The sequence below is a fragment of the Sarcophilus harrisii genome, chromosome 3, assembly GCF_902635505.1.
Source record: "Sarcophilus harrisii chromosome 3, mSarHar1.11, whole genome shotgun sequence".
Lineage (NCBI taxonomy): Eukaryota > Metazoa > Chordata > Mammalia > Dasyuromorphia > Dasyuridae > Sarcophilus > Sarcophilus harrisii.
The window spans coordinates 491,175,557-491,247,645 of NC_045428.1; the positions used below are offsets into that span (position 1 = coordinate 491,175,557).

General features: G+C 37.5%; 2 protein-coding genes and 1 long non-coding RNA gene across 3 annotated transcripts; all 3 read left to right on the forward strand.

Moving 5' to 3' along the window:
- The first annotated feature begins 12,487 nt into the window (after positions 1-12,487).
- LOC116422546 lies at positions 12,488-37,652 on the forward strand. Its single transcript, XR_004233213.1, has 3 exons — positions 12,488-12,767; positions 33,326-33,432; positions 37,492-37,652. It is a non-coding gene; the product is annotated as an uncharacterized LOC116422546 (long non-coding RNA).
- A 2,441-nt stretch (positions 37,653-40,093) lies between these two features.
- LOC100913763 (nicotinamide N-methyltransferase-like) lies at positions 40,094-48,195 on the forward strand. The gene is made up of 3 exons (XM_023499456.2): positions 40,094-40,328; positions 44,961-45,168; positions 47,558-48,195. The coding sequence occupies exons 1-3, from the start codon at positions 40,172-40,174 to the stop codon at positions 47,994-47,996; spliced, it is 804 nt and encodes a 267-aa protein (XP_023355224.1). The 5' UTR covers positions 40,094-40,171; the 3' UTR covers positions 47,997-48,195.
- Positions 48,196-64,583: 16,388 nt separating this feature from the next.
- On the forward strand, positions 64,584-68,582 carry LOC100913500 (nicotinamide N-methyltransferase-like). The gene is made up of 3 exons (XM_003764211.2): positions 64,584-64,737; positions 67,310-67,517; positions 68,155-68,582. Exons 1-3 carry the CDS (start codon positions 64,584-64,586, stop codon positions 68,576-68,578), a joined length of 786 nt encoding a protein of 261 aa, XP_003764259.1. The 3' UTR covers positions 68,579-68,582.
- Positions 68,583-72,089: the final 3,507 nt, after the last annotated feature.

A 72,089-nucleotide genomic window follows, 5' to 3' on the forward strand; every position in this document is an offset into this window, starting at 1 on the left:
GGAGGACCATGGGCATGTTCCCTGTTTGGGGAGCGAGAGGTGGCCTTTGTTGAGCTCCATCCTTGGGAAGATTGGAACTCTGTTCTGAAGCCTTGATGTAGGAAGACCCAAAGGAACAAGGATGTGAGTGATCTGGGACAAAAACAATTAGGAAAAATGATAATAATAAAAGACCAAACTGTGCCCCAGAGGAAAAAGGTGTCAGATCTATTGGGAACGTTGGGGTCTCTTCCCTGATCCATTTTTGTCTCCCCACTTCCCTACTTCTTCCTCCTTTCCTTCCTCCCTCCTGCACCTCCTCCTGCCCTGAAGCTTCCGGGCACAGGGTGCCCAGTGGCAGAATGGAGGTACTTCTCTGGATATTTCAGGAAAACAACACACATGGACAAACTGTGCTTTGGTGTGAATGGTGGTGGTGAAGAAATCTTGAGCGAGCCAGAAAAGGGGGACAGAAGGAGAAACTGGAAGGTGGGACAAGGGGGAAGGGGGCGGGAAGAAAATGGCTACTAGGCCAGCTAGCATGACACTGCCTCCCTCCCAGGCCACCTGGGCCATCCCACTGTGCAGACAGGGTACCAACCTCTTGGTGTCTATCATAGTGTTTGTTCACATAGTGTTATGCATGATCTTTTTAAGGTTAAGAATCCATGGTAAAACACTGTGGAATCCTATCCATATATATATATATATATATATATATATAAATATAAATATATATGTAAATTATAGCACTGAGGGCCCACTGCCCTGCTGGACCAAGCAAAACTAAGCCTTTTGGTTTGGATGTATTTTGTTTTGTTTTCATTTTGTTGTTTTCGTTTTCGTTTTCATGGCTTGTCTTATGTCGCGACAGCACAAGTGCCAGTCCGATTGCTCTGTATTACAAAATAGTGTTTTTAATTAATTGATGTTCTAGTTAATGTCTACCTCAGCACCTCCTCTTAGCCTAATTTTAGGAGGTTGCCCAATTTTGTTTCTTCAATTTTAGTGGTTCCTTTTTTTTTTGTACAAATCTGTCTTTCTCCCATCTTCCTCTTTCTCTTTCTTCTTCCCTCCTTTCCTCTCTTTCTCTTTTTCTTTCTCTGCCTTCCCCTTCCTTCTTTTTCCCCCTCCTCTCACTTTCCCCTCCTCCCCTGCCCCCCACAGTCAGTCATGCTTGCCAGTCCTCTCTGTCTGAGTACAGAAGCAGTTTGCTCAAAGTTGTGCAGTCCCGGTTGCAGCTTTCCGCATCTGCCTTCGTTCCGTGTAGATTGACGCGTTTCTTTGTAACTTCAGTGTTTCTGACAAGAGAAAAAAAAAAGAAAAAAGAAAAAAATGAATTTACTGCTGCAGGTTTTTTTCTCTCTCCATGTGTCACTAAGTGAAGTTTGTGCCTTCTATAGCAAAGAGAATATTTTTTACATCCTACTAACAGTAGATTTTTTTGTAGTGAACATTTTTTGTATTTTTATTTATAAGTCTCATAAGAAAAATAGCAATGTTCAGTTGTATACCTTGAATCTGCAGTTAGAAAAAAGAATAAAGTTAATTCAGTTGTCTCTGGCTGGGTTGTCACTTCTTGTTTGTTTTATTTTCTAATTCTTTGCCTTAAAAAAAATTGTCCTTTTCTGCAGTTTGTAGCTGAGGGACTAGTAGGGCCTCTCTCCCTAGCTGGGATGTAGAGGGGGTGGGAAGAGAGACCTGAACTAATTTATCTCCAAACTCTCACACAGTCTTGATGTTCCAAGTTCTTTTTTTCCTAGTAGCAGACTTGGTGGAAATAAACTTTTTTTTTTTAATTAAATAGCCCTAGTCCTTTTGAGCTGGATGCAAAAGATAAAAAATAAACATGGGGAGGGGGTGGTGTTTGGGGGGTGACTGAGGATTTGAGAGTGTGGGGGATGGGGAGGGAAGCTCTTGGGAAGACAGGAGCCATAGTCAGGCAAATCAAGCAACAGGACCTTAAGCCTAGCCTCCTCATTACTCAATATGAAAAATTTCCAGAAAGATCAATGAATAAGGTTTCCTGTCTTTCCAGGGGGATGGGGTTCAGGCCAAAGCTAATTCCTGAGCTCTCCCTCCCTTTCCATGCTTGTAAACATCCCATGGACCCTCTTCCCTCTTCCACGCTGACTTTTCATCTTATACTGTTAGGGGGTCACAGAAAGTCAGCACCGAAATGACAGCATATTGTTAGGGTCCTGCCTGAGAGCCCCATTACACAGCTCTGCCTCTCAGGAGGGATGGTTCTACTCCAGACCAGATAGATGGACATCTCTCCTGTTAAGAGTTCCTCCTCTTTGCACAAAACCCGGACTGCAGTTTATCCTAGGTTGGTAATATTGGGTGGAACCAATCCTTTCATGCCCCAAGTGTTGGGGACTAGGATTTCCATCTATTGCAGAGATTTATTTCATTATATTTGCCGCCTGCTCTGGCTCGGGGACAGGATTTGACCTTTGTAAATAAGAAACAGTTTTATATGCAGATTCTGTTTTGCCGGACTTCTCAAATGCTAGAGCAACATCAATAAAGTGTATTTTAAAAATCTGGGTTGGGCCAGGGAAGGAGCGTTTTAACATGTTACCCTTACCTTCCCCACCCTGACTCCAGTGTTCCAGATCACCTGAAAACACTTACTTTTAGAGGGAAAAAGGCCTCCATTTCTCCTTCAGGGGAGACTCCTGGTTTTCTGACCTCCTTAGTTACCGAGAACTTAATCTAAATTCATACAGCCCCAAGTTCTGTTCTCCTGGGGTGGAGTGAATGTTTGTGGGTGCCATACAAGCGGAAGACTTTACTCTGAGCTACCAGAACGGATCCAGGAGCCAACTGGAACCATCATCTTCCAGATGTTTCCTCAAGACTTGGGCAGAAACCCATTTCACAGATGGGAAGCTGAGGCCTAGGAAGGGGGTGAATAGCTCTCTCCCCATCTCCTTGTGCTAGGCCCCCTCCTTTTCAGCATTTCCCCTCTGAATGGATCTGACATTTCTCTGTTGGTGTCTTTTCCCATGGATGTTTCTTAGTGTTTCTGTCTGTTTTATTCTCACTTTGGGAAATAAAAAATCATGTCTCTGTCAAAAATGTAGTTCTGTAATCAGTGACTCCCCTTTTGCTTGCTTCCTCTCCTCCAGACACAGGCCCTCGCACTCTGGGTCCCCCCACCCCCCAAGACACGCAGTCACACTCTCCTGCAGGCCAGCGCCGCCCCTCCCCCAGCCTCCCTCCCTCCTGCCTCAGATTTCTCTTGACAGATGGGAGGGCAGCGAGCTCTCCCTCTTTAAAACAACATTTAATCGCCGTTTTCTGTTGGAGCACATCAAAGCCAGGGCTTAGGCGCTGCGCTGGGGTCCAAGGTGGCCGGGCAGGACCGGGGGGAGCGGAGGGGAGTGAATAGGGGCCGGCCTGAATGGGCTTTGTGTGACCGCTGGGGTCTCCCGGCTTTACATGCTCTTTGACCCAGATATGATCTCATGGAGAGAAAGGGGCCCCGGGCTGGCGAGCCTGAGAACACTTTGTGGCCTGCCTCACTCAATCCCTCACCCCCTGTGCTGACAGCCTCAGCTGTACCCCTCCCCCGCACAGGCAGCCCGGGCCGGGCCTGGTCAGCAGGGGGCCGGCCCGGTGCTCAGCCCGGCCCAGGCCAGAGCCACGCACTGGCCCTCTGCCCGAGTGCAGGGAGGGCCCTTCTGGACACTCCCCGACAGGGCCCAGCCCCTGCCTCTGGACGGGCCGGGGAGAGAACTTCTGATGAGTTAGGAAATCCTCTACCTCCTGTTCCCATAACCTTTAAGGATTTTTCACGAGCTTTTCCCCCCAAGTTTCTCCTCCCTCCCTTTCTATCTCTCTGTCTCTGTCTCTCTCTCTCTGTTTCCACCTGTTTCTTCTTTCTCTTTTCTTCTCCCTCTCGTCTCTGTCTCAATGTTTCTCTCTGTGTGTCTCTTTCTCTCGCTGTCTCTCTCTTTTTCTCTGTCTGTCTCTCTGTCTCTCTGTCTCTCTCTCTCTGTCTCTCTGTCTCTCTCTCTCTGTCTCTCTCACATACACACACACACACACACACACACACACCTCTGTAACTTTATGACTAAGAAATACAGAATTAGGTCAACAAATAACCTAATAATATTCTCCATCCCTGAAGGATCATGTAGCACCTTCTTTTCACAATACCTGAGAGATCATCCCAAGAAGGGAAGGGATTGTCCCACTTCTCCAGTGATTTATTTTGTTAGGGATAGGGAAAGATGGGGAAGGTGGTTAAGAGGAGAAGAGACAGGGATGATGACCCCCTTGAAATCACTTAACACTGGGGTAAGACAGGAGAAAAACTGAAGGTGGAGCCAGACTCCAAAGCCAGAAGTGCTTACTTTCAGACTCAGTAGTAATAATAAAAATCACAAGTTCTCCTGTTTGCTATAACTGATGTGTCTAAAGGTAAAGTTTCTTCATTTGTAGAATGCAAAGCTATTTTCAAAACTGATTTACACATGCTACACTGATCATCAGAACAACTCCATGGACATTGTCATTTCTACTGAAAACAGAGGGAGAGATGAAATGACTTTATTTCACAGACTTCTCCTCTTGTCTCCTACCCTAGTACCTCCAGGCCATGATATTGAATACTAAAAGTGAAATTAAAAAAAAAAAAAAAGGAATAGGTATGGGAGATGTGTTTGAAAGCTTAAGTATTATCTGACTCCTATCCTGAAAGAATGGTCTAAAATTGGCCCGCTGGGAAGCTGGAGTATATGTGAGATATGTGTACACAAATGCACCTGCTCCAAAGGGATGCCATGTAATGAAACCGTATATGGGGTCCAGAGACGCGGTGGTACAGAAATGCTGCCAGGATTGCTGGGAGTCCTTGTGTGTCCATTTACAGACCTTGCCGCTACCCATCCCTGGTTGGGCTTTTCACATCTCTGCCTTCTCCTATTTGGGCCCACCCCTCCCTGCCTGGCTGAGGCCTGGGCCCCAAGGTGGGTGAACAGCCCCACAGTTTGCTCCTCTCTCTTGTGGGTTCCTCTCCTGGCGGTATTTTTGGCTCCCCGAGGGGGTAGAACAAGTTTGCCTCAGTGAAAGTGAACTCCTTCATTTAAACCTGACTCCACAGTACTGCAGCCTCCTGCTGTGTTAATTATCCTGTAGTTCTAAACTGATTGCTGTACACTAAGCTTAAGCCCTCCTTTATTTATTTACCGACTACATTAATAGCTAAGCCTGTGCTTTCTAACTGAACACTGCACCCCATTTCCATCCCCAGAAATGACTGAGGTCTGCTATCTGCAGATTTTGCTCTCTGGCCTCCAAGGCTCACCTACCTCCATTTTCAGAACCAAACAAGCCTGGCTTGGAAGATCCGTTGAATGCTAGGTTCTCCTAAGGCTCTCTGTAACCTTAAGGGGTCACTTTGCCCACTCCCTTTGCCTAAACAAGCAAAGCTCTGTCTCATGTTCTGAGAGCCCTACAGAGAAGGGAATGGCCCTAAGCTTCCAAGGCTCCATCAGCTTTGCATTCCTGCGGCTTCCTCCCCTTTCAGAGAAGTTCTTTCCTGTATCTAACCTGTATTTCCCATCTCCAAATCCCTCTGTTCTCCTTGCTCTACTTGAGCTCAACAGGGGAAGTGGAAGCACAGCCAGTGCCCCAGACTCCTTTCATCCCAGCAAATGGGCTGAAGGCAAACTGAAGTTTGTAGTATTCTTTGTGCCTCCATCCTGGACAGCCATCTCTCATAACCCTGAGCACAGCAGGATTTCATAGGTTTACAGTGGCACTGTCGGAACACACAGAGGGTCCTGGATAAATATTCATTAAGCACCTATTATGTGCCCAGGACTGTGCTAATACAAGAAGAGGCAAAAGATGCTCCTTGTTCTCAAGAAGCTAATGAGGAGGGAAAATGACTTGCAAATAAATATATACAAAGCAAGCTATAGAGGATAAATAGGAAATTAACAGAAAGAAGGCGCTGGAATTAAGAGGAATTAGGGAAAGTTTATGGTACATAGGATTTTAGTTGGGACCCTTGTTTCCAGTAGTCCAATGGCGACCTCAGCAGGACCCTGTGCAAAGTAACAAGGAACCTGATGATTCTCATATTTTCAGAGTTTCAGTTTGAGACTAGAAAGCCCTGGGCAGGCAGGGACAGGGACAGTCCAGGTTCTGAGAACCATCTTTAGTGTACCATTGCCACCTAGTGGGAACTGTTCAACCTTGGGAACTACATCAGGAGGGGCCATACCATCTCTTCTTCATCCCATCCCCACCATAGCGGCTATGGAATTAACCCAGAAGGTGGAACTGTCCCATATCTGATAAAGGTAGGATACCCTAAGCCCTTGGTCTCTGGTGCATTTTGAACATTTGTAGAGGGGAGAATGTGGTCCAGTACTATTAGAGTTAATGATTTATGGAATCACAGAATTTCAGAGTTAGAATGGATTCTAATAACCATCTAGTCCAATATCTCCATGAAAAGATGCCTTTTATGACCTACTTAACAAATAATCATTTAGCATTTGCTTGCAGATATGTAATGATGTTTAATTTCCCCTTTCCACTTTTGGATAGCTCTGATTGTTAGGAAATTTCCCTACTTCATGTCCAAATGTCCCTTTTTGTAACTTCTGCCCACTGCTTGAAATTCTCTTTTCACCCTTGTAATCCCTCTTTCACATGACTTGATTTTTTGTTTTTGTTTTTGGATTAGACCTGTGATTTTATTAATATAGGGGAAATCCCAATGCAGATCAATACCTGCTTTTCAACTTAAAATCTTTGAGGATGTTACAGTAAATGACTTGCCAGTTTGTATCAGCCAAAGCAATTTGAACCCACATTTTCCTCACTATCAGCCAGTTCTTGAAGACCTAGAATTGTATGCACCTGATGACCCTTCAAATACTGGAAGCCTTTCAAAGGTCATTACCCCCAAAATCATCTTGTCTTCAGGCAAAACATCTGTTTCCTTCATTTTAAAAATCATTTTATTTTCCCCAATTACATGTTTAAACTACTTTTTAAAACATTAAAAAAAGTTTTGGGTTCCAAATTCTATCCCTTTCTCCTTTCCCTCTCCCTCCCTAAGATGGTAAGCAATCAATATAGATTATACATATGCAATCATGTATAACATTTCCATGTTAATCATTTTGTATAAGACAACAAATAAAAAAGGAGGGAAGAGAGAGAAAGAAAAAGAGAAAGGAGAGAGAAAAAAGAGAGGAAATAAGGGATGGAAGGAAAGAAAGAGGGAGGAAAGGAGAGGGGGAAGAAAGAAAGGAAAAGAAAGTAAAGAAAAAAAAGAAGAGAGAGAAGAGGGAGAAAAAAAGAGAAAAAAAAAAGATGAAAGGAAGAAAAAAGGAAAGGAGGGATTGAAGGAAAGGGAGGGAAGGAAGAAAAGAGGGAAAGAGTAAGAAGGAAAGAAAGGAAGGAAAGAGGCAATAAAAAGAAAGGGAAGGAAGGAGGGAGAGAGGGAGAAAGGGAAGGAAGGATTAAAGGAAGGAAGGTAAAGAGAAAGAAGAATGGAAGAGGGAAGGAAGGATGAAGGGAAGGAAGAAGGAAGGAAAAAGAAGAAAAGAAGTGGAAAACTGCTTTGGTATGTATTCAGACAATATTAGTTCTTTCTCTGGAAGCAAATAGCATGCTTCATCAAGGGTCCATTTCTTTCAAAATGATCCCCATGTTATATTAACTTCAAGTTCTTCAGCATCTTAGTATCCCTCCTCTAGACTCTCTCCAGATCATAATTATTCTTCCTAAAATGTAGTTCACAGAACTAAAATGCCATTCCAGTCAGCTTCTTACTAGGGCAAAATACAGTGGACAAATCTTTTCCATGTTTCTGGAATCCATTCTTCTTTTTTTTGGCTGCCATAACACTCGGTGGACTTATATTCAATTTGTAGTCCACTAAGCTACTCTGAGCCTTTTCAGGCAAATTGTTGCCTAAATGTAAAGCTCTATCTTATTACACTTCTGAATTTTATTTTTTGAACCTAATATTTCATTTAAACTTATTAGTTCATCTCATTAATCTCATCCCAATGTTTTAATATATTGAAATTAAAATCATTAGTGAACCAGACTATTGAAGAGAAAGTTGGAAAACCCAACTCAACTGAAGAATTCTGAGACAGTCTTTTTTAGCTTCCTCCCTTCTGGATCTCCCAACCTACTCACTCTTAATCTAGAGAAGATTATCATCTCAACGAAGACTGTGCTTTTGTTTTGTTTTGTTATTGCTTGTTTTCCTGGGAGTTGACTGCACTGCTGGGAAGAGATAGAATGTAATGGAATATTATTGTTTTATAAGAAACAATTAGCAGACGATTTCAGAAAGGCCTAGACAAACTTATATGAATTGATGCTAAGTAAAATGAGCAGAACCAAGAGAACATTATACACAGCAACAAGAAGACTGTGTGATGATCAGCTCTGATGAACTTGGCTCTTTTCAACCATGAGGTGATTTGAGTCTAATTCCAATAGACTTGTGATAGAGAGAGCCATCTGCATCCACAAAGAGGACCATGGGAATTGAATGTAGATCACAACATAATATTTTCACTTTTTTTTGTTATTTGATTGCTTTTTTTCTTTTTCAGATTTTTTCCTTTTTGATCTGATTTTTGTTGTGCAACATGATAAATGTGGAAGTATGTTTATAAAAAAAGAAAAACAGTATAGTCAGCATCTTAGAACACACAACAGAGAATCTCTCCATAATGATAAGTAAAAAATAAAAAAAAACTAGAAGAAAAAATACAATTTTGAAAGAACAGGCTATTTTTTAAGCCATCCTACCCATTACCTTATCTTCTATTACCCCTCCCCCTTTTTCTTAGTTTTTTGTCCCTAGAGTTTCTGTTCTGAAGGAAATTGAAAGGGACTGAGTATGAGTTCTTGCACAAGTAGCTATCCCAAGCCAGTGAAACTCTGGGCTTAGATACTGAGCTATCTAGGGGACTGGCGATAAATGGCTAAAGAGATAAAGGAATTGGACAGTTTTTAAGTTTAGGACATAAATGAGCCTGCAAGAATCTTAGGTGCCCCAGGCTGGTGGGACTCTTCTCCAAAAGTTATTAAGGATTTCCTCCCTACAGATAGAACTGCCCAGTAGAGAAGTCTGTGAACCATGGCCCCATGACAATATTAAATGCGCCACACAGAACTTATCTTTTAGCTTGGTTTATCACTCAATTCTTCTAGGTTCTGGAGAATGTCCCATCCTTTAGAAGGGACTTTGTTCATTATCTCCCCAATTATCTCTCTCTCTCTCTCTCTCTCTCTCTCTCTCTCTCTCTCTCTGCCTCTGTCTGTCTATCTCTCTGCCTCTGTCTGTCTATCTCTGTCTCTGTCTCTGGTTCTGTCTCTCTGTCACTCTATCTCTGTTTCTGGCTCTGGCTCTCTGTGTGTCTCTGTCTCTTTTTCTGTCTATTTCTGTGTCTCTCTGTGTGTATCTTTTTCCCTATCTCTCTATCTTTCTGTCTCTCTTCCTTTCTCAGTCTGTCTCTCTCTGTCTGTCTCTACCTCTATTTGTCTCTCTGTCTCTGTCTTCCTCTGCTTCTATCTCTGTCTCTAATTCTGTCTCTGTGTGTCTCTGTGTGTCTGTCTCTCTGTTTTTTTCTGTCTCTGTACCTCTCTCTTTCTCTTTCTCTCTCTGCCTCTGTCTGTCTCTCTCTTTCCCTCTCTTTCTCCCTCTCTCCTTCTCTTCCTCCCTCTGTCCCCCCTCTCTCTGTCTAGCTCTCTGTCTCTGGTTCTGTCTCTCTGTGTTTGTCTCTGTCTTTCTGTCTCTCTGTTTGTCTTTGCCTCTATATCTTTCTGCTTTCTCTTTCTCTCTCTTGTCTCTGACAGTATACACACACACACACACACACACACACACACACATATATGTACATACACATATGTGTTCATATCTATCTATCTATTTATATCTTTCAGAATTAAGAATAATCGTCATATTCAATAGGGTAGTTTCTTTCAGTCTAATGTGAGCTTCTAGTGTCACTCTGTGGCAAAAAGCAATAATGCAGTCAAACTCCAGCGCCATGGACAGCTCCCAGCTGCTTTTACGCATGCCTTTTAGCATCTTTTTAAAACTGTGTACAGCTACTCCAAAACCATATTTCTAGATGTGTGAGTAATTTCTATGGATTCACCTTGAATATGCTTTCTTCTGAGGGGAGTGATTCTTAGTGGGGAACCTAAACCTGGAGGTCTCTACTCACTGCTGTTTGCCACAGCTTCAAATGAACTATGCTCACTCAGAAATCATGGTTATTGGTGTAAAGCTTAGAGTTCAGAATTTAGTGCATAACATCCCATAGTTTAATATGTGAAGAGTCGGATTTTGAAGCCTAACTTCTAAAGTATATGAATGAAGGGAAGTGTAGAGTACTTATAATAAACCTGAGAAAGAATTGGGGAGAAAGAGGATCTCTGGAAAGGAAAAGAAAACGTATTGATACCCATATAATATCATGAGAATTAAAGGAAATTCCCCAGCATATTGAGTAGATCTTCTGTAGTTTACAAGAAACATGGGCAAAAGTTGCAAAGGATTTTGGATCTGTATTACTGAGAGTATCAGTTCCCTTAGTAAAACTGCACTTCTGTTGACGTAGTAAACTAATTTCTCATTTATGTCTCATGTCTTCTTTTTTCTTTCTTTTGTTCTTTGTAACTAGACACTCAATCCCTAAGTACTCATGAAGAAAACACTGAGTAGCAATGCAACGTCTCATTTAGAATCATAGGATGTTAAAGCTAAGAGGAATCTTATATAGATCATTGAGCCCATTATCATTATTTTAAGGATGATTAAATTGAAACTCCAAGTGATTTTATGAGTCATGAAAGATCACACAGTTAACCAGTGCTGTTAACTGAGATCTAATATCCAGTCTAGTACTATACTATAATATTAATCAACTCATTGGAGATTAAGTGCCTATTATATGCCAGATACAAGGGATACAATGAGAGAAGCAAAAATAGTCTGTGCCTTCAAAGAGTTTGTATTATATTGGAAGAAACTATGTATATACATGCATATATAAAATATTATATGTAGACAAAATTATGACATAAAAATTAGAATTTGTATAGTACTTTAAAATTTACAAAGAACTATATTACCTCATTTGATTCTTTCAACAATCCTCATTTTACAGATGAGGAAACTGAGGTTAAGTGATTTACTTGTGGAGGGTCCTACAGCTAGTAAGTATATGGGATGAAATTTAAACTCAGATCTTCCTGATTCTAAATTGTGCCACTTGCTCAATACTCAAATGGATCTTTGAGCTTATAAAGTTGAGCAATCCCTCCAATGAGACATCCAGGCCTACTCAACCTGCGCAACTTGATCAATATTGTCCCCAAAGTTTGGGAAAATTAGCAAGTACTTCATATAGAAAATAATGAATTTTGAAGGAGACTATGAATTCTAAGAGACAGAAATGCCATTCCTGGCATGAGAGATAGTGGAATGAGCTGGAAATATTCTATATTTCCCTGGAATCTTTGAAACAAAGACTGAACACTGACTGAAGATGTTTTAATGGGGATTTCCAGTCAGACAGAGAATAGTCTAAAAAACCTGAGGTCCAAATGACATTGTGATTTGACTTCATCTATCAGGCAGAATCTGAGGTCATGGAAGGTTTAGCATATTTAAATTTTGAGAGAATCCTCTAGGACTTTGGTGATGGCTTCTTATTCAAATAGACATTCTACACTGTCATATTTGCTTCAGGTATTGGGCTCTTTAGTCTTTGGTTTAGGACTCAAATTTCTCAGCTCCATCTGGAGTATGTTGCTCAGTTCTGGGTGCTATTTTGGGAAGAAAAAACACTGACAAGTTGGCATCCAAAATAAGGAAGAGAGATCTGGGCCCAGACATAGGAGAAGTTTTAAGCCTTTGGACAAACAAGACAAAACTACTCTGGCCAGGTATAGTTACATCTTTTACATCGTGACTTTCACTATCATGGTTTTGATATATCATTGGTTGGCATAAAGAAGTTAAATGGAAATTTTTGGGGAGTTTTATGGAAGCCACAGATGACACAGAAAAAGTTTAGAAACTCAGAAATGCGCAAAATATCGGGCAATATTATTATATTGTATAATGCAATGATATAATATTATTGTATAATATCAACCCAAATTTTATAATAAAATATTATAAACATCACATAAAGGAAAAAGAAAAAATTCAGATTTCTTCTCTGGTACAAAAGGAGGGCCTCAAGATCATGCCTGCAAACTCAGGGTGCCAGGATCAAAAAATGTTTCAGCTCCCCCAGTGAATCTGGCCACTGCCTTGACTTAATGATTATCCACCTCTGTTCTTGTCCAGAGGCCAGACATGGCTAAATACATTCTAGAACTTACAATCACGTGATCATATTTAGTGCTGGAAGAGGTTCGGAGGTCATCTATCCATGATTCATCATAAATTCAGAGCTGGAAAGGATTTCATTTTACAGATGAGGAAACCAGAAGGCAAAGGTTAATTTGCCCAAGATCACACAAGTAGCATATCTTTGGAAGGAATTTCAACTCAGGTCATCTAGAACCAAATTGAATGAAATGTTAAGTTCTAGAATATGGTAGGTCGCTAGGAGATAAAAGTTTATAGGTCTGGGGAAGGACACAAGAGAAAGTTATGAGAAAGAAATGGCAAGAGATGAAGTGATTATCCAGACAGATATACAAGTCAAAGATACATCTGTTCACTGCCTGTGAAAAATCAAATTCCAAGTAGCTAATGAGTGAGTAGACAACTCTCAGCCCTCACAGTGTTTCATGAATTTCTACCTTTCCAAGTGTGTTCTGCCTTTGTGCAACCAATTGACCAGTGAGTGTTAGCTAGGGATAACATACGTTATATGACCAAGCTCCTGGTCAGGCTGTCCCAATTGTGACATCACAAGGCTTTTTTAAACCTTTCTTATAGATAGTGAATTGGGCACAAGAATCTTTCAAGATCATCAGGTAGCCTTGGACAATAATAATAATAATATGGGAAATTAGTCCTGAAAATCTCTTAAATTGGCCACAAAGTATAGGCTAATATGTTTAAATTGTTATAGCCAGAAAGGGGTTATGATCCTTTTAAAAGAAGACAATCTGTGTCAGAGAGCAGATGGAACTGAGATGGTTGCTATGGAAACAATTAAATGTGCATTTTATTTTTCACCAACTCAACTAAGCTACTGATTAGGAAAGAAGTAGAACTAGGACTTGTAGGAGAGAAATAAAGCATAGAAACAAAACATGAATTAACTAGCAGAAGACTAGTAATTGGAAGGATAAATACTCTTGAATATAGAATATAAGAATACTCTTATAAATATGATTATTCACTCTTCCTATCTCAGATTTGTTCCAGTGTATGTGTTCTTTGAGTGCAATGGTTAGAATCTCTGAAAATTGCTATTCTTTCTGGCTTCAGCTCTTCTCTCTCTCCCTTCTCTCTTTTGCCAGATGCATTGGTAAAGTAAATATGTGTATGATGCAATTCTACTATATGTAATTTGATCTTGAAAACAACTCTGAAATAGTTGTTTTAATTACTTCTATTTTACAGGTAAGGAAAAAGATATAAAGAACTTAAGTGACTTGTCCATTAAGAATACATGGGAGGACCAGCTAAGTGGCTCAGTGGATAGAGCACCAGCCCTAAAGTCAGTAGGACCTGAGTTCAAATCTAACCTCAAATACTGAACACTAACTAGCTATGTGACCCTAGGCAAGTCATTTAACCCCAATTGCCTCAGCAAAAAAAAAAAGTATGTGGGGATACAGGGCTCGTGCAGTGGCAAATTTAAATTTCCAGAGAAAGACAATCTCAAAATCTTTTAGGTTCCATAAAATAATTCTGCTAAGGGAAAATCCACTTCTCCTACTTATAATTCTAGTTGTTCAGTCTTGAGTGATCCATTTCTGCTTACATAGTCAGGTACTCACAATGACACTTAAAGATATCAAAATAACCTAAATTATCTAATCAAATACTAAATCAAAAGTAATAATAACACTGCAAAGAAAATGCATAAATAATAAACCCATCACACTCCACATAGAAACCTGTATGACACTCTTCCACCAATGCCCTCAATATTTGTGAGAAAGAGTGATACACATTTACAGAAACCTGCCAAGTAGCACATGAGTAAAACCCATATGCTCAGAGTAATTCATAGCTCTAGACTATAGTGTCCTCTTTCTGTCTCAGAAATTGTCCACAAAATTCCTTGATGAATGTTACTTCTCTATAGATTAGATACTTCTATTTCAAACTTAAATGTGTGTATGGAGTTGATCTATTGAACTGCTTCTATGATTATCTTGCTTCCAATCTGTTGCCCTGTTCAGCTAGACTTACCTCTGAAAACAACTATAGAATCCATCATTCCCAGCTTAGTGGATATAGTTCTAAAATCTCTCTTTTCATCTCTTCTTTTCTCTTTCTTGATTCAAACAAACAATATTTGTCCCACAATCACACAATGTGGGACATATAATGTCCCATAATTTGTTGTCCATATTTCTTCCCATATGTCATATTCAATACAGCAACAACTATTTCCAAATTCTCAGAACAATAACTATAGCAAATGGAACTCCGAGCAGATATTTCTTTTAGATTTTTGGGCAGGACTTAATTCAGCAACAGCCCATAAAAGGATAGTACATCACTCCTTGATCAAGAACTAGTAAATGCCTGGGATAAGACTTGAATCTAGCTAGTTTATTCACCATTTCTGGCTGTGTATCCAAGTGTCTCCCCATACTAGACATTGGAAAGAGGGGATTGAAGAATTTGAGGGGAAAGAAGGGAGGATAAAAACTATAAGAATCTGGTTCTGGCTATTCTTTAACTCCGTCATTTTCTTATTTTTCCAAAATTTACCCAGTGTATTCCTGCCCTCATGCCTTTGCTCACATTGGTCCCTATTTTTAGAATGCCCTCTCTTCCTATCCACATACCTGCTGAATTCCCATATATCTTTTAAAACCCATCTCATATACTACCTTCTCCATGAAATCTTTCTGTCTTCTTTAGATTGGTGACAACCTACTTCCTCAGTTCTCATATAACACTTTTTAAAATACTACTTTCCTAGTCTATAGGTACCAGAAGAATATTTAAACTTCTATCTGTTTCAGGTTCTGGAATAGAGATTTTTACAAATGGGCAGGACACAGAGACAAAAGTTGTCCAAGTCTTAAATGAAGTTTAAATAAGCATTTGAACCTTGTTCAGGATATGAAAAACATTTGGATTACACTTGATTTAATTTGAGGGCAGCTAGCAATTCATTAGCTGGCTGGAAGTTCAATGACTCCTTCACTATCACCACTCACTTTGAAAAGCAAAACACACATTGGAGCTGGGAGTCAAGGCACAAAACAGGAAGAGCTTTGTGAGCTAGCCCTAATCCTTTGGGATTGAACAGGCCCAGAGAGCCCAACTGAATGATCTACCCAGAAGCCACACTGGTTAAGGATTTCATGAGAAGAGAAAGTTCATTGGATGGTGTATGAATTGTCTGACCATATGCATTCTCCTCATGTATGCCTTTCTACTTGGTCTTCTGTGTATGTCACTCTTCTTCTCAGTGATACCATGTATATTTCTATGTGACCCAGATTTATGGGGGAAATTATTTTATAGCTACACTTATAATTCCATTTCAGTAAATTATTTTATTTTGAGCTAATTGTGTTTTCTGACTATTAAAAGTCAGTGAACTGGTGAAAGCTCATGAGCTATTGGTTTAGGAGTGTAGACCTAAAAGAGTAACCTAAACCTGGAATGCTTTTCCCTCAGGGGACCCCAACCTGTGAGTTTAAGTTGGGAGAGTAATCCTGGAGAAATAGCAACTAGAGTACATAGAGGGGAATAAGGAAGAGTGAAAAGGTATAAAGAGGACAGATTATAATGGACTTTGAAAGCCAAATGGGACTATATATATATATATATATATATATATATATATATATGCCTGGAGGTAATAGGGAACCATTGATGTATTTGACTGGGGTGTGGGGGTGAGGAATGACATGGTCAGTACCTTAGGAAGATCAACTTGACAGCTGAGTGGAAGATGGACTGGGGTGGGGAGAAATTTGATAAAGGGAGACCAATTAGCAGGGTGATAAGTGCTTAATATGAAAATGTATGAAAAAGTAATCCTGGATTATATATGTTGAAGCTCAGTTTCCTCATTAAAAATTCAATTTCCTCATTCCTCAAAAAATGGGAGTGGAAATTGGGGGCATATGGCAACCTTGTGGTGCAGTGGATAGAGTCATCTTCCTGGATCAGACATTTATTAGCTATGTGACCCTGGCCAAGTCACTTAACTTTGTCTACCTCACTTTCCTCATTTGTAAAATGAGCAGGAAAAGGAAATGATAAACTTCTCTAGTATTTTTTACCCAAAAAACCCCAACAAACAAAACCCCAACCCCAACCCAAATGGGGTCAGGAAGAATCAAACATGAGAGAACAAAATAAAATAGTGACTATTACTTTTAATACCTCTTATAGAAAATGACATGATGAAAGAACTTTGTACATCTTAAAGTTCTATGTTAATGTAAGTTGAAGTTATTTAACATTGGATTTAGAGTCAGAAAACCTGGATTGAATCCTTACTCTCCTCTCTCTATGGTACTGAACAAGTCACTTCAATTTTTTTTTTTTGCTGTTCTTTGTTCTTTGAGTTCCCTTTAGCCTTTGAAGACTAAAACCCTGGTTCTAGGATCAGTCCTACTTTGCTACTCTTTACTTGCTAATTTTCCTTGTAATGCTTGACCCTCTAGACTAGGAGTGGGGAACATCTGGCCCATGTATAAGGTCCATGAAACATTTGCTAAGGCAGCTGCAGGCAATGATGAGCTGAAGGCTGGGTATAACAATCTTTACTGCTTGAGTTCTAAGTTGATGTTTTTGTGTGACCCATGAATGATGCTATGAATATCCAAATGGCCCTTGGCAGAATAAACATTGCCCATCCCTGACCTACACTATAGAATTCTGCCTTTTAATTTGTTTATTGGAGTTTACAAAGAGGGATTGATTTCCCCTGTTCTAATGCTCTCCCAAGAAGCTCTAGCCCAGCCCATTCCCACTTGCCAGATTCAAGTTTTATCTCTTTTCAATAATTAGTTTACCAAAGCTACTTTTCTCCCTGTATCTCCCCCACCCACCAGAGGAACTTCATAGACTCCATCTTCTGATCAATCACTAGTCAGTGACTTCAGGAGGCTAATAACCCTTTCTGAATTTGTATGTTATGTACTGCTTTAGTAGGATTCCCAAAGCAAAGATATAATAAAGACGGGAAGATGAAATCTTTTTTTTTCAGAATACCAAAATTTAGAGGCCCCAATACTTAGAAATAGCATCTGTTTAACAATAGTTTTTAGTTAAATTAAGTAACCACATGGCGTGCTTTCTCTTACCCCTGTTGCTCCCATCAGCTTCTTCCTAGGCTTTGTGATGTCTGGGGATTCCACTTTTGGTGAGCAAGCTCAGTGGTCCATCATCATCCCGTCAGCATAGTAGCTGACCTTGATGATGTTTTTGTCCTTTTGAAGGCAGCTGACAACATTGCTGAAAACACCCTGCTGAAAGGCATGGGAGCAAGCATTATAACCTAGCTTCACTCTGGTGAATGGGAGAGCCCAGGAACGCTGTCCGTTATCCAGAACCTGTGCAAAGATACTGCCATGAAAGTGATGTACAATACTGATGAACTTCGCTCAAATCAACAAAACCTTCTGCTAGCCACCTTGTTTGAATGCCAAATATATGTTTGCCTAAAAGACTATTTTACAGAGTATTCAGACAAGGCAAACACTCAAAAGGAGGTCAGAAGTGATACAAGGATGCTCTCAAGGTCTCTGAAAAACTCTGAAACTGATTGTGGGAGATGGGAGATGCTGGCAAAGGACCATCCAGCATGGCCTGCCTTCATCAGGGGAACTGCTGTACCCTGTAAGCAAAGCAGAACTGCAATAGCTCAAAAAAGTGTGACTTGCCCAAATTTAGAAACATCTGCACTTATGATTTATGAATGTAATAAAGTATTATTGTTCTATAAGAAACAATGAGGCTGATTTCAGAAAAGCCTGAAAAGAATTATATGATTTGATTCTGAGCAAAGGAAGCAGAACCAGGAGAACATTATACACAGTAACAGCAAGGTTTTGTGATGATCAAGTATGATAGATTTAGTTCTTCTTAACAATGCGGTGATCTAAGACAATTTCAATAGACTTAGAATGGAAAATGATATCTATATCCAGATCAAAGAATACTATTTTCATCTTTTTTGTTTGATTTTTCTTTCTTGTGGTTTTTTCCCCTTAAATTCTGATTCTTCTTTCATAACATGACAAACATGGAAACAAGTTTAAAATGATTGTAGATGGATAATCTACATTAGATTGCTTCCTATTTTGAGGAGAGGGAAGGTAGGGGAGGAAAGGAGAAAAAAATTTGGAATTCAAAATCTTATTGAAATGAATGTTGAAAACTATTTTTACATATAATTGGAAAAATAAAATACTATTGAAAGAAAAAAGAAATGGACGCATAATTTAGACATAAAGGGTGATGATACTTAAGCAAATTAGGAGAGCAAAGAATAGTTTACTTGTCAGATCTATGAAAAAGGGAAGAATTTATAACAAAACAAGATAGATAGATGGATAGATAGATATAGATATATAAATAACAGTATGAAATGCAAAATAGATAATTTTGATTACATTAAAATAAAAAGATTTTGGATTGAAAAATTAATGCAACCAAGGTTATAAGGAAAGCAGAAAACGGAGAAATAACTTTTTAACCGTCAATGTTTCTGATAAAAGCCTTATTTCTAAATTATATAGAAAAATGAATCATATTTATAAGAATACAAGTCATTCCCCATTTGATAAATGACCAAAGACAGTTTTCAAATGTAGAAATTAAAACTAGCTATGGTCATATAAAGATGATCTAAATCACTGTGATTAAAGAAATGCAAATTAAAACAAGTCTGAGGTACCACTTCACACCTATCAGATTGGCTAATATGACAGGAAAACAAAATGATAAATGTTGGAGAGGATGTGGAAAAATTGGAATACCAGTACAGTGTTGGTAGAGTTTCGATCTGATGCAATCATTCTGGAGAGCAATTTGAAACTGTGCCTGAAAAAACAACCAAACTGTTCCTACCTTTTGAGCCAGCAAAACTACCACTAAGTCTATATCCTAAAAAGATAAAAAAGACTTAAATGAGTTGATGCAAAGTGAAGGGAACAGAACCAAACATAGAAACAGCAATACTGTATGATAATCAATTGTGAGTAACTTAGCTCCTCTCAACAATACAATGATTTGAAATAATTCCAAAGGACATATGGTAGAAAATGTTATCTACATCCAGAAAAAGAGTTATGGATAGAGCCATACTCCTTTTGTTTTTTTGTTTTTTTCTGAATACAGATGGAGCCATACTATTTTTATTTTTTCCTTTCTCCTGTTTTTTCCCTTTTGTTCTGATTCTTCTTTTACCACATGACTAATGTGGAAATATATTTGATATGATTGCACATGTGTAACCTATATTAGATGACTTACTGTCTTGGGGAAAGGGGAGGGAAGAGGGGAGAGAAAAAAATTAGAACTTGAAATGTTACAAAAGTGAATGTTGAAAACTATTTTTACATATAATTGGAAAAAATAAAATACTACTAAGTCTGGGAAAAAATTAATCTAGTCAACAATGCTCGTATGACTACCAAAAGGAATGAATAACAGACTCATGACAATGTAATTGCCATTTGCAAGACAGTAATTTACTCATCAGTGCATATGCTTCCATAGTGATGAACCATGATGAAGTCAAGGAAAAAATTTATGAAGACCTGGACACTCTCATCATCAATGTGCCAAAAGAAGACAAGCTTATAATTCTGAGTGGCTTTAACACCAGAATAAGCATACACGACCAGACATGGCAGGAAGTCCTTGGGAAGAATGGAGTTGGAAACGGCAATTACTATTGAAGACTTGTGCATCTACTGACTTTCTCATCATCACCACTGTCTTCCATTTACTTAAATACAATAGAGCTTTGTGGGTATATCTTCATAGCAAATATTTGTAAAAAGATGTGAGAATGATGAAGGTGATATGTGGTACTGAGTGCTGGACTGATCTCCAGGTTAAACATATCCATATAAGCTGTGATCCCAAGGCAAGATGACTACTAGAAGATTTAGAGAGCTTCTCTGTTCACTGCTAACTTGAATGGAAAGCAGAGCCAACAATGATTGACAATAGTGAGGCAGAAAAGGAATGAGCAGCTTTCAGAGACTTGGTCCTGAAACCTGAAATTTATTTATCTGGTCCAGAACACTCACAAACATCAATGTTGTTTTGATAAAAATGATGGGGAAATTCAGAAGCTGCTAAATGAAAAATGAGAATGCCACAGGGTTTACCAGCAGGATAGTTCATCCATCTCTAAGAAGGCAGCATTTAACTCTATCAAAAGTAAGGTGCAAATGAAGCTTAGAGAGATGCAGGATTCTTAGCTCAGTAAGAAGACAGATAAAATTCAGTTTTATGCTGATAGTAACAATCCAAAGAATTTTTATGATACCCTGAAGGCTATTTATGGGTCAAAGACCTATGGTGCATCTCAACTATTCATTGCTGATAGAACCACATTGATTAGTGATAAGGACATGATCCAAGAGAGTTGGGCTGAACCAGTCCATAGTTTTCTCAACAGAATACAAGCAACCAATGCTGAAGCCACTGACCATATTCTTCAGGTTGAAGGCAATCCCTTTCTAGCCAAACTTCCAGCCAAAAAAGAGAATTTGAATGCCATTAGATTCCTCTTGTATGACAAAGTGTCTAGTGATTCTCTTCCAGCTGAGATTTACAAGATGGGGCGTCCACTGTTCACTCAAAATCTGACTAAACTCTTCCAGGTTGTATGGCAAGAAGATATTAATCCTCAGGAATTCAAGGATGCTTTTATTGTCTCTCTCTGGTGTTGAAAGGGAAACATTTGTCCTGTGATAATCATGGGGGTAGGGATGAGAGTGGTCCTCTTAGTAATTGCCAGAAAGATTCTCCTTAATGGGCTCTTCCTTCACCTGAAAGATGGCCATCAACTCAAAGAGCCAATGTGGTTTCAGAAGGGGCTAAGAAATGGTTAATATGATATTTACTGCTCAATACCTTCAGGAGAAATGCCAAGAGTAGAAAAGAGAATTGTAAACAATGTTGCTCAATCTGACCAAGGCATATAATACTGTCAGTTGTGAAAGCTTGAAAAACATTATGGCAAAATTTGGTTGCCTGAAGAAATTTATGAGTATTGCATGTTAGTTTATGATAGCATGTTGCACAGGTTCTGGATGATAAACCATGCTCTTGCACTTTATCGGTCACCAATGGAGTGAAGAAGGGCTGTGTACTTGCTCCTGTGCTTTTTAGCATGATGTTTTTCAAGGATGTTGTTGGACATCTTCAATGAGGACAAAAATGGAATCAAGGTCAGCCACCATACCGATGGAAAATTATTTAACCTGAAAAGGCTACAAGCCAAAGACTATTGAAAGAAAAAAGAAATGGATGCATAATTTAGACATAAAGGGTGATGATACTTAAGCAAATTAGGAGAGCAAAGAATAGTTTACTTGTCAGATCTATGAAAAAGGGAAGAATTTATAACAAAACAAGATAGATAGATGGATAGATGGATAAATAGATATAGATATATAAATAACAGTATGAAATGCAAAATGGATAATTTTGGTGCACTTTTCAATTCATTGTGCATTCAGTGAAACTTTTGAGGCTGAGATGCAACAAAGTTGCATTTGATGTTTTTGATTTGATTTGAATGTTGTGGATAAGTTCACTTACCTTGAGATGGACACCTAGATGATGAGGTTGATGCATGCATTGCCAGAACTAGTTCAATGTTTGGGAGGCTCTGAAGGAAAGTATGAGAAATGAGAGGCATTAGACATTGCCTACAAAACTGAGGATCATACAGAGTCATTGTGCTGATCTCATTGTTTTATGCTTATGAAATCTGGATAGTATACCAGTGCCATGCCAGGAAACTGAATCATTTCCAATTGAATTATCTTAGGAAGAATCTGAAGATCACCTGGCAAGGTAAAATACCATATAAGGTCCTTTTTCAAGATGAACTGCTAAATATTCAAATTCTATTGCAGAAAGGGCAATCCTCTTGGGCTAGCCATATTGTTTGAAGGCCAAACATATGTTTTCCTGAAAGACTGTTTTACAGAGAACTCAGCAAAGCAAGTGATAACATGGAAGTCAGAAAAAGCAATAGAAGAACACTCTCAAAGTCTCTGAAGAACTTTCAAATTGATTGTGAAACATGGAAGTTACTGGCACAGGACCACCCAGCTGGCATGTCTGCTTCAAAGAAGGCACTGTGTTCTATGAGAGAAGCAGAATTGCAGTATCTCAAAAGAAACATGAGATCCACAATTTAGAGACACCCCCACTCCAAATGTTCCTGTGGACTACAAGTTGCCCAACTGTTGTAGAGCCTTCCAAACTAGTACTGGTCTTTTCAGCCACAGTCTATTACACTGTACCTTGACCTTCAACATAGTGATGCCATTTTGGTTCTCTTGGAGCATGAAGAACAACTAGCCAATCAGTTCAACTAGTGGATAATATGTTTTTGTCATTAATCTTTTGAAATTGTGGTTGATTGTTGTGTTGATCAATTACTGTCTTTCAAAACTGATTGTCTTTCAAATATTGCTTTTACTCTATAAATTGTTCTCCTTATTCTGCTCACTTCCCTTTGCATCAGTTTGTACGAATCTTCTCAGGTTTTTCTGAAAACATCCTCTTCATCATTTTTATAGCACAATAAATAGTATTCCATCACATTCATACATCATAATTTATTCAGCCATTCCACAAGTGATGGGCATCCCCCTCACTTTCCATTTCTTTGTTACATAAAAGAATGATCCATGCATATGGGTTTTTCTCTCTTTCTGTGGTATATAGATCTAGTAATGTACATTATTGGTTCAGAGGCACATGGAAAACAATTTTTATAAAAATTCCTGGATATGGCTCTGAATGAGATCCATATAAGCAGGAAATGTTTGTCTTGACCATAGATGATTTTAATATGCTTGGTGAATATCTCTGGGTTAAGATCCACATCATCTGGGAAATAAAAATCAGGCAAGAACAATAAGGTTGATTCTCTTCTAGTGTAGAGTTGAAGAGCTGTGCTCTTCAGGATTGCTCATAAAAAAAGGGTCACTAACCCAAGGGAATACCCACTGCCTCCTAATTTAGATATCTTTGCTCCTCACAGCTCCTTGAACACTCTTTAAACAGATGGAAAATTGAATTCATTCATCATTATCAATTTGAAATTTACATAATCCTCAGGGCTGGCCTTAAAAGTGGGCAGCACTGGACAGCATACTGTATGAAGATTCTGAGAAAAAAAACTGGGGAAATTTATCTTTGAAAAGAGATGCTTTAGGAAGGCATGAGTCAGCTGCCTTCAAGTATTGGAGGGGCAGTATCCTGGAAGGAAGATTGACTTGTCTTCCTTCTAAGACTAAGAGTAGTGAGTAGACATTGCAAATAGACATATTTGGACTTAATATAAGAAAGAATTTCCTTATACCATAATTTCCCAATAACTAATACTGCTGAAAAATGGAAAGTGCTGCTGGAGGAATACATTCCCTCTGTGGGTGTCTTCAAGTGAAGACTAGATGAACACTTGTCAGGAATGTTGCATAGTTGAACTAGTTGATCATTGAGGTCCCTTCCAACTTGGAGATTCTAAATGCTTTTTTTTTTTCTTTAATGGAAGATAGAGATTTACCCCTCCCCTGCCACCACAGAAGAAGTCTACTACACTAAGGAGCTGAGAATTCTACTATTGCAAATTCAGCCTTTGGGATTAAGACATCTTCTTTTCAAATGCAAAAATACCCCTAAAGTAGGAATTAAATTAGTTTTTGGTCAGCTTTTATTTTCTAGTTTAATTAAACAATAATTTCTTAAGTATCTAATATGTTCTAGGTACTGAAGATACAAAGAATGAAAGTAATAACAATCAATGTTTGTATAGTTCTTTAAAGTTTACAAAGCATTTACTTTCCTAATGACAACTTTATGATATACAAAATACATATGCTATCATCATCATTTTATGGATAAGGAAACCTAGGCTCAAAGTAGTTAGATGTTATCAATCAATAAACATTTATTAAGTGCTTACTATATGCCAGACACTGTGTTAAGCCGTAGGGATACAAAAAGAGGCAAAAGACATTTTCTATCTTCAAAGAGCTTACACTCTAGTGAGGGAGAACATGTGCAAAAATATATATTCAAAGCAAGCAACATACAGGAAAAATGGAAAATAATTAAAGAGGGAATTAAGAGAGACTGAAGAAGTCTTCCTATAGAAGATAGGATTTTAGTTGGGTCTTAAAGGAAGCCGGGGATAGAGTGGAGAAGTGTCTGAAGTATGGGGGCAGTCAGAGATAATGCCCACAGCTGAGGGATGGAGTATTTTGTTCAAGGAACAGCCAGGAGGTCAAGGTCACTGTATGAAGATTACCTGTTACAGAGTAAAGCATAAGAAGATGGAAAAGGTAGGAGCAGGCTAGGTTAAGAAGAAGGTCTTTGAAAGCCAAATAGGCAATAGGGAGCCACTGGAGTAATACTTGTTTTCAGGTTCTATGATGATAGGTCCAGAGTCCTTTAAACTCTCTCATACTGCCTCTCAATATAGTTCTTGTCTGCCTCCTCCTGTCTGTCTGCCTTTTCCTGTTTCTTTATCTCTCTGTCTGTCTCTGTTTCTCCATCTCTGTCCCTCTGTTTTTTCTATCTCTCTGTCTCTGTCTCTCTCTCCATCTCTCTGGCTTTGTTTCTGCTTCTCTGTTTCCTCTCTGTCTCTCTATCTCTGTCTCTGTCTTCTTGTCTGTCTCTCCTTTTTCTCTATCTGTTCTGTCTCACTCTATTTCTGCTTCTCTGTCTCCTCTCTGTCTCTTGCTGTCTCTCTCTGTCTCTGTATCTCTATCTCTTGTCTCTGTTTCTCTCTGTCTTCCTATTTCTCTCTCTCCTTTTTCTCTGTCTCTCTCTGTTTCTGCCTTTATGTCCCCTTTCTGTTTCTCTCTGCCATTCTATCTCTTTGTCTCTGTCTTCTTGTCTATCTCTCTGTCTCTGTTTTTGCCTTTCTGTCCCCTCTGTCTCTGTCTCTCTCTGTCTTCCTGTCTCTCTTTCTCTCTGCTTTTTTCTGTCTTTCTTTGTCTGTCTCTGTCTCACTCTCTGTTTCTGTCTGTTTCTGCCTCTCTGTCCCCTCTTTGCTTTCCTCTGCCTCTTTCTGTCTCTTTGTCTCTGTTTCTGCCTCTGTCTCTCTGTTTCTGTCTGTCTCTGTCTCTGTCTGTTTCTGTCTCTCTCTCTCTCTGTCTCTCTCTCTCTCTCTCTCTCTCTCTCTCTGTTTCTGCCTCTCTCTCCCCTTTGTCTCTGTGTCTCTGTCTCTGCATCTCTTAGATCTCTAAAGCTGTCCTTCCACTTCATTTTGCATTTCTGGTGAAGGATACTGCTACCACCTCCACTGGATTCTGTTACAACATCTTGTAGACTGCTAGTAGCTTTGATGGCTGAGCAATTTCTGATAGTTCTTTCAGTTTTTCAATGTCCACCAGGGGTGGGATTAGATAAATACATGGTTGACAAAGGGTAGGACAAGACTGGGGAAGAGCAAGTTTCTAGAGACAACTTGGTTGGACAATGGAGTATGTCAAATATGGCTGGAAAGATAAGTTGGAGCCAGACTGTGAAAGGCCTTAAATGCAAACTGATTCTTATCTTACTGTCTATATTTTGACTGCTGCTGTACCCTTCCCTGGGGCTAACCCGTTTTTCTCCCTATTCCCTATCCTCATAGTCCTGGCTAGTTGCCCAGCAATCAGTGACTCACTGCTGCCTATCATAACAAGGATAACACGCTAGGAATTGGGGAAATATCATTTATACCTTTAAGTGGCTGATGATCTTCTGCAGTAGATATCTTGGGAGGGCGTCACAGAAATGGAGAAATATTCCTATGGGGCACATTCTTTGCAGGAGAAGCCATCCTCCTCACTTTTTCCCTGGGGTGATGACCATAGCAGTTATCTAAGTGATGGAATCATTTTGGGAGATATTTGTTTGGGAGTTACTGTGGACCATGTGCTTTTGTCATATCTCCTATCCCCCAAATAGCTTTCCTCCTCCCCTTGCTGCTGTGCCTACTCCTGATTCTTATAAATAAAAGAAAGATTGGACTTCTGATTGATCTCTGAGTGAACCAATTGAGAGGATGTCTATAGGGAAACAGATTTCATCTCAAGATGTTTTCTACATATGTGTATAACTAATTTAAGTTTGAGACTATTCTCCTTAGGGACTTTGTGTGCAAAAGAAGCATATTTTCCCTTGTTTGGCAGGATTATTTTGTAACTACTATTCTTTCTATGCTTTCTTAGTAAACATCCTTTTGTAAAAGCTAATTGATGTCAATTGGTTGACTGATATTGGGGAGCACACTGGAGTGAGGCTCACGAGCAATAGTACAAGAAACCCCAAATCATCAGGATTATATCTAAAACCATGAAAAGGAGCAATAGCCACTTCTCATTTGACCACAAGGTGCCCCTAACCTCCAGAGTATTCTTTTCTTCCTTTGTGGAGTACTGTGATATTTCCTATGGAAATGGATCATTGCTTTTCTAGAGGCAAGTCTTTTAATCTCCCTGGATCTCTGTAAGTCAGGGGAGTTAGATTAGAATATCAGGGCTTCTTAAATTTTTTCCACTCCTGGCCCCTTCTCATCTGAAAATTTTTACATGACCCTGGGTATATAGGTATATAAAAATAGGTATGCAAAGCAAACATTTACTGATAATAAACCATAATTTCACAACCCCCACATTTAGTTATGAGACTCCCTTTGGGGTCATGAATCACAGTTTAAGAAGCTGGGACCTAGATGATCTCTGAGGGCCTTTCTAGCTTTATGATCTTATGATCAATACAAATAACTAACAGAACTTCCTGATAAGGAAATGAGTTTCTTCAAAAAGATAATGAGTTCTGTGTCACCAGATATGTCCAAGAAGAAACAGTGTTGTGGACAGAATTTTTGTTTTATGTCTGTGGCAACAGGTCCCTTCAAATTGTGGGATTCTACTGGGGACAGGGCTATTTCAACTCCTAAAGAGTGGGTACAATCAGGTTTAACTGAACATCAGTAATAGCCTCGGAGGGAAAAGGACAGTTTAAGGGATATATGAGGTAGGATGAGAGGCAGCTGTTCTGTCTTGCAGGTGACAGAGGAAGCCATAGCTGACTTCTAAGTCTGATCTCTCAACTGTGGATGGGACCCCACAGAAGGCTGCTCTCCAGGGTGTGACCCACCCTCTGACACCCCCATTTCAAAGTCTTCCATGTTCTGCTCATTCCTGTGCTTATCCCTTGTGAAGCTTCATTAATTCAGAATCTACAGAATATCAGATTTGGGGTGATCAGCCTAATTGGCCATATCCTTCACCATACAGTGGTGGTCCAATCTCTCTGGTCTTCTCCAGTCCTAACAAGCTGGGAAAAAATAGGTCATGGATTTTATGAATTATTCTTTTACAAACTTTTCCTCTGCTAACACAAGGGGGCAGTCGAAGCTAGGGCTTGGTGTCTGGAAAGCAATAAGAGCATCTTTCAATAAGATTCCATCTATAATTCTGCCTGATTTTCTCCTGTAAGAATAGGAGAAATTTACTGGCTAAGTAAATGACATTTTGGCGGGGAGGGGAGTTAGGAAGTGGGGTGTATGACTAGCCCAAGGAGTGGAGGCCCAATCTGTAATTTGGTTATATTTAAGATCTCATATGGAGCAGAGAAAGGCAGTATGGTATGGTAGCAAGATCTTTGACTTGAAGGCAGATGAGCAGGGTTCAGATCTCAGCTTTGCCGTGTGCTGCCTGTATAATTTTTGTGAAATTCTACTATCCTCTCAGGCCATCCTCAGCAACGAGATCAACCAAATCATTTCTAATGGAGCAGTAAGGAACTGAACTAGCTATACCCAGAAAAAGAACTCTGGGAGATGACTAAAAACCATTACATTGAATTCCCAATCCCTATATTTATGCACACCTGCATTTTTGACTTCCTTCACAAGCTAATTGTACAATAATTCAGAGTCTGATTCTTTTTGTACAGCAAAATAATGTTTTGGTCATGCATACTTATTGTGTATCTAAGTTATATTTTAATATATTTAACATCTACTGGTCATCCTGCCATTTAGGGGAGGGGGTGTGGGGGGGTAAGAGGTGAAAAATTGGAACAAGAGGTTTGGCAATTGTTAATGCTGTAAAGTTACCCATGTATATATCCTGTAAATAAAAGGCTATTAAATAAAAAAAAAAATAAAAAAAAAGAAAAACTTAATAAAAAAAAAATTCTACTATCCTCTCTCAGCCTCAGGTTACTAAGCTATAAAACGAGAGGGTTAGACTAGATGACCTCTAGGGATAAATTTCCACTTCTAAATCTATAATCTTAAACCTCAGACTCATGCAGAATAGGGCTCTGCCAAGTGGGTAGCTAGTTCAAGTGCCTATTATATTCCAGGAACTGTGTAGATACAGACATGAATGTGGAGGAGCTGGGGGTTATTTTACAATATGGACAAAGTCCTTCTTGTCTCTCTTAGAAAGTACATCCACAAATCCCCATTCCAGCCCCACTGCCCAATCTCCTAATCTCCTCCCATGTCCTAATAATCAATTTCTATTTAAAGTGCCTGGATTTAAGGTAAGGTTCTGCCATTTAGTGTCTATATTGGGTTATTATAGGCTTCAATTTGATCAGGACTTTTAACCTGTGATATGTGAACTTAAAAAAATGCTTTTAATATAATTGTTTTCCTTTGTAATACTTTGTATTTTATGCATTTAAAAACATTTGTGGTTAGAAAGGTTTCACAGGCTTCATCAGATTGATAGAGGGATTCATGATAAAAAAAAAAAACTGTTCAAAACCCATATATTAGATAATTTCCAAAGTACTGGGGTCTAAATCTATGAATCTATAATCCCATGGGGGTCTATTAAGCCAGGGATGGGCCACAGTTTTCCAGTAAGGGTCAGGTTTGTAGTGTGAAAGGTCTAAAAAGACCTCTAGATTATAGTTTAGTTCTGATCTGGGGCAAGGTGAATCTGGGGCTTTTGAGAGTTTTCTGAAGGTTTTTTGAGCCTTTTTTGAGGCTCTCTCTTGGATAGATGTGAACTGGTCCCAGGCGGTTCTGATTACTCATCACCATAGCTGTTCATAGCAGTCACCTGGGTTTTTGCAAGTTGGCTGTTCTGGAAGCATCTTGAACTGGCCGGTGTGCTAAGTCAGCTGAGAGTACACTGACCTGAGGTAAGCTGACCACCTGCCAAGGCAGAAGTGCTGAATGTGCCCAGCTTTGCCTTGGGCCCCTGCATTCCTGGCCAAAGTTGACCAAGGGGTGGGAAATGGATCACTGTTTGATTGTGAAAATTGACTTGTGCTCTGGCCCAGTAAATCTACGCTGGGGGTGTAGCCCCTGAACCTCTCTTTTCATAGGCCCTCAACCTTGCCACTCCTCCATCACTCCCCTCCTCTCTCACCCATGCTCATTACTTCAGTCAAGTAAGGTGTTCTTTTGCCCTTTCCCTCCTCATTCCCTTTCCAAACCATCTTCTCACACTATCATTATCTCCCACAGTCCAGCCACCAGAGGACTCACTCTTTAATCTGCATTTTAAAGCAAATGATTTTCAATAATTATTTGAATGGATTCGATGTATATGTGTATAAGGAATGGCACCAGGCAAGTGCAAATGTATTCAATGGGAAGTTCCTTGGAGAACAGGGGACTGTCTTGTATCTTTCTTTCTACTCCCAGAGCTTAGTACATAGTAGCTTAATAAATACTCATCTGACTGACACAAAATTGTGGAGAGTAGCATTAAGTGATTGGAAGTGCAAAGGAATCCTCACCAAGTTGAACAATGTTGCTGCTTGGAGATGGCTCTCTCCTTGCCCTCCAGGAGTAGCCTTCCCATAAGGTAGGATTTACAATCCACACTAATGGGACAGCTTGGATCCCAGGAAAAGGCCCTCTTTCCCTGGCTCATAAAGCCTAGATTTATAATTTATACTCATAATTTATAGGCCCATCATAGTAATTAGAACTTAGATTAGGCCCTCTATGGCCACATTAAATTTGATTAATGATTTATCATTTTAGTTTAGATTTTGCTTATTTATTATTCATTACTAAGAGGATAGTCTCATAATTTCTAAATACCCTGGATATTGGAGTTATTTAAATGGCTCTGGCTCTCAACTCTAAGTATATTCTACAGCTTGGACCTTTTATGATTCTTGCCAGATCTCTCCAGGGGACACTACAAGGATCAGAGGTGTTAGCAACGAGTGGGACAGAAGTCAACCACTGAGACCTCCATTTGGGTTCTGCTTTAATTCTTATTAGTTGCATGATCCTGGGCAGTCAATCAATTTCTTTGAATATTGGTTTACTCATCTGCAATAGAGTTATGGAGACCTAGGGAAGTCCTACCCCTGACAAATAGACCTGAAAAAAAAAATTCATGCCATGAATGATATGTCCAGCAAATAATACAGTCTTCTCTTGGAAGATAGCAAACTATCTTAAAGGGTTCTAATTATTAGACAATTTCCCTTTACATTAATCTTTAACCCACAGGCTTTCTTACAGCTTCCATCCAGTTTTCTTGTTCTTCACTCAAATCAAATTGAATCACTTGATGTCATTTTCTATATCTGAGGTGTCAGACAAGCATCTAGACATATAACATCCTTGAGTGTGGCCTGAACCAGATTAAAATATAATTAAGAAATATTTAATAAAATAAATGAAAATATAATAAAATATAGCCACTGTTATATTTTAAAACTAAGTCAATATGTGGCCTGCAAGGATCTTTATAATACAGATTTGTGGCCGTCATTCTACTTGAGTTTGATACCACTATTCTACATAACAGCCCTTCAACTGTTCCTTCAATTGAATGCTCCTTACACCAGGAATTCTTAACCTAGAGTCCACAGACTCCTTGGGAGGCTGTGGATAGATTTCACAGAATCCATTACCTGAATGGCAAAAAAAAAATTATAACTTCATGTCAATAAAATTGTTTTTCTTTGGAATCCTATGTATTTCACTTTATGCATTTAAAAAACCTTTTGAAAATGGGTCTATAATATTTACTACTCTGCAAGTTTCAAAAGCTTTCTGAGTTTCTTTGTAAAATGATTAGTTTGGACTAAATGACCTTTAAAGTTCCTTCAACTTAATATCCATTATCCTCCAAGCAGGAAATGCTTCAAGCATCAGCCTGCTAATGGACTGGACATCTGTAGTTCATGCATTAGCCTATTTAGATCGGAAGTCATCATCAGGTTGCTCACAGAGGATGAATTTTTTGCCATAGTACCTCTGAAAGACTACAAGGCGATAGAGAAGTTATGATCTGTGCCACCAAATAAGTGGCCTTCTTGCCATTAAAGAGGGAAGTATTTTTCCCAATCAAGCTTTAAAATTGGGGGGGGGGGCGCTACTTGGGGATCTGATCCTGGTGGATCTTTAGGGTTTAGGAGTTCTGTGCTGCAGTAGCTTAACCTGTTCAAGTAAATTGGGCATTAATATGGTAAGCCCTCACAAAGTAAGGAGGGATTGTGTGTGTATATGGGGCAATGGGCTGCTCAAGGACCAGCACGCTAGCCCAGGGCTGAAATAGACTGATCAGAATGGGATGAGCCTGTGATATATGCTCTTTTAATCTGGGTGAAAGAAGGAAACCCAGTTTAAAATAACTGACATAGATTGACCCAAACCCTGGACACATACTGGTAGAGAACTCCTGAAACCATTGTCTTATCCATATATAAAAGCATTTTAGTTGAAAGCTCTGAATAACTGACCAGACCTATTCTGTGTTGCTGAAGTGCATTAGACCTTCAAATAATAACAATAAACAGTAATAGCTATTATGATAACTTGACTTGTGAACATTGGGTCAAGAACAGCTGGAAGTCAGGGTTAAGGAGTAGAGACTAGCCCCAAGAATTAAGTTACTCTCATAGGTAGAGAAGATCTTGAGATGCGATTGATGACTTTATGTAATTCTGCTTCATTTAAATCCAACTCACACACAATTCAAGACATCACCAATGATGACATTGCTTTTCTTCAAAAACAACAGGAGAACAACAATAAGCTGGCATATAATTAACAACATCAACAGTACTTTAAGATTTACAAAAAGACTTTCCATGTATTATTATCTCATTTTCTATTTTAGATAAATTTAATATGTCTGCTGCAATCAATTGCCATGACTACACTAAGCTCCAAGGTATTCTCCAACCCTAGCCCACCAACACTAAACTGAATAGTTAAATATAGAAATCAGGCACAGTTATCAACACTCTTAGAAGAGCTTTCCTTTATTGTTCCCCTAATATTACTCTTGCTCTGGGATATTGTCCTTGACTCCCATCTTTGGAGGATCCTCCCGGTTTTTTCTCTCCTTGTCTACATGATTTTTAGATGCTGTCCTAGAATGTCTCTTCAATAGGGACTTCTTATCTTTTCCTTCTCTGATATACAATCACAGTAGTCATGATTTTAATTGTAGTTAGTAGTAGTAGTAGTATTTATATTTATATAGCATTTTATTTAAAATTATATGTATATATATATAATTTATATAGCATTTTAAAGTTTATAAAGTACTTCTCTCCAAACAGCCCTATAATAAATCATAGGCTAATATTTTTACTTCTATTTTTAAATAAGAGTATAAAGCTGAGAGATTAACTAACTACTCTGGGTTTCATAGTTAGTATTTGTCAGACCTCAGATTTGAACCAAAAGTTCTGTAATTTAATATTTTTTTCTGCTATTTTATGCTTCCAGTGATAGAAAACTCAGAACTTTTCACCGGAGTTAATTATCTCTCCACTATGACTCTTATCTAGATTGCATTTAAGATCTCCTCTACCTGTCTGAATAACATAATTCTTGGTGCTAGTCTCTACTAGCTAGCCCTTCCTTCCAGCTATATTTAACCCAATACTAACAAGATAAAGAGATTCTTTTTCCAGAAAAATCCCCAAGTTATCTTATCTAGGTTTTGCTATTAGATTTGAAGGGTGTGCAACAAAATTCACATCTCTGATCAGCATCAAAGATTGATGGAACCTGGCAGATGGAAATTTTATTCTACCTACTTATATAACACAACTCAAAGGTGAGTTACAAATTATTGCTTTGATCAGTATGGATTATAATTTAATTATTTTAGATTAGGTTACAATGTCATAGTTTCTACTGATTGAGTATGAGTTTGAGTAAAATTAAAAATTAATATTATAAAATATTTTTAGTAATTTCTGCTGTACTTGGTGGTCATTTATTCAGGTCATTTATTCAACATTATTTAACTCATTTCTTAATTTCTATATTCATTAAATTCTTACTATGTATGCTGTTGTTGCTTGTTCTTCATTCTCAAATATGACCGTGATATCAGGGAAGTGACACCATGACAAGAAAATGAATTAAATTTGGAGGGAGGGAGGAATATATAAGGTCACCTACTCCATTTTTTTTCTCCAGAGCCATCTGGGTCCAGTGACCACATATAGATCAGGACAACTGAAAATGGTTCTGGATGCAGGTGAAGACCTTCCTTGATCTTTTTAAGCTAATGTCTTTAATAGGTTTCAATTTGATTGAGGCGATGGCCTTATTCAATGATTAAAGCTAGGTAAGAAAGAAATTAGGGAAAGAATGGCTTTTTTATGTACTCCAAAAAAAAGTAGTCTCAGAGGAGAAGACTAGGTGTTAATGAAAATATACAGAACAATTGCCTTCAAAGAGCATATAATCTATGAAAATTTGAGTTGTGTTTGTTATTAATTCACTTCTATATGATTCAACAAACATTTATTAAACCCCTTGCTGAAAACTATGTATGGTACTTGGAATATGAAGACCAAACAATTAAATAGTCGCTGCCCCCAAGAAATTTACATTTTATTGGGAGAAAATAAATATATTCAAAAATGATTTTTGTTGGAAAGGGGGAGTAGATTACTGAAAAATTGAAGGAACAGAGAAAACCTCACGTTGAAATTGCCACTTGAGTTGAGCCTTTAAGGGAGATAGGGATATTCTGAGAGACAGAGATGAGATGGGAGGACATCATAGATATGGAGGATGGCTTGTGCTCTGCCATAGAGCTGGGAGATGGAATGTAGTATATAGGCAAGAACAAATAGGCATATGGATGAAATGTATAAGGCAAATTCATGTGAAGTATATCTAGAAATCAGTCCAGTTTGATTTTTCCACTCAAATCCTCTCCATAATCTTTTGTTCTATAGTAAAGGCCACAGTGTCTTTCCAGCTTTTTGAACCAATCTATAAAGAAGTCAGTTGTCCAGAGGGTTATTAAGATAAATCAGAAAACCAGTGGTGATAAAGAAACCTTAACTGAAGGCAAATGTCAGGAGCGAAGGGTCAGGAAATATCAGGGAGTAATGTCTTCTAGGATTAGCTAGAGAGACTCACAAGGCTTATATATCCTAGCAGGAAAGCTTTGGGTCTCTATAGAGAAGGAAAATGTGAGAATAGGGATGCTCAAATGCAAATAAAATAACCTTAGAAACAAGCTATTAAGGAGAGTATCACAAAAATGATTCCCTAGGCCTCAGTATCTATATCTGAAAATGAGTAACAAGTTACCACAAGAATTTTCAATATAATACAAAGTAGATGAATGAACAGGGCTTCATATCTACTTGTAAGGTAGAGACTGGGGGAAAATAAAGGGAAAGGACAAATCATCAAACTAACCAGAGTTAGCTAGAGTAAAGAGAAAAATACCATTAGACAGAAGGCACTCTGAGGAGTATGAGAGAGAGGATGACAGAGAGAGAGAGACAAAGAGAGACAGAGAGAGAGAGACAAAGAGAGACACAGAGAGAGAGACACACACACACACACAGAGAACACAGAAAGACAGAGACAGAGACAGAGAGACACAGAGAGACAGAGAGAAAGAGGGAGAGAGAGAGAGGGAGGGAGAGAGAGAGAGAGAGAGAGAAAGAGAGAGAGAGAGAGAGAGAGAGAGAGAGAGAGAGAGAGAGAGAGAGAGAGAAATGTCAAGGTGGACTTAGTCCTGAAGAAAATCTAGCCTAAAATATATATATATCTTGAGATGCAATCTAGACAAGAGTCAGAGTAGAAAGATAATTAACTCTAGTGAAAAGTTCCAAGTTGTCATTGGAAGCAAAAAAAAAAAAAAAAACAACAACAAAAAAACAGCAGAAAATGAATGTAAATTGATTTCTAAAAGTGTAGTTTTAAACCTACAAAGGATAAGATTGGAAGTAAGTGGTATAATCTTCCCAGCTTTTTTTTGTGTGTGTGCATCATCTTATGTAAGCTCCTTGAGAGCAGGGTCTCTCTGTCTCTCTGTCTCTCTGTGTCTGTCTCTCTCTCTGTCTCTCTGTGTCTGTCTGTCTCTCTCTGTCTCTATCTGTTTCTCTCTCTCTCTCTCTCCTCCCCCCAATTTGTATCCCCAGTGGTTTGTCTTGAATATTATAGGCACTTAATAAATGTTTATCAAATTAAATTGAAGTAAAGTAGATAGAAATCTGGGTTTGAAATCAGGAAGATTTAAATTTTACCTTAGATACTTGTGACCATTAAACTAATTAAACATTAGGTTCAATTAGACTATTAGACTAATTAGTCATTAAACTAATTAAACATTAGGTTCAATTTGTCCTTCTATAAAATGAGGACGATAGTAGCATCCCTTTATAAAGTGGTTGTAAGGATCAAATGAAATTTCTATATGCAAAGTGCTTTTCAAGCCTTAAAATGCCATATAAATATTATCTATTATTTTTATATTAAAGTCCTATAGTTTTGATTATTATAAAACTTAGCTTTCTTAAAGTTGCAAATAAAATGCTTTATTTAAAAATAAATGGAGGCAGCTAGGTGGCACAGTGCATAGAGTACCAGCCCTGGAGTCAGGAAGACCTGACAAATCTGCCCTGAGACATTTACTAGCTGTGTGACCTAGGGAAATCACTTAATCCTGATTGCATCCAAAACCACATATATAAATGAATTGATCAATCTATAAGGACGTAAGCATCAAAGAGGTGCCATCTAACTCAGTGAAAATACAAGTCTCAATATTTGAACTACATGCCCTTTATTAGGGGCAAGATACCCTAAACTAGAGGGACAATTTTTTTAAACTATGATGACAACCTGGCTCTTGGACAAGGCACATAGTCTGTCCCTCACAGGATCCAGGCTGTCGTTACAAAATTGCAGGAACATAAGATCCAGGGCTGTGAAGGATTAGAGAATATCTAGTCTGATCCTCCCATTTTCTAAATGAGGTACTCCAAGTCTTTCTAGCTTGGGAAAGGATACAAAGGTCACTTCTACATCAAGATGAAGCACAGAAGGAGGACTTGAGGACAGGAGTAAAATAAAATAAAATAAAATAATGAGAACAATAATTGGTAAAAGAGTATAGCTATAAAATCTCCCCTACAAGGTGACCCCCTGTACATATGGAAATGGATCAGGATGGAATAGAAATCATTTTGGGAAAATGTAAAAAGAAAGAACTTTTTAAAATATTTGAAGCAAAATAAATATACATTTAGAAACAGTCAAGTTAAATTAACAAGCAGAGTCTAACTCAGGAGCTAGGGGCAGTGGATAGACCACTGAGCTTAGAGACTCCTTTTTCTGAGTTCAAATCTGGCCTCAGACACTTACTAGCAGTGTGATCCGAGAAAGTGACTTAATTCTGTTTGCCTCAGTTTCCTCATCTTTAAAATGATCTGGAGAAGAAAATGGCAAACCATTTCAGTTTCTTTGCCAAGAAAACCCCAGATGGGGTCATGAAAAGTTGGACCCAACTGAAAACAACTGAACAAACATGACCCAGGCTAAATACCAGACATATAACAAAAGGCAAAAACATCCCCTGCCCTCAAAGAGTCTGAGAGTTTGAAATACTTCTTTAATTCACTTGATTTGGAATCTCACTGATGTGAAAACTCCTCAAGGAGATTCTGATCACCATGATCCACACTTTCCCACTGTCGCTCCTGTCTATGCATTAGGTACCTCGTTCAAGCTCTCTGGATGTTGTGTGAATACAAATGAAACCCATGCACTGTCCATTAATTGTGTCTCAGTCTCGCCATATAGCTCACCTCCCTTCTTTTCCATTCTATTTCTTTGTCTCTCCTTTCTTCCACTGCAGCAGAATGCAATACACCATCTATGATATTCTACAATCCATTTATGCCTGATTTGCATGTCTCCATTGCTTCCTGGATGATGAGCAAAATTTCTTAAAAAGATTGGAATATTCCTTAATTCACAACTATATAGCACCGTCTAAAATCTATTGTAAAAAATGGACAAAGGTAAGTCAATATAATACAAAGTAGATTTCAATTTCTTCTAGGATTCAATTATAGACAAAAGTAAGTCAATTAGTTTCTCACCTTCAGTTTCCTCTTTTCTGAAATGAGGATAATAGCAGTACCTACATCAAAGAGTTGTTACAAAGATCAAATAAGATATTGTATTTAAAGTGCTAGTTAAAGGGCAGCTAGTTGGTACAGTGGATGGACCACCTAGACTGCAATCAAAAAGTCATCTTTCTGAGTTCAAATCTGGCCTAAGACAGTTAGTAGCTGTGTGACCCTGGACAAGTCCCTTAGTTCAGTTTCCTCCTTTGTAAAATGAGTTAAAGAAGAAAATGACAAACTACTTCAATATGTCTGCCATGAAAACCCCAAATGGGATCACAAAGAATTGAATATGACTGAAAAATAACTAAATAATTTATTAATCTGGAATCCATAGATCTAAGTGAATAGATTTTAGATGGTTGGTGAATTTAGATGAGGGGGGTAAATTATATTTTAATTTTCACTAATCTAACTGAAATTTAATAATTCTTTCAATTATTAATATTTTCTAGAAAAAATAACACTTGGAGGAGAGTTCCATATTCTCTATTATATTCCATTAGATTACCAAAACATGAGTGTGTGTGTGTGTGTGTGTGTTTAGCTGAGCTGGGTCGGGGGTCAAACAAAGAAAATATTAAGAACCCTCCATATAGACCAATGTCTAACTGAGCACCTAACATGTCTTCAACATTGTTCTGGGCACTGTTGCAAAGAAAATGTTTAAGCCATGGTGCCCAGAAAATGTCTGAAAACTTGGTGAAAGAGCCAGAGGGATGATTGGTTGATGTGATCAGTTCCATTTCAGTACAGATTGACTGACAGAGCTATTTGGCAATCTCTGTTCTTTTCACTGATGTGAATGTGACTATGAATATTCTAAGCTCCAAACTTCAGTTCACATTTATTTGCTCTGTGACCAGAAGAGCAGATCACCTTTGTGACCTCTCTAGGTCGCCTATTCAATAAGGATGCAAATAATATCTGTTCTTAAACCCAAAAGATCCTGTGTATTCACATGTATTCACATGTGTATTACACATGAGATTAATGTGCCCCTTGAATCAGTAACTTTTACCATATATTAACTCAAGATACTATTTTCATATGTATCACTTAAATATTTTTTGTTTTATTTCTTAGAGTTATTTTTTTAGTTTATCTTACTCTCCAAACAAATTATACTTTCCTTTTAGGCTCCTTTGGTGTTAGAGTAGAGGGTTCTGGCAAATTGGAGGTTAAGAGCTGGAGAGACTCCAGACTAGATCATCACAATCCATTCCCCTCCTTCCACTCTATATTTTGCAGCCTGAAAAGTAACAAAGCTGAAAAATGAATCCAGGTCCTTTGATGCCAGATTTAATACTTTTGATTAGTTTAGATTTTATGGTGAGATGGAGTTTGAATTGCACCTTGTTGGTAGGATTTAAATTGTTTGATTGGGAGGGCATGCTGAACTATCATGGAGGTTACTGCACAGGAGGAATAGTTGGATAGGCAGTCTGGGGTCAGGTTATGGAAAGCCAAGAATTAGGAAGGAGTCTCACTAAACCTTTGAAAATACTCCTTTCATTTCTATCCATCTTAGGTCTCCTTTGAACGTTAGTTTTCAACATTCAACCCTGAAAAACCTTGTGTTCCAAATGTTTCTTCTTCCCTTGCCCTATCCCAACCCCTAGACAGCAAGTAATCCAATATGTGTTAAACACGTGCAATTTTTCTTTACATATTTCCATGTTTATCAGGCTGCAAGAGAAAAACCAGATCAAAATGGGGAAACAATGAGAAAGAAAACAAAAGCAAGCAAACAACAAAAAAGGTAAAAATACTCTTTTATGATCCATATTCAGTCTCCATAGTCCTTTTCTTGGATATAGATGACTCTCTCCATCACAAGTCTATTGGAATTGTGCTGAATCACCTCACTGTTGGAAAAGAGCCACCTCCATCACAACTGATCATCACATAATCTTGTTGTTGCCGACTACACATATTTCTGACACCAGTTTTCCTACATTCTCATATTCTCTATGCTGGAATGATAGCATAGGAATAGGAGGAAGTATTATAGTGGAGATTGTAGCCCAAATCTCTCAGAAATCCCCACTTTTTAAGGATTTTACTAAATTCTCCATTTCTCCCCCCCATACACCCCTCTTTCTTTGAGTGAATTCCCTCATTCCTTTATCCAGGATATTTTGAAAGAAGAGCTCTTGCTCTCTCTTTCCCTCCCTCCCCTACTCTCCTACATCCTTCTCATCTTTCAAGTCTGCACTTCAGGACTTTTATAACTTATTGTCAGAGTTTTAAAAAATGAGTATGTTTTCCCCAGTTAGTCTTTAACTAACTCCCTATATCTGAGGTCTGACGGGAGAGAGGAGCCTGTTGGGCAGCTCTTCCCTTGAGGTATTCCTGGACCAGCCAGAGAAGAAAAATAGAGCTAAAGTGCCAGGGTGAGACACAATGGTGGAAGCCGAGTTCACTGCAAAGGATGCCTACCTGAGTCACTTCAGTCCTCAAACTTACCTGGAAAAGTATTACACCTTTGGACCCAGCCCCTCTCCAGAAAATCAGATTCTGATGCATGTCCTCAGAAGACTTTTCATGACGTTCTCTTCTGGTAAATGTCCAGCCTTCCTTCCCCTGCCCTCTCTTCTCCACCCCCCATCCCCAGAGTAAATAGTGATAGTGTCAAGAGAGTGATTACTGATTGATGTAACTTCACCAAACTTTCTAAAAATCAGGACTGTCTAAAAATTTAATGGGTTGCTTCAGGATTTAGTGAATTTATGAAGCAAAGATTAGATAACCTCTTCTTGGAAATATTTTAAAGGGGATTTTTGGAGAGGTAGGGAATCCACTAGATGGCCTTTCTGGTCCCTTCCAAATCTGAAAATCTTTGATTTTATAATCAATTTCAGAATCACCTGGTATAAAATTGGGAAATGGGAAGGATGAAGAATCAGAGGAGGTAGAGAGAGACAGAAGCAAAGACATAGCACAGACACACAGGAAGACAGAGATAGAGACAAAAGAGGGGAGATGGGGGGGGCAGAGAGACAGAGATGAGAGAGGGAGAGAGAGAGAGAGAGAGAGAGAGAGAGAGAGAGAGAGAGAGAGAGAGAGAGAGAGATTGTGTAATCTTGGAGAAGGGGGAATAAAGGAGTTCACTCAGAGGAAAAAGGATATGCATGGAAAAATAAAGAATTTTGTAAACTGTGTTTCAGAGAGGCTTTGAACTTCATAAACTGCATAAATCATTGATTGACAGCATCCATTTGCCAAACCTCATCCTTTAGTCAATGTAAATGTGACTAGAGAAACTCTTAAATCCTAGTTCTCACTATACTCTAGTTCTCATTTACTCTGTAACTCAAAGCTTCCTAACCACTCTGGGTCTCCTATGGGATGAGTATTTTAAAACTTGTGCCTAATCCCAAAAGGTCTTATGAGAATTCATTAGATAAATGTACTCTGAATCTATAGGCTGTGGAAAACTTACAAGATGTTCATGGGACACATTTTGATTTCTCTCTTATACATCTTAATTCCATATCAGTTATTTCTGTTTTTCCTTTCTATTCTGAGTAGATTCAAGGTTTATACAGCAGATATGTGCATGTGCATTTCTCTCCTCCTCCAAATCTTAAAACCTGTCCCTCAGTGTGTTGATATTAAAGATGGAAGGTGGAAAAAATTGGTTTTATGGGGAGTAGGATAAAAGAAAGAAACTGTGTCACCTTAAAACTAACCTTTTTTCATATCTCATGGGGTAATGGAAAGAATGCTGGCTCTGTAGTAGAGGACCTGACTTTGCTTATTATCTAACAAAGTGTGACTGAGTAAAATCATTCATTTTCTCTAGGTCTCACTTTCCTAGTGAAGGGTGGAAAACTACAGCCTAAAAACCTAATCTGACCCAAGTTTTTGAATAGCCCACTGTTGTAGATCTTTGGCTGTACAAAAACAGGCAGCAGGTGGGAACTGGCCCTCAGGGCTTGATGATCATTAATGTTACCTTTAGGTCCAAATTTTGTGATCATAGAATAGAGAATACAGTCAAGAGTAGTCTAATTATCCTAGTGAAGTTAAGGGATGAAGCTTTTGCTTTGACTTTGTATCTTCCTCATGAGTATGGGCATAATCATTGACATCTAGTTTGGGATTTTGAATAAATGAATGAATGAACAAGAATTTACATTTAGATGCTAGGAACAGAAAGGAAATAATACTTGCTCTCAAGGAGCTTACATTTCATTGGAGGGGGGTGGAACATGTACCTGAATAAGTAAATTTTAAAATGTATGCAAGTAAATGTTGTTTTTTTTTATTATTTTAAAGAAGACCAATGATATCACATGATACCCTGACTTATTTTTGAATTGGATTTAAGTGAGGCAGAGTTGCCTAAAGTTGTGAGCCTCCCTCTCTTTTCCAGTACAGGACAAAGTCAGGATGACTAACAATGGCTTGCGTTGCAAAGGATGTCCTTGGCCAAGCTCTAAGTGGTCCACCTGCTTCAGCTTTCTTTGTGACCATTGGAACAAACTGTTCTCATCTATCTATTCTACCTGGGGAAGTCTTCTCATACTTGGGGCAGACATTTCCCTGACTTGCCAACAGGTTTGAGTTCTCTTGGTTACCCTTAACCTGGTATAGGCTGTCTGCTGGGACGTGGTTGCTGTGTATCCTACAGCTTCTTGGAGCCAGAGGGTTTGAGGGATATTCAGGAGAACTAGAACATTTGGTATGAGGGCTTGCTGAGTCCCTTTCAGGGCTGCTCATCTACCTTTCCATATATATATGACTATATTATTATATATATATGACTATATTATATATATGTGTGTGTGTGTGTGTGTGTGTGTGTGTGTGTATGACTATATTCTCAGGGCAGATTTCCATTCATTAAATCTGTACACCTGATTCACCCAACTCTTGCAAAATAAATATAACTGAGGTGGGACATGAACACGTTGAAAATCATGAAAAGATTCATGTAGTATTCAACATATATAGGACTGCTTGCCATTTAGGGGAGGGGGTGGAGGGTGGGAGGGAAAAATCGGAACAGAAATGAGTGCAAGGGATAATGTTGTAAAAAAAAAATTACCCTGGCATGGGTTCTGTCAATAAAAAGTTATTATAATAAAAAAAATGAAAAGATTCATATAGGAGATGGTCTATCAACTGAATTTTGAAAAAAGGTAGGGATTCTGAAAGGCGGAAATGAGGAAAAAGTGAATTATAGGGATAGGGCACAGCCTGTGCAAAGTTATGTAGAAAGGAGATAAAGGGGATGAAATGTTCTAAGTAAAGCCTTCACATAACTGGACTGGTGAGTTTATGAATGAGAGTGATTGTAGCGAGCCTAGAGGGGTAGGCTGGAACCAAACTGTGACAGGCTTTAAAAGCCAAATAAAGAAGGTTATATTTTATCTTAGAGTCAATAAGAAGGCACGGGGACATTTTGAGTACAAGAATGACAAGGTCATGCCTTTGCTTTAGGAAAATTACTGAGATAGCTATGTGGAGGATAAATCAGAGAGGGTAGAGATTTGATCATATTTTCTTAAAGTGGTGTAAACAAGCACTCTTAAGACTTTTAATACCTTATTCATCATGATTGAGTGAAGTATAGCTAGTCCAGATCTGGGAACTGGGCTTTAAAAAATGAGCAAAGCAGAGGTAAGAGAGTCAAGGAAACTGAGTCAGGATAAAGATAAGAGTGGAGAAGGGGAACTATATTCAAAGAGCTTCATTCATTAGGTCTGATTTGAAAATTTCAGTCACTATTCCTCAGTACTACACGTCTCTATTCCAAAACTCTAAATGCTTAAGGGTAGTCCATATTGTGAAGGGGAGAAAAAGTGAAATGTGGACACACTCAAGAGCAGAGTGTATAGTACGGGTATTAATTATATCAAAGAGCTTTATAGGAAGCAAAATGAAATGGGTTGTTGGGAAATATCTACATTCAATGGGCCAAGGGCCAAAGTGATTTAGATAATAGTTTCAAATGAGTTAAAGGGTGGCATAGAGTTTGTAGCAGAATCTCTCTGCTATGTTAGTCCCTGAATTATTAACCATGGAGAAGCAGTTTCATAGCAGGAAATTTGGTACTGGTATTTATATAAAGGAATTCTGGTGATTAAAACAACAATCCAAGACAATTCCAAAAAACTCATGATGAAAAATGCTATCTCCAGAGGTAGAACTGATGAACTCTGAGTGCAGGCTGAAGAATACTTTTTAAACTCTCTTTAATTTTTTTGCTTTTGTGTATGTGTTCTTTTGCAGCATGGCTAATATGGAAATTAGGTTCATATGACTTCACATGTATAAATAATATCATATTACTTGCCTGCTCAAAGGGGGAAAGGGAAGAAGAGAATTTAGAATTCAAAATTTTAAAAAATAAATGCTAAAATTTTAAAAATGTAATTGGAAAATATTTAATGAAATATATATAAAGGAATTCTTAGACCTAGCCTCTCAAAGCCAGTAAAAAAGCTTGTTAGGCTGAGCAGGATGTGATTGCCCAGATCTATTCAAGTAGCCAGGTGATCCTGAGCAAACCAGAGCTACTGATTTTTACAGATGAAGACCCTGAGAACCATACAGGTTGAGTAGTCAACCCAAGGGCATAGAGATGGGCAATAGTAAAACCAAGAGTGGAAATCACATCCACTGACTCAAAATTCAACATGTTCTCATGTTCTTTACTTTACCATGGTACCTCTTCTCTGAGCCTTAAGTTTTCAGATCTATAAGTTTTCTCCTATAAAAGGAGAATTTCATAGCAAGGTTGTAAGAATCAGATGAGATATTAATGAAAAGGGTCTATGACTTGTTTAAATGTTTATGTTCATATCATAATTATATGATATACAGTGATTAGATAAAATAATTAGCTATCATCTCAGTGAAGGTCACCATTGGGACCCAAGTGATTACTTGAGGCACAGCTGATGACTTTCACTGTGACTAAATCTAATAACAATAATATAATTATATAAATATTTATGTGATTTATTCTTTTTATTTACATAGTTTATTCTTTATTGAATCAGATTTTATTTTTTTAAATGAATCATAGGGAAGATAAGCCTATATCCCTCTATCACTATAACACTGAAGGTCACAAGTTGGCCTATGATTCAGAAATTTATGTGAAGTGGGATTGAATAACCTTTATTCCTTAGAGCAGCTCATCCCTTATCATCCATTTTTGCCCTCTTCTCTGGGATAGGTAGGGTGAAAGGAGACCTCCTGATTGACATTGGCACCGGCCCCACCATCTATCAGCTGCTCTCTGCCTGTGAGTCCTTTAAAGAGATTGTGGCCACTGATTACACTGACCAGAACCTTGAGGAGCTCAATAGGTGGCTGAAGAAGGAGCCAGGGGCATTTGACTGGTCTCCTGTGGTGAAATATGTGTGCGAGCTAGAAGGAAACAGGTAGGTTTTTCTTTGCCTAGTTACCAGGTCTTTGGGATATTTGTGGCTAAGCTTAACTCCCTGAAGCAAAAATTATTCTTGGGAATCAAAGTGCAGTGGAGGAAAAAAGTCAGAGACAGATAAAGACAGAGAACAATAGAGAGTGACAAAGAAAGAAAAGAGAAGAGAAAGGGGGAGAGACAGAAACAGGGACACATAGAGAGAGACAGAGACAGAGACAAGAACGACAGAGAGAGACACATAGAAAGAAACCAGAGCTACCCATAAAGATATAGAGAAATTCAAGGCAAGGTAGAAAACCAGAGGTGCAGAGAGATAAGTAGAAAGAGGGGGGAAAGGGGAGACATTAATGGAGAGAAACACGAATCTCCATGTTGAATTTTTAATATTTTTACTCGTAAGACACTTCTAATTGACATTGACACTCTCTGAGAGGAAGGAGAGAGAGAGAGAGGGACAAGGAGAGGAGGGGGAGAAGGACAGAGGGGAGGAAAAGGAGAGGAAGAGATTGAGGAATAGGGAGAGGGAGAAGGAGAGAGGAAAAGGGAGAGAGGGAGAAGGACAGAAGAAGAGGGACAGAGGGAGAGAGAGATAGAAATAGAGACATACACAGAGATGGAGACAAAGATAAAGAGACAGAAATAAGAACAACAGAGAGAGGGACACAGAGTAAAACCAGAGCTACCCATAGATATATAGAGAAATTGAAGAAAAGGTAGAAAACCAGAGATGCAGAGAGTCTTACAGAGAGACAAGTAGAAAGAGGGAAAGATAAAAGGGAGACAGGTTATTGGAGAGAGACATGAACATGACAGAGAGAAGGAGACTGAAACTCCTTCAGGGTATGTATGGCATATACATGAGAGAAGAGATGGGGAAAACTGCTTAGTGTGGGAAAGAGAAGGAGACAGAGGATAGAAGGACCCAGGTCAGTTCTCTGAAAGAATTCCAATCCAGGTTCAGAACATCTTTTCCCATGTTAGTATTTGCCCTCTGGGACTAGATGTCATTGCTAGCCATCTGAGTATACAGCCAGCATATGCCTGATGCTGAATGTCCCAGCAGCAGGGTGTACAGTTTCCTTGTTGCTCATGCTAACACAGGTGAGTCAGCCTTCAGTGAAAGATTCTCTTCATAGAAAATGACAACTGAAAAGGGCAGAAACTTCTCTGTCTGTCAAGAGTATGGAGGAATATATGCCCTTCCCGTTTATAACACAATGTAAGCTTCTAGCAGGGTAAGGGAAGAGAAATGCTGACTAAGAAAAATCAATCAATCAACAAAGCAACAAAGCATTTATTTTTACTTAGTTTGTATCACACGCTATGCTAAGCTCTTTGTATATTTATATCTCCCTGTATGAAAGTTTATATTCTAAGAAAAGAGAAAAGGGAGAGAGAAATAGAAAGGAGAATATTTTCATTGAAAGAAAAATATTCAGAGATGTAGCTTTTATTGATACATTTATTCCCTGGTGTGCATCTGTACAAAAGTCCTAAATTCCATTATTTCATATCAAAACTTTTTTATCTTAAATTATATTTATATAAACCTTTTCATTTAAATTATAGCAATGACAAGTACATAATTTTAAAAGTTTTAATATGCATTTTAAAACCAGGCAAATTTAAATCTATCTATACTAAAAATATTTTCAATAGAAGATAGCATTTCAATTTTGTGAAATCATATTATTTTGTAAGCTAGGAGAAATTCAAGGCAGATGCTACCACCTTGCAGCTGATTCCAATCAAATTTCTATAAAACACTTTAATGAAGCTAGTGCAGTCACCACTCATTCCAAACTCTTCCCTCCAAATACTTTAAAGCTAGTATAGATACTGCCCCACAGCCCATTTTGATCTACTTCCTATAGAATGCTTTCATAATCAATGTAGATACCACTTTTCTTTGCATTCAAATATATTCCTAATACACTATACACTGAATTCCTATACACTGAGGCAACTGGGTGGGCAAAGGATGGAAAACTGGGCCTGGAGTCAAGAAGACCTGAGTTCAAATCTAGTCTAAGAGATTTATTAGCTGAATAACTCTAGGCAAATCATTTAACCTCTTTTTGCCTCAGTTTCCTCATCTGTAAAATGAGTATCATAATAACTCCTACATTCATCAAATATAATAATTGAAAGTTCTTTCCAGTACCTAGCACATATAAATGTAAGCTATGATTATTGGCTATTATTCTGGACTCCTGGGTATATTTATATATTATTTTCTCCTTCCTTCACAAATGAGCTAACTCCCAAACAATCAAGATTTTTGGATGATCTAGTTAACAGAGCCTGAAATAATGAGAGATGGTACCTATGTGATCAAGGAAGTAAAGTCTCTTCCCGGGAGCATATTGTTATTTTATTTGTTTCAGAGAGAAGTGGACCGAGAAGGAAGAGAGGTTGAGACAGAAGGTCAAGCAACTCCTGAAGTGTGATGTGACCCAAAGCCAGCCTTTAGGCCCTGTATCTCTGCCCCAGGCTGACTGCCTACTTTCAGCATTGTGCCTGGATGCTGCCTGCAAAGACCTCCCCACCTATCAGCAGTCCCTGAGGAACCTCCACAGCCTGCTGAAACCTGGAGGGTTCTTGGTACTTATTGATGCCCTGAGGAGCAGCTACTACATGATTGGTGACCAGAGATTCTCCAGTCTCTCCCTTTCTCGAGAGGCTGTGGAGGATGCAGTGGTAAAGGCTGGTTACACAATTCAGGAGTTTGAAGTCATTCCTCAAAGTTACTCCAAGACCAGAGCAGACAACGAAGGGCTTTTCTACCTTGTGGGGCAGAAATTCGGTAATTCTATAGGGTTATAAAGTTAGCCAAGCTTTTCTTTCTCACTTCATCAAAACTCAGCTCTTCTGTGGTTCTTGATAAAACCTCTTTCTACATTCTTCCCAGGAGGCATGAGATGAGTTATGGGCAACCTTTGGGAAGATGGACTGAGTAAACTCTTCAGATGGTACATTGTAAGCACTTAATCTATATTAAAGCAATTCACCTGTTTCACCCAAATGACTCACTCTAATCCTTGGTACTTGCTGTTCCTGCCAAAAACAGTGACTAGAAGGGATAATCAGTGTCTGCAGGCCTTATAGTAAATCCTGGGATGGGAACAGATAGATCAATTAACTAATCACAGAAGGATTAATTAAGAACCTACTAAAAGTTCAGCAGGACAGTAAATTTAGTGGGTGAAGCAAGGGTACATAGAGGGGGAGATCAGATGAAACACATGAAACAATGAGAGAAGAATTTGAGTGCAGAATTGTGTAGTACTGAGCATCCCTACTATAGAAACCTGGAAGAGAAAGAGTCATCTGTTTGGATTGTAATTGTTTCTTTTCTTTTCTTTTTCTTTTAACCTTTTTATTTTTAAAACATATGCACGGATAATTTTTCGACACTGACCCTTGAATAGCCTTGTGTTTCGGATTTTCCGCTCCTTCCCCTCACCCCCTCCTAGATGGCAAGTAATGGATTGTAATTGTTAAAGGAGCCTTTGTGGGGGACATAGGTCTTAAGTTGAGCCTTGAAGAATGGTTATGGTTGAATAGGTGGTGGTGGGGAGAAAGGAAAGCACTTTAGTGGATAGATGTGAGTAATAAAAGCTAAAGCTTGGAAGCAAGAATTCATTCTTTCCTTCAGTGGACATTTAAGTATAAAACACCATTCCAGGTGCTAGAGGAGATATGAAAAAAATAATAAACAATCTCTTTTCTCCAAGAAAGTTTATAACCTAGTAGGAATAATAATACATGTACATATATAACTATAACTAAAAAGGATATATGTGTAAGAAGAATATAAAGTGATATGAGATCAAATGATGGAGTTTGATTCTACCTGGAAGGAAAGAGCAAGATTTCATGGAAAAAACTGATATTTGGGCTAAATACTGAAGGATGATGGATTGTCAGATGATTGAAAGAAGGAGGATGTTTCAGTATGTTGCCCAAATGACCATATTCTCAGGCATTCTAGTCTTTGGAAATTTTGGAAAATAAGAGATATAAGGCAGAACTGCAGAAAGATAAACAATGTCATGGTTTTCAAAAAATTGGAAGAAAATAGCATCTGCAAACTAATTTCTTGAAAAAATTCCAGAATTGATATAAGGAAGCTATGACCAAAATGAGTCAACATGAATTCATCAAGAACAGCTAGTGTTAGTCTAAACTTAATTCCTTCTTTTGCTGGGTAGCCAAGCTAATATGTCATAGAAACCCTGTAGATCCAATTTAAGTAGATTTTTGGTAAGTGTTATTCTTAATTCATTCTCATGGGGGAAAATGGAGAGATATTAATTTAGCTGATAGCACAGTTTAGTTCAGATCTGGTTGAATGGTTGTAATTAAAGATTGATATTAATGGTTCAGTGTCAGCTTAGTTGGTGGTCTCCAGGGAAGGAATCAAGGGACCTATGAGTAATCCTGTTATGTTTTTATGAATGTCCTGGGCAAAACAATAATGATATCAAAATTGAAGATTACACAAAACTGGAATAGTTAAACCACAAAGAATGATGGTCAAAATCCAAAGAGATCTTGACAGAAAAGAACATTAGACTGAATCTAATAAAATGAAACTTATTAGGGATAAATGTAAAATCTTACTCTTGGATTAAAAAAATCTTGTAAGGACAAGAGGAGAGTGACAGCAATATGTCTAAAAAAAGATATAGAGTTTTGTGACTGTAGGTTCAATATGAATTAATGATGTTCTATGACAAACAAAGAAAAAAAAACTAATGTGTTCTTAAAAGATATTAAGAAAATAAGAAGGAAGTGATAATCTCACTGAACTCTTCTCTAGTCAAACTGCCCCTGGACATAAGCATTTAGGAAGGACATTGAGAAGCTGAGTTTCATCCTGAAGGCCTTATGTCTATGCTATATAAAGAATGACTTAGCGGACTGGGAATGTTTAGCCTAGAAAAACAAGTACTTATTGGAGACATGATAGCTGTCTTTAGGTATCTGAAGATTTGTCATATAGAAAAGGCCTTTTCTGTTGGGCCCACAAAGAAAAAAAAGATCAATAGAATTTGCTGAGGAAATTTTATGAGACTCCCTAACAATGAGAGTTATTTAGAGGAAGAATAAGCTACCTCAGGAGGGAGTGGAAACCCCCACTAGAAGCATTCAAACAGGTGCCAGGTAGCAGGTCCAAAATAAGTTGAATAAGTTCTCCTCTGCCTGTCATTTTCTTTGAGCTAGACTTTCCTGCAGATCTTCTGGGAAGAGAATCCTTCTCCATGTAAATGGATAAAATTACTGAATCCTAAGAAAAGACAAGGACAGCTAAGTGGAACAGAAGGCTAGTCCTGGAGTTAGGAATACCTGAATTCAAATCTGGTTTCAGACAGTAGCTGTATGATTCTGAGCAAGTCATTTAAACCACTTGCCTCAGTTTCCTCATCTGTAAAATGAGCTGGAGAAGGAAATATCAAACCCATTCCAGTGTCTGTGCCAAGAAAGCCCTAAATGTCATTCACAACTGAACAACAAAGAAAAGCCATTCATTGCTTCCCATCAGCCCAGCACCATAGGGCATTCCATAGAGCTTATCTGATTTGGGGGATAAAAAGCTGTTAGCAATATTTTCTCCTTGAGTTGGAAGCACTAAAATTTGGTTATAATATTCCTAAGAGTTTTCATTTTGGCATCTCATTCAGGAGGTAAGTAGATTCTTTTCAATTTTCCCCCCTTCCAGTTCTAGAATATCGGGACAAATCTTGATAATTTCTTGAGAAATAATGTCTAGCCAACAGGATGATTTCAGAAAGGCCTGGAGAGACTTACACGAACTGATGCTGAGTGAAATGAGCAGGACCAGGAGATCATTATATACTTCTACAACAATACTAGATGATGACCAGTTCTGATGGATCAGGCCATCCTCAGCAACGAGATCAACCAAATCATTTCTAATGGAGCAGTAAGGAACTGAACTAGCTATACCCAGAAAAAGAACTCTGGGAGATGACTAAAAACCATTACATTGAATTCCCAATCCCTATATTTATGCACACCTGCATTTTTGATTTCCTTCACAAGCTAATTGTACAATATTTCAGAGTCTGATTCTTTTTCTACTGCAAAATAACGTTTTGGTCATGTATACTTATTGTGTATCTAATTTATATTTTAATATATTTAACATCTACTGGTCATCCTGACATTTAGGGGAGGGGGTGGGGGGGTAAGAGGTGAAAAATTGGAACAAGAGGTTTGGCAATTGTTAATGCTGTAAAGTTACCCATGTATATATCCTGTAAATAAAAGGCTATTAAATAAAAAAAATTAAAAAAAAAAAAGAGAAATAATGTCTAGGCTCTTTTTAAAAATCATGACTTTCAGGCAATCCAATAATTTTAAAATTATTTCTCCTGGATCTATTTTCCATGTCAGTTGTTTTTCAAAACAGATATTTCATATAGTCTTTTATTTTTTCATTCTTTTAGTTTTGTTGTATTGTTTTTTAATTCCCTCATAAAGTCATTAGTTCCCATTTGCTCAATTCTAATTTTAAAGAAATTTTCTTCAGTGATCTTATGTATTTCTTTTTCCATTTGAAAATGGAAATGTCATTGAAAAATGAAAAAAAAATTATTTTTAAGGCATTCTCAATGACTTTTTGTACCTCTTTTACCAGTCTGTTTTTAAGGTGTTATTTTCTTTAGTATTTTTGTACCTCCTTTACCAAACTGTTGATTTTCTTTTCATGATTTTCTTCCACTCTAATTTCTCTTCCCAGTTTTTCCTGTATCTCTCTTACTTGATTTTCAAAAACCTTTTTGAGCTCTTCCATAGCCTGAGACCAATTCATATTTTTCTTGGAGGCTTTGGATGTAGGAAGTTGGAATTTGTTTTCCTTTGAGTGTGTGTTTTGATCTTGTCACCATAGTGACTTTCTATAGTCAGATTTTTTTTTTCTGTTGTTTGCTCATTTTCCCAGCCCATTACTTGACTTTTATCTTTTAGTTAAAGTAGGACTTTGCTTCCAGGGAGGAGATTGCACTGTCCCAAGCTTTAGGGATTTTGTGGAGCTGTTTTCAGAAATACTTCTAGGGATCTGTAAGTTTTCAGTTCTTTCTCAATGATATGATCTAAGGAGAGGTGCATTTACTATTTTCCTGGCCTATGTTCTGGTCTATGAGTGACCACAAGCATTCCTTTCTTCTCTGAAACTGTTAGCAGGGCCCCTGCTCCACAATGGCTGCAAACTCTAATGTGCTAGAGCTTCTCCTTATCCTGGGACTGCCACCCAGGACTGTAACCCAGATTCCAACGTGAACAAAGCAACATGATCCTGTCTTGGTGCTAGTAAAACGACTCCTCTAATCTCCTTTTGGCCAGTTGTTCAACCCCCTTACCATCTGTTGACTGAGAACTCTGGAAGCAGCCACTGTTGCTGTTAGTTTCAGTGGTTCCCAAAGTCAGCTCCTGGTTTGCTGAGACTAGGATCTGCACTGGCTTGGCCTGTGCTGGACTGTACTCCACTCTTACCCAGGTGCAACAGACTTTTCTTGCTGACCTTCTAAGTCGTCTTTGACTGGAAAATTATTTCATCTCTTTTTTTTGTGGGTTCTGCTGCTCTGGGAATTGTAGCATTATTTAAAGGTATTGGAGGAGTTTGAGGGAGAGCTCAGGCTCTGCCTTTTCTCCTCTATCATGGCTCTGCCCCTCTGTTTGTGTGACCCTAGGAAAATCATTTCAAGTCTAGAAGTGTCAGGCAACTCTCTAAGAATTAGCTATTTGGTCACAGATGACTGCAGTGTACACTATTGGTGTTCCCATAATAAAGACCTCACAGATTTTTGACATTTAGCCATCCCTCCCAGCATTCGACACCCTCACCTTAAGGAAACTTGTAAGATTATGGTTCATGAATGATTCCTTCTGGCGAAAAGAAGACAGAACTGTTGAGGGGTTGTTTGCCCTTGATATAAAGCAGTGTTGCCAACATTGCCCTGTTAATTCCTGTCAACTGGTTCTCAAAGTTAATAAAAAGAGACATCCATAAAATAGACAGTAGACTGAAAATAGTAACCATTCCCATTTATTTTAGCTGCTAGCCACCCACTCCTACCCTGATTGAGAAAGCTTATAAATTTTACTTGTCCTCAATATAACTCCTGGGCTCTCCTCCATATTAAAGCAAAGGCTCTATCCCAATAAACTTTGGATGGAAAATGTTCCCTGAATCCAGAGAGAGAAATATGGAGACCAAATGTAAATCAATATGAGTTATGTTCACTTTTTTCTTTTTCTTCTGTTTTTTTTTCTTCTTATGGTTTTTTTCCTTTTGTTCTGATTTTTATCTCCCAAAATGATTCATAAAGAAATGTGTTTGAAAAAAAAATGAATGTGCATGTATAACCAGAAAAAAAGAAAATTTTAAAAAGAAAAAGAAAAGAAAAGGTTCTTCAACTGTTTTCTCTTTCCATGCAGGCAGCTATGGAGAAGACTAGTTATATCACTGAAGAGGCTTAATCCAGGAGCAAGAAATGTCATGTAGTACTTTTCTATCTAGTCAGGCAGAAATTAAATCAGTGGGACTCCAAGGTTCATAGAATAATTTTGATTACGTGAAATTGAAAAGATTTTATCTGAACAAAATAATGCAATTAAGAAAGAAATAGTTTTATATATATGTGTGTGGGTATGCATATATGCATATATATATATATATATATATATATATAAAATCTACCATAAACAAAACCAAACAACTTGATATCAAAGAACAGATAAAGATATAAAAATCTACGTGACATGGATATATGATATCCAAGAGATATAAGGAACTAAGAGAAATAGGTAAGATTAAGAGCCATTTCCCAATAGATAAATGGTCAAAGTATTTGAGGAAACAATTTGTAAAGGAAGGATTACAAATTATTATCAACTATATGAAAAATCACTCATATAAGAGAAATGTGAATAAAACAAGTTTGAGGTTTCATCTAATGCCCCCAAAAAACCAGAACATGTCCTTCTATAAGTTTGTTACCCAACAGACCGGAGACTTTCCTCCCTTTCTCCTGACAGCATAAAAATACCAGTAGACCACTATGGCTATCCATCTGTTCCCTTTTATTTTCACTGTGTGAATGACCCATCTTCTCTGCCTATCATACAATTTCTTACTTCTTTTCTTTGTTTTTTTTTTATTATTGACTATTTATTGTAGCCTGTGTTTATACCTTAAGTCATGAAGACTCATTTCCCCGAGTTCAAATCTAGCATTAGATTCTTACTAGTTGTGTGATCCCAGGCAAGTTACTTAACTCTGTTTGCCTCAGTTTCCTCATTTGTAAAATGAGCTGGAGAAGGAAGTGGCAAACCACTGCAGTATCTTTGCTAAGGAAACCCCAAACTGGGTCACAAAGAATCAGACGTAAGTGAAAAATGACTGTACAACAAAGCCCGTACCCAACTTACACCTTTCTGTTTTAATATTCACTTTTAATTCTTCAGCGGCAGTTGTAGCCCATGTCTTGTTACTATATATCAATACAGTAGAATGTTAGTTATTAAACCTCATATTTATGTGAAGCTTGGGGTCACTGAAAGAATTTTGTCTAGACACAAGAACAAGGAGTAAGGCAGAAGGCTTCATGAGCCTGGCCCTTGGTTGTATAGAGATAACAAACCTGAAGGCAATCCAGGCTACTGCTCTTTTCTTATTCAATTCCAAGCTGAGCTTATTGTTCATTTGAACTATTTGTTCTAGTTACACACAAAGAATTTGGTTACTTTCTCATCTTCTGCAACAGATGTTGATGCATAAGCGGCTGTTTTCTTCGTGTGGTCTTTCTGCTTACCTTCATCATGATTATAGTAGTAAGAGATGATCAAGTGCCCCATAAAATGAATTTCTTGTTGCAAATGATAAGCCCACTTCTGTCAATTCCTCATTTTTAATATCCAAAAGGAAGCCTGTGAATAAGCCTTGCATTTAACTACAGCCTCTCTCTCTCTCTATTCTAGCTTTATTCATTCTGAGATTGTCAATATGATTCACTTCCTCAGATATTATGTCGACTATGTTTATTAGACAGAGATTTTACTTTCAGAGTAACAAGCAGCTAAATTAATGTTTGTAGATGATCAAAAAACAGTTTGATTCTTAGCCTCCTCTGCCCTTTTTTATTTATTCAACCAGTGGCCCTGCAGAGGTGAAGGGTGATTCACAGAAGTGTGGACCATTCTGCATTTTTCTTTGTTTCATCGGTTGCCATGGTTATACAATTCATCATCCAGTACTCAGCCTACAGGATATGAACCTCTTTGTACTTAACTAGACAGTTTCTCAGAAAGCAGATGTAGTCTGTCATCAGAACCATATTCTAAGCCTTTCCTTCATGGTAGAACCTGCCAGAGCCTTTGCTCCATTTGCATAACTTTCAAGCCTCCAAGGTCACCATGATGATAACAATAATAATTAGCATTTATATTAGTGTTTTAAGGCTTGCAAAGCACTTTACATTTTGTTTTATGTTATCTCTTACAAAAAGTACATATGCAGATGCATATGGAGGTGTGACATAGACTTTACAAAGGCTGGCATAGGGCTAAATCGTGTGATAGAGGCCTGCCAGGAGCGCGACAAAGGCATGCCAGATGTGTGTTGAAGGCTTGGCAGGGATATAGTATGGCAAGGGAAAGTGACTCTCCCAGAGTCACACAGTCAGGAATTGCCTGAGGCCAGATTTGAATTGGTTGGATTGTGGTGCACATAAAGTGTTAGCATCATGTCATTTACAAGCCAATTTCACACCATTATACTAATTGCACAATAATATCAAACATCATGCCAATCAAATGCAATTACATTTCTGCATCATGGCAATTCCTACAAGTATGGTACTAATTACATGCCAACATCATGCTAATTGCAGGGCAGTCCACATTAATTTTGAACATCATAGAAATTAGATGATAGGACCATAGCAACCACCCACAACTATTACACCAAAATTATGCCAATTACATGCCAGTGTCACAAAACATCCCACTGATTGCATGTTAATATCGTGTAAACATTATGCCAAAATTAGACATTATACTACTCACACCAAAAGTACATGCCTATGTAAAAAGTCACTCTATTAGTGCCAATACCATGCCAATTACACACAAGCATCACACAAACACCATCCCAAAATGAAGCCTCACACTAATTATATGCCAGTACCATGCAAACAAGAGTCACATATCATCCCAATGTCACACAAACAATGCTTCAATTACACATCAATATCAGGCTAATATAGAACAGTAGCCGGTGTCATGCTGGTATACACTAACACCACTCAAACCTCATGCTAATATCATACCCATGTTGCACATTATACCACCTCATGCAAACAACATGGCAATTATAGACTGGTCTTGCAATATCACATAACATCACACTGCCGTGCAACTGTCATGTCAATAACATACTAATATTCAACATCCTGTCAATATCACATCAATTTCATAAAATATTACCTCATATCAGACAAATATCAAGCCAATATCGCATTAATATCACAGTGTTGTTATGTCATGGCTCTCTCATTTCTGTACCATAGTTCTGTCATGACAATGTCACATCAGTGTTATAATTTGTCATGGCTATGTCATGTTTCTGTTGTATTTATGCCCAGAGGGTAATGTGAGTGGAATAATTCCAATTTCTTTTTATTTCAATGAAATGGAGGATTTTCAAACATTCCCTTTGAAAACCCATAACTATATAGAAACTGAAAGGAGTCAAAAGAAACTTAAACAACAATCATAAAAGACTAAAGGAGAATAAATTGTCCACGTTCTTTTATAGGAAAATGATACATGTATCTTCTTTGGCCTAGGACCTAGTCTAGGTTTTTGATAGCAAAGATCAAGATTATAAACTCAATAAAAGGCTACAGTGTAACATGGCAGCCAAAACAGCTTACAATGTTCTTTTATTCTCACAAAGGAGTATAGTCATCCACACCTGAAGACCAATCCATCTTTCTCAGCTATAGTCAATTGTGACATTCCCCAAGCACTTAGAACTCTTACTTTCCTTTGTTTGATAAAGAGAGTCTTTCCCTTCTCATCAGTGCTGTTAGCCTGACTGAGAGGGCCCACTTTATTAACAGCAGTATGCTTCACTGACCTTAATAAACTGATCTTGCTTGGAGAAATGTGTCTCAGTTTCCCTGCACCCAGAAGCACTAAGTGGCAATTGCAGAAAGGCTATTTAGCAAATTAGGCTAATTCACATAAGTGTAGTGAGATTCTGGATTTACTCCCCTAAAGCAAGACTGGTAGATCTCTTTCTCATTGTTCTAGGCTATCCCTGGGAAATTGGGGATAATTGTTTTGTTTATTGTGTATATTTAAGACTGTGATAGGGAAAAAATGTTAATAGTAAAGATTAATCTTAAAACTGTATTGTGGATACATCCCTTCCTTCCACCCCCAGAAAATCAGTTGTTAAACATTTGACCAGCACATCACTGAAAAATGATAAACATGATTTCATTCAGGAATTGCAGAGTTCTATGTTCTATTTAATAAAAGAACACCATACTTAATAAAAATATTAGTAAAATGGGAAAATTTGTGTAAACTCATATAGAGAAAGAAAATAGAAACAAAAACAGTTAACTATCGACTACACTTTGGAAGCAAAAGAAATTCAGATTGAAGGTAATGACCAATATGGATTCCAGGGAACAAATGGTCAAATTCATGTCCTTCTTCTAATTTGGTGGGGAGGGAGAAGAGGAAGAGGAAGTAAGTGGAAGATTAACGCTATATTTCAAACATGATCAGGTGCTGCTATGTTGATTGTGTTTTTTTTCTTTGTTATGAGGAAAGAGTACTATATTGGATGTATATCAGGGGAAAAATAGAATAAAAATTGAAAGTATTAAGACTTTTTTCAAAAATATGAGTGATAAATATTTATGTATTAATTCAAGTTGATTCCTGATGGAGCAGATTCACACTCTGTTGCTAAACAGATATTTTTACCCTTTGTAGCTTGGCTGAAATGACCTGCGAGACATTCAGAGTCACATTCAAGCTAAAATGCAGCATCAGTGAAAGACTGTCATGGAGAGTCTCTACTTGACATTTGATAATAAAATATAAAATAAAGATAACACATCTGTCCTTTAGAAAGTTCAGCTGAAACCCATTTTGTAAGCTAAAAAATATTGACCCTTTTCCAGTAATCATCTAAAATATATGTAAGGTGTAAATTCTCCATCTACCATGTACTTAGTAGAATACCACTCCTAGGCATTGAAAAGAGCAAAGCAGCACAAATGCTTTGTGGAGTGAGCTGACCTACAAATATCTATATTCAGAATTTAAGCTGCCGTCAAACCATAGCTCCTAGACAAGACATTAAGTTATATACCAGAGCTCCAAAAGTCCTTTCTTTTTGCTTTGCTTTGCTGCATTTGAGCTTATTTGCAGACCAAATTTCAGATCTAGTGATCATCTAATGCTAATCTAATCATTTCATTCTGTGTATGAGGAAACTAAGCCCAGCAAGGTGGAGGGATTGTCTATAGGTCACAGGGTTAACAATGACAGAATTGCACCTTGCACCTAGGTCTCTGGTCTTATTTCACTATTCTTGTCATTTCCCCATACTCTCTCTAATCACAAATGCTGTTTCTGAGTTCGGTTCCACTGAAGCTTTGACAGCGCTTGAAGGTATAGGTACACCAAATATTTAAAAAAATTTTTTTACTAGTTTTTGACATTTACTAAGATTTTGATTTCCATTTTTTTCTCCTCTTTCCCCTTCCTCTTTATTAAGATGGTCATCAATCTGATATAGGCTATATATGTACAATCATATTAAACATATTTTTACATTAGTCATGTTGTGAAAGAAGAATCAGAACAAAAGGGAAAAACTATGAGAAAGAAAAAAACCAAAAAAGTGAAAATTATATGCTTCAATCTGCATTCAGATTTCATAGTTTTTTCTCTTACACCAAATCTTTAAAATAGGAGTGGGATTTTTTTTTTAAATCACTTTTAAAATAGACTAGGCATTTTGATTAACTTTATTATATTACATAATAATTTCAGAGGTTTTCAGTAATAGATATAGGAAATTAGAGAAGCTAGGTCTAAATAAAAAAAAAAAAAAATCAAGCCCATGGTTTCTTTCTATCACATCAATTCAATACTAAACCCAAATTAATAATTAATCTAGCTTTTGGTTTCCCCTTTTAAAAATGCTTTCATTTCATATACAAGATTCATAGATCTCTACCTTTCTCTTGGCTTTTTAACTATTTAGAATCATATCTACTCAAAGACAAGGAAGGCTGATAATAATCAGATTTCTTCCTTGCTAAGAGGTTGGGCAAATGTCTTGGTGGGAATATAGCCCATCAAAGCAAACTAAAACAAGTTGGTGATTATCTGTGGATTTGAATGATCCATGTTGCCAATTTTCCTTGGTGATTAGCTTGCATAATTAGGCGCTGACATGGCAGTTTAACAAGCATCTAAACTGAAATGATATCATAGCAGCTGTAACCAAGAATAAAATTAAAAATCTGCTCAAATTTTCTAATAAGCAATGAAAATCAAGGCAACCTTAAATCCATCAATCAGCAAAAATAGAAAAAAAAAACAAAAGAAAATATAAAATTCAACACTGGGAACAGAATGGTAAAAGTCTAATGTTCACACCTGTTCTTACATCTTTGATAAGTCACAGCCTTTCTGAGATGAAGTTTCTTCATTTACAAAGTAAAGAGATTGAACCAGATGGCCTCTGGGGTCCTTTTAAGTTTCAGAGTTATTACAAAAACAGGTACTTGATTTCCTTGTTAATAGAACCAAAGATTTGTGCAATTTTTTGACAGAAAACTGAGAATAAAAATCAGAATCAGAAAAGTGGTTAACATCCTTTAGTAAAGCAAAAACAAAAATAAAATACAGTGAAGAGGAAAAGGAAACACTGTTATAAAAGTATTTATCAATTCTTTTCCTAAAAAATTAAATTTTTATTGATGTCTTATGTTTTTACTTCTTACCTGAAGGAGTATAAAGCTAGAAATAATCTGTAGATCCCCAAACTGCATGACATTGGTGTGACATTGATGGGACACTGTCATAATGCTTGCATTATATCGGCAGGATATAATGATACTATTGGGATTTTTAATATTGGTATGATGTTGGTGTGGTGTTTGAATGACTTTGCTATGACACTGGACTGTTGCTGATATGATATTTACATGATATTGATGTGATGTTTTGGTGTGAAGACTGGTGAGATCTTAAATATTAGTGCAGTATGGGCATGATTATATGCATTATATTGGTGTGACATTGGTCCATTTTGGGTGTTTAATATTGGTGTGACATTAGCATGATCTTTCTATGATTTGGCAAGCATTGGCTAATATATTTCAAAGAAGAAAAAAAGAGCACAGGAAGGGGCCACCAAATCGAGGAATAGAGAATTTCTAGAGGAAATATTTGCCATGCAGATGATCACATTATTATCAAGGTAGAAAAATATTTCTTGTTCAAGGTCAGCCAAGAAGAAGTGACCAGATAGTTTTACAGTTGCTAAAGAAATCAATTTAAGACAACAGGATTGAGATAATAATTAAGAGGTAGTCATCTAGAAGTATCTCTTATCCAAGAAAGACAAATAGTTTTTAGAAAAATGAATGAAACCATCTGCTTTACTGTGTCCTTGTATAGTTTGTTATATTTTATTTCTTCTTCACTAACTAGGTCCTTACTCCAATTGTTTCTGCATTACTGAAGCACTGCAAGTATGATTGGGACTCTAAATTATTGATAACTCTATCCTAGTTACAGGTCTGTTTGAAAGAACAGATACCGAGTCTCTCTTCAAACAAATTTTAATTAGTTTTAAGTTAGCTTCCTGTTAGGATACCAACATGATATCCTCATTTGTAACCTTACACTTTGAAAAAGTTAGCAAAGAGGTAAGTTAGAGAACTGAGAGATTTTTTAAAAGCAAATAAATATTATGGTACTATTAATATCACTTTCTCTACAAAACTAAAAGACCTTATAAGAAATCATTGAAAAACTTGAAATGCATTCAGCATCTTAAATTATAGTTTGTTTTGCTTGCCCTAGCAGTGGAAATAACTTGATAGACATCATTGGCTACTAATCTGAATTTATCTACCTTACTTTATTCTAGAAAATATGTTTAAATCTTTTGGGATTGTTTTCTGGATCAATGTTTTTTTTTTTTAATTTTTGTTTTCTTTTTTCAACATTTTGGATTGTAAATCCTTCTCAGTTAAAAAAATGATCATGACTTTCTCTGAGTATATATTTGCTTATTTATAAATGATAAACATGCAATATTCTACTAATCATTATAAAATTTAAAAACATACTTTTAAAAAGATGAGATAAGATGAAATTTATTGAAAAGCACTATTAGTGTTCTTACAAAAAGTTATTATTAATGTTTTATATATATATATATATATAGTGACAGCAAAGTGATTGAATAGTTTTCATTATTTTCACAAATCTGAGTTTAATATTTTGTGACACAGACATTCAAAGGCCAGTACTTGGTTTTAATGGTGGTAAATAGCTGAAAAGGACACCTCTCAAAGATACTTAACTCCAAGTGAAAGAAGAGCATAGATGGCTAGTTCTGACTAAATCATGATATGCACTTTTTGATTTCAACCAACAAATCATGCAAAGATTTTTATTGAAATTCAGATAGTACATTTTCATCTTCCCTGATATCAATCAGAAATTTTCTGCAAACTAATCAGACTGTTGCATTTTTATATTTTTAACAAATGGATTCAAAATCCACTAAAATGGGGCAGCTAGGAGATACAGTGGATAGAACACCAGCCCTGAAGTCAAGAAAACCTGAGTTCAAATCTGCCCTTGGACACTTAACACTTCCTAGCAGTGTGACCCTGGGCAAGTCATTTGCCTCAGCAAAAAAAAAAAAAAATCCACTAAAAATTTTTTTTAGGAAATATTTTTTAAAGGGTAAGAAAATTCTATTTCCAAAACTCCGCTAAATTCTCTTTTTAGGAAATACTTTTTTTTTTTTTTTTTTTTAACAGAGGCAATTGGAGTCAAGTAAGTCATTTGTGTGCCTAGGGTCACACAGCTAGGAAGTATTAAGTGTCTGAGGCCACATTTGAACTCAGGTCCTCCTGACTTTAGGACTGGTGCTCTATCCACTGCACTATGTAGCTACCGCTAGGAAATACTTTTTAAAAAGCAAGAAAATTCTCTTTCCAAAGTTTTTTGCAAGTGCAGATATGTTTTTATAAGTGAGGTACCTATCATTTCAACAGTTCCGAGAATAGAGACTATCTGGCTTTCGTTTTGTATCCTTAGCATTTAGCACAGTGCTTGGCACACAGTAGGTTCTTGATAAATGTTTGCTTCTTTTCTGGATTCAAAGCTTCCAGGAATACAGAGTGGTCAGCAGCACCAAAGGCTGCAGAGAGAAGTTGAAAAGTGAGAGAAGTTCATCACATTTTGTAATCAAGAGATCATTTGAAACTTTGGAGAGAGCAATTTCAGTACAGGGGCAAGTCAAAGATAAAATTAAAAACCTGGCAAAATGAAGGCTGATAGTACCCTTAAGGAATTTCAGAAGAGGGGCAAGTTTTTTGTTTTGTTTTGTTTGTTTATTTGTTTGTTTGTTTAAGCAAAGATGTTTTAATGAATTCTGCAATTCAAGTCTCAACTCAATAAACTGCTCAATTTCAGGGGAGGGGGATGTTAACTGATCTCTCCGGAATACAGCCACTGCTGGGAGTGCAAATCACAAAGGCTGAGTTTCGCCTTGAACAACTTACAAGTAATATTGGGGCAGGGTGTGGGGATGCAGGGAGGGGGAGAAATGGAATTTTGCCGGTGCAGCTGCTCTGGTTTGAGTTAAGTTAAATAAACATCCTGAGAGGCAAATGTCATTCTGCAGCCTCTGTCCCTGTCAATCATTCTTTTCTCTTTAATAACCTCTTCTCTATAGAGTTTTCATGACACTGTTCTTCCTGATTTTCCTATTTTTTTGACTCCTCTTCAAGCTCCTTTGCTCGATCTTTGACCAGGTCATGAGCATTTAAGAGCAGATGTTTTCCTCTGTCCTTGTCTTTCTTTTCTTCTCCCTCTATACTATTTCACTGAGGGATCTCATCAAATTCTGTGGATTCCATTATCATTCTCTATGCTGAGGATTCTCAGATCTGCTTATTCAGCTTGAACTTTTCTCTTAACCTGTAGACCCACCTATAAGCATCTCAAATTAGATATTCCCTAGGATGAGGGAGTTATTATGGATGAAGGGGTAGATTAGTTTTGTTAGAGATAAACCTGAAATTGTCTATGATGGGGAGGGCGAAATTGTTACACCCTCAATTTGATTGATCACATACTCCTTACAGTCACCTAATGACATGTCTTTGGAGAGACACTGTTCTAGATTATTTAATAATCCTATATCAGAGAGACCGATTATGTCAAGAGAAATGGGAAAGAGAAAACTAAATTTCCATTGATGAAAAAATTTAAACAAATATTATATAAGTCCCTAAATATGGAAAAAAATAATCACTTAGCTATTCCTTGAGAGCAATTTTGGATTAAATTGTTTTGTCTTAATATTCTCTGCATCTAGTATAGTGCCTGGCACAGAGTGGGTGCTTAATAAATGCTTGCTGATTGGTTGATTAATTATATTTGGTCTAGAAATGATTGTATCAAATGGCCTTTATTCAAATAGAACTGTATAAGGTAATGGGCAAAGACACCTAATTAGGTTGGACTCCTTCCCTCAAGGAGTTTATGGATGACACTGTTAACCAAGAAATTAGTAGGTGTGGTACTGGTCATGGAAAGCCTATAACTAAGAAGATCCAATGCTAAATTCCTGAAAACGCTCAAACTTGTTTCTTCTCTCTCCACATTTTACCTCTTTAGAAACTCTGTCATTACCCATTTAGAAATTCTGTCAACATTCCTTAATTGAATATCTTTCTAATCTTTCATAATCCTTTCAGTTCTGTGACCCCTGTTCAACCTCTCTCTACCTGTCCCTCCCCCTGTGGGAGGTATCCCTCCGAGGCCCTTGCCTGGTAATAAAAGGCATTTTCCCCATCACTTTCTCATCTTCTTTTCCCCAATCACTTCTATTCTGCCTTGTCTAACTCAGCTTTCTGGTCTTTTTGTCAGGACTTTCATAACTTACTGCCAGAGTAAGAATAGATAGTAAGTTATCCCCAGTTACTATTTATTCTATTTTCTAAATTCAAGGTTTGTCAGAACCGAGGATCCAAAGGAACATCCTTTGGATTGTCCCAGGATAGACAGCAGAGAGAAGCCAGTGCCAAGGTGAACATAATGGAATCCAACTTCACTCCAAAAGATGCCTACCTGAGCCACTTCAATCCTCGAATTTACCTGGAAAGTTATTATACCTTGGCACCCAGTCCTTCCAAAGAAGACCAGATTCTGAAGTTTATCCTGAGAAAACTGTCAGATATATTCTCTCCAGGTAAGTTTTTCAGGGTTTATCCCTTGACCCCGAGAATTCCAGTCACCAGGGAATAGCTTGACGACACGATCAAATCAGGAAAATTAGTTATGTACCAGATATTGTACTGTTCTAGAAAAAAGCCATAAATGCTACTACTTATAGATTGAATAATGGTGTTTATTTGGCAAATCTGTTTTTCAGTCATCTAAACATGATCTGGGAAATACATTTCCCCTAAATTTTCTTTAGCCAGTATTTTTATTTGGAAAGTATGAATCATTTGTTTAGTATTAGTAAAAAATGTCAACTAAATATGTATTTATTTTTCTATAGGAAAGCATAGTGAGAAGATGTAAATGTCAGTATCCTTAAGGATTTTTATCAAAAGTTCCCCAATAAAACTAGCTCTTAGCATTTTTCAAGCTCATTTCATGTGTTAAATCAAGATTATGCTAGTCCAGGTATGTCCAGTCAGCTTCCACCTTCTTGTGCATATGAGATGCCTACTCACCTCAGTGCCAACGCTATGGAGACTTCAAAAAAAATGAGGCTACAGGATTTTGGCCCACTATTTCTCAGTTCACACTCAAAGAAGAGACAAAGGCTGATGTGTATCACACTGCTTAGTCACATTTTTCTTTTGATTTTAGTTCTTTCTTTATATTTTCTTTGAAGATTTTCTTCTGGATATTTTCTTAATTTCATTTTCTTTGCCAAAGCAATGTTTCAAATTCTTGTTTCAGGGTTTCCTTCTAGACATTTTCAATATAATTGTCTTACTACAGTATGGGAATTCACCAAAACTGATGTTAAAAGTCCATAGATTTCTCAGCATCTCATATAAGCAGGTCTGATGGAAGGGCTGTTCATACTGGGGATTATCAAAAACTTGATCTGGGATGGCAATTTACAGGTGATAAACATAACAAATTTTACATTTGTTATGTATTCTACATTTCAATATTGTGAAATTAAAATTTTTTGAGACAATATATACTGGAAATTCAACTTCTATAACACTTTTCAAATTTTGTAGCAGACTATTTTCTGAATCCCACATACATAAATTGTTGCTCAGTTTAATTCCCAGGGCTTTCGCCACATAGTACCAAGAAAGAAGTATTTAGGAAGCATTGTAGAACACCTGGACTCTACATCTATATTGAAATTCTTAATTCCAAGAATTAGTCCAGACTGATTTGCTTTGTGACCTAGAGAAAGCCAGCTGACCTTTCTGAGGTTCTCTTATAGAATGAGGATGTTAAAATCTGTGGCTTTTTCCAAGGGACTTTGTGTCCCTGGATCTGCAAAATCTGTGGAGAAATTATGAGGTCTTAAGAGACTATTATTACTTTGATTTATCTTCCCCAAATATAACTCTCTGGCATCTTATTTCTACTTAGTATTGTAGGTGGATTAAGGGTTTGTATACAGTTTTTCTTCCACTAATAAGACTCCCAAATCTCTCAGAAATGTGTCTGCATTAGAGAAGGGAGATGGAGATGGGCAGTTAAACCTGGACTCTAAGTCCACTTCTGCTGATTACTATCTATGAGCATTCTTGGCTAAATTCTCTCTGGATCTCATTTTCCTTGTTGATAGTTAAAGTCTCTACTCAGTCCTAATTCCTTAGATTCTTTATCAAGGTAATAGGAAGTTTCAATGATAGGAAAGGTTTCTTTTTGTCCACGATAGAGAATTTCAAGTCAAATATTATTACCAAATTGTCATTTAATTCTGTATCCAGATATTCACAATATTTTTAATAATTGTTGTGGTTAAGTCAGTCAGTCATGTCCAACTTTTGGTGACCCTGTGGACCATAGCTCTAACACTGTCCATGGGATTTTCTTGACAAAGATGCTGAAGTGGTTTGCTATTTCTCCAGTGGATTATTTACATAATGATTCAAGGTTTGTAAAGCACTTTATATAAATTATCTTATTTGATCCTAACAACAATGTGACATCAGTGCTGCATTATCCCCATTTTGGAGATAAAGAAATTGTCAAATACATGTGTATCTGTATGTGTGTATATGTGTATATACACACACATCTGTATATGCTATTTTTAGGAGTCCTATCTGAGGTGTCTATTGAAAATACATTTGTTTGAATTGGACTTTTTAAATTATGTGTTTTCTAAGTGATTTTGCAGTGAAAGTATAACTGAAAGTCAAATGTCAGATAATGAAAAACAGAGCCAGGGATAGAAAGTAGTTCTTAGACTCCCTATTCAGTGTTTATTTTGCCATCTGACACACTTACTGCCATCCCGGACCAAATTTTATCACCTGTACAATGAAGAAAAGAAAATTCATTCTGGGATTCTCACAGAGCTATCGTAGGGTTCAAAGAATTTTAAAAATGAATTATAAAATTCATTTTAAAGTGAATTATAAACAGTATAAACTAATAAATTTCCCTCTGTATAAAGATGTATATATAAATATTTGACATAATCACAATAAAGGTTCCACGTTGGCCCCTTGGTTCAGAATTCATGTGATGAAGGAGATTCCAGTAGTCTTTAATTCTTTAGAGCATCTCATCCCTGACCACCCATTTTTCCTTCTTCTCTGGTATAGACAAGATAAAAGGAGACCTCTTGATAGAACTTGGCAGTGGCCCCACCATTTACCAGTTCCTCTCTGCCTGTGAGTTATTTAAAGAGATTGTGGTCACTGACTATGCTGACCAGAACCTGAAAGAGATCAACCAGTGGCTGAAGAAGGAGCCAGGGGCATTTGACTGGTCTCCTGTGATGAAATATGTGTGTGAGCTAGAAGGAGACAGGTAAGCATTTCTCTGTCTACTTACCAGATCTCTGCTTGGGATCTGCATAACTGCCTAAAGCAAAAATTATCCTTGCAGTTCCAAGTGCAATGGAAGAAAAGAATATCACAGAGAGAGAGAAAAAGAGAGGGGGTGGAGAGGAGACCACCAGAGAGAGAGAGAGAGAGAGAGAGAGAGAGAGAGAAAGAAAGAGAGAAAATATGTTTAATTTGCATGTTTGTTAACCTTACTTGTTAAATTCTAAAGAAAACAAAATTCCAACAATTTGCAGTTTTAAATACAGTGCCAGTTTAAACATTTCTATGGTGAAAAATGTTTTTAATTTTTAAAAATCTTATTTTTCTGTGGCAAGTTGGGAAAAATTCAAAATAATTGATACTAACATGTATTCCATTCCAATTGACATACTAAAATATAGTATAACTATAGCCCCTTACAAGTGCACTCTACAATCTTAGGTATGATTTCACTTCTTTCTACTTTACAAGGGAAGCACTCCCAAATATTCAAGATTTTGGATCTATTCTGTTAATTAGGCCTGAGAAAAAGAAAAAAAAAAGCCTACCCATGTGACCAACATACTGACAACTGCCTCTGCTCATTGTAATATTTATACTTCTTTTTTTTTCTATTTCAGAGATAAGTGGACTGATAAGGAAGAAAAATTAAGAGAGAAGGTAAAACAGCTCCTGAAGTCTGATGTGACCCAAAGCCAACCATTGGGCTCTGTTTCCCTTCCTCAAGCTGATTGCCTACTTACTATATACTGCCTTGAAACTGCTTGCAAAGACCTTCCCACCTACCAACAGGCCCTGAAGAACATCAGTAAGCTGCTGAAACCCGGGGGAACCTTGGTGCTTTTTTCTGTCCTTAAAGGCCACTACTACATGGTTGAGAATTACAAGTTCTCCTGTCTCCCTCTTACTCCTGAGGAAATCAAGGGTGCCCTAGATAAAGCTGGTTTCATCTGTGATAAGTCTGAGGTCATCCCTAGGAATTATGATAAGGCCCATGTAAATCATGATGGGATTATCATTTGGGTAGGGAAGAAGCTTAAATAAATGCATGGGCATTCAAGGTTAATCCTACTCTTCTTCCTTACCAAAGCTACATTTGTCAGAATTCCATTTTTCTATAGCTGTTGGTAAAATCTTTTCTCTCCTTTTCCCAATTGTCATGGTGTTAGCTACTGGCTGTCCTTGGGGTAATGGGGCCTGGATAAATTGTTTGAATGACATCCTGTGAGCACTCAATTTCTATTAAAGTAATACACTTGCTTCACCTAGCTGACTCTGGTTCTTGATTCTCACTGCTGCTTCTGCCAAAAAAAGATTGAATAGAAAGGTGGGTCAGTGGCTGAGGGCCATGAGGAATGTCTTGGTATAGGAAAGGAATAATCTCTCTGGTAAAATGAGTCTCCTCACCAAGAGTTGTGTATGACAAAGAAAGATAGTTCAGACAAGAAAAGAAATAAAACCAGTATCAGACACTGTGAAAAATACTTCCCAGTTTCTCACTCTATCATAACTTAAGTCTTTTGTTCCTCAACTACACATAGGGATGGTCATATCTTACCACCACCTCAGATGTTCTATGCTATGTCTCCACCATTTGATGTCTATTCTTTTAATAGCCTTTGCACTTGTGGAAGCTTTAAAATTGGAACCAATCAAGATATGGGGCACATGTTTAATTGGCCGGGGCCTCAATATATTATTATAATATATTTATAATTATAAACATAATTATTATATTATAATTAATAATATAATAAATATGTAACATGATATTAGCTCTGGTTGTGGTTTAGGGCATCTTGAAGTAGGGATAATATGAGTTCCTGCCTATTAGAAGACACAAACCCACAGGTTTATTGCTAATGAATGATATGGCTCCTGTTACTTTCAATAGATTCCTTCCTGGTCATTGTCCATTAGAAATGAAATTGAAATCTAAGCAAACATATGGTACCTAGTGTTGGTTTTTGTTTTAAACTAAACCAGTTACCAGGCTAAACCACAAGGAAACAGTGATCAGGGATGTTTTAGGAAGCAAATTGCAAAATGGTTTAACCCTGACCATTGAGGATTTTATTTTTACCATCTCTATGATGGAAATAGTAGGGAGTGAGAGACCAAAAGTTAGAGTAAGAAAGACCTGGATTCAGAACCTGTTTCTGCCACTTACTGAATATATGATCCTCTTAAAATATCTTTTAAATTCTCAAACAATTCTCTAAGATTTGCCTGCTAAACTACAAACCTTTGGTGTGAACTGTGATATCGTAAATCCTTTGTATATTCACCTCCTCTGGAGAATGCACAAAGAGGGGTCTGGGTCACAGAACTAGATGGAAGGCTAGCCATTTTCTTTTATTCTAAAATCATCTCAAATCTCTCCAAAATAGGATTTACGTGCAAGAGATCAAACAATTTCACTTGTCTTCTTACCGCCTAGAACCTTAACAATTTGATGAACCACTGAAAAGGTTAATTCCTTATTCCTAATGTGCTTACTCAGTACCATCTCCCTCTTGGTCCATCACATTTCTGCAGCAGGGTTGTACAAGGGTACCCATGAGTTTTTAACTCTCAACTATATCCCTCCTTCCTCCTCAGTACTTGTCTCTATCAAATAGTCCTGAGGAAAAACAAACAGAAATTTGTCCAAGATGGGACAGCATCGTGAGGGCACTCTGGACTGCAGCAGAGCTAAGCCGGGAGAAAGGGGGAAGAGAGAGAATTGAGGCAGCATGTGTGTGTGACTCCATTGGGCCTGAGGGAAAAGTCCAGCTTAACTTTTATAATATTGTTTACATAGTATAATTTTTTTTTCTTTTTTCTGGTTCTGGATTTCCCCTTATCACTACCTTCTGCCTCTCTAATTTGAGAGTGGAGTCAGAGTCCCTGGTATAGGAAGGACTTTTTCAACCCCCCATTTAAAGACAGAGCTTAGTTCACACATCCCACTTATTACCTTACTGCACTAGTTTGGGACTTCGCTGTTTGACTTCTCTACCATGTCTCTGAGTTGGATATCCTCTCATCCTTCCTTCTCTACCTACAGCTTTTCAGCTTCCTTTTTTGTATGTTATATCTTCCATTAGACTGTAAGTTCCTTGAGGATATATACAATCCTCGTCTTCTTCCTCCTCTTTCTCCTCCTCCTTCTCTTTTTCCTTCTTCTCCTTCTTTCTTTTTCTTCTCTTCCTAATGCTTAACACCACTTCTAGCACATAGTAGGCACCTAATAAATGTTTATAGATTGTTAGAAGCTTTCCCAATAAATATAGGAGTAAAGTAAGCATGTCCACACTTCCTATTGTTACTTGAAACAGTTCTGGAAATACTAGAAATAGCAATGAGAGTAGAGAAAAAAATTAAATACTAAAAGATAGTTAAACAGGAAATAGAAGTATCCACATTTGCTGATGACATTATGCTTTGCTTAGAAAATTCTAAGGAATTACAAAGATACTAAATGAAACAATATTGTCAGCAATATTTCAGGGTACAAAATAAACCCTGAAAAATCAACAGCAGTTCTATATAAAATCATAAAACCTACAAGGAAATATTAGAAACATAAATTCCATTCCAAATAATTACAAAATGCATAAACTATTTGGGAATCAGTATATTATAACAGATATAATATTTTTTAAAAATTCAATTTTGAAGTGCTCCTTAAAGAAATAAAGAATAAATTAAATAGCTGGAGAAATATTTAGTGCTCAAAACACTAATAAAAATGTCCATACTACTAAAGTAAATTTATAGTTTTGATACTATACCAATAAATAATCAAAAAGATACTTAATTGAATTTGCTGAAATAATAATAAACCTATTGGAGAAAAACAAAAAAAATCTAGACAATAAAGGGAAATATTGAAAAAATAGAGATGAAGAGGGAGTAGCACTTCTACCTTAAACTGTATTATAAAGCAGCCATCAAAATCATTTTGCAATTATTAAAAAAAAAAAGAAATAAAGAAGTAAATCAAAGTAATAGTCTTAAAGTAGGAAGAATCAGAAATGATGGAATTCGATAACTTTGTTCATGAAGTAGAAAACATTAATTATTCAGGAAAGAACTCCTTAATTTGATTAAAAACTATTACAAAAACTGCAAAGCATTCTGGCAAAAATTAGGCATATTCCACAATAAATTCTAAATGGATATGTGGCTTTAATATTAAAGATCATATGATAGCCTGCAATTTTGCTGATGCTACTAATCATCTCATTGCGTATTTGCTGATTCCTTAAGATTTTCTTCATCATTTGGCTTTTGGCAAATCCACACGCTGGGGGTTCTCTTTCTTGACCCTTTCAGAGATCACAATATCATAGACATTTTTAGTGTCCTTCATTTTAAAACAGGAAAAAATAAATGCAAAGAGGCAAAGGATAGAAGTCTGAGTTCTTAGACTATATGGAAGCTTTGGGTGGGATAGGGAGGGCCCAAGACCCTTAAATCATTGTATCTCTCATTAAAACTTGGCCAGGAAGGATGACAAACAAACAAACAAAAGTAGACCAAAGATTAGCCCAGGATGACTAATGACTTC

Coding starts and splice junctions, on each gene's coding strand:
- LOC100913500 (XM_003764211.2), top strand. CDS start 64,584: ATGGAATCCAACTTCACTCCAAAAGATGCCTACCTGAGCCACTTCAAT. Junction 64,738..67,309: donor GTCAGATATATTCTCTCCAG/GTAAGTTTTTCA, acceptor TCTCTGGTATAG/ACAAGATAAAAGGAGACCTC. Junction 67,518..68,154: donor TGTGAGCTAGAAGGAGACAG/GTAAGCATTTCT, acceptor TTTCTATTTCAG/AGATAAGTGGACTGATAAGG.
- LOC100913763 (XM_023499456.2), top strand. CDS start 40,172: ATGGTGGAAGCCGAGTTCACTGCAAAGGATGCCTACCTGAGTCACTTC. Junction 40,329..44,960: donor TTTCATGACGTTCTCTTCTG/GTAAATGTCCAG, acceptor TCTCTGGGATAG/GTAGGGTGAAAGGAGACCTC. Junction 45,169..47,557: donor TGCGAGCTAGAAGGAAACAG/GTAGGTTTTTCT, acceptor TATTTGTTTCAG/AGAGAAGTGGACCGAGAAGG.